This window comes from Arachis hypogaea, chromosome 12 (assembly GCF_003086295.3).
Source record: "Arachis hypogaea cultivar Tifrunner chromosome 12, arahy.Tifrunner.gnm2.J5K5, whole genome shotgun sequence".
Lineage (NCBI taxonomy): Eukaryota > Viridiplantae > Streptophyta > Magnoliopsida > Fabales > Fabaceae > Arachis > Arachis hypogaea.
In genome coordinates, this window is record NC_092047.1 from 16,735,640 (window position 1) to 16,807,728 (window position 72,089).

Genomic DNA, 72,089 nt, shown 5'->3' on the forward strand with positions numbered 1-72,089 from the left:
ATTTTACTTTTTCCCCTTTTGGTCTTGGTTAAGAAATCAGTAACTCAACATTATCAAACTCAACATAACTGATAATCGCCATCTTGCTAATTGAACTGAACTTCAATAATCCCAACTTTTTCTTAGGAATTAAATAGGATTCGAAGGTCAAACTAATTAGTCCCTTGACTTTCCTTTGCTTTAGTAAAGGTTAACTAAGTGGAATTTAGATTCAACTTTCATTATTGTTGAGAGAGATAATTAAGTTGGACTTCCAATTTCTCTTACCTTGCCAAAAGTTTGCTTTGCAGTTTTATTTATTTTAATTGCCATTTACTTACTTGTCATTTAAATCACTAGCTTCTCACCTTCTAAACCCCGATTACAACCTTTATAGCCAATAATAAGAACATACTCCCTTGCAGTTCCTTGAGAAGACGACCCGAGGTTTGAATACTCGGTTAACAATTTTTAAGGGGTTTGTTACTTGTGACAACCAAAACGTTTGTAAGAAAGGTTGATTGCTTGGTTTAGTAACTATACTTACAACGAGTATTCGTTATAACTTCTAAACCATCAATCTTCAGTTCTTTCAAAATGGCGCCGTTGCCAGGGAACTGCTAACGTGTGCCTTATTATTGGTTATTGTAAATATTTTTCTTTTACTTGTTTATTTGCTTATTTTTATTTTTATTTGCATTAGTTACCATGAACTCTCACCCCTCTCGCTTTGAGTTTGGTTCTAATTTTATTGAAGGAAATAGAAGTTACAGCAGGAATGTGCATCAAGGTCAGACCAATCAAGGATGGATGGAGCCAAGAGGATCTAATCAACCCTTTAGGCAACAACACCCTCCGAGATATCATGGACAAGGACCATTCTACAATGCATACCCAGCTGAAAGATATGGTGGACAACCTTGTAACTACCAACAAGCCCCACCCCATGCCTATAGACCATCCTTTCAACATAACCTCGAACCACTACACTCACAAGCTTCTCTTCACCATTCGCCACCATATGATCCTTCCTTACCCCGATTCCAATCCAATCACTCCCAACCACCACCACTTTCCTATGTATCATGTCTAAATCCGGCACCCCGAGAAGCAGAGGTCCGCCTAAAGGAAACAGTAAATAAACTTCAAACAACCATTCGACAACTGGAGCAAGCAGTAATTCAATGGGTTTCTAGGCGCTCAAATATACAAGGATCAGCCACAGCCCCATGTGGACAGTCTAATGAAGAGCGGAGCATAAAGGAGATACCAAAAACTCCAGTGGACAAGACAGAGAATGAATTCGTACTAGAACAAGTAGAAGAAGCTGTCATTGTACAAGAAGAAGAGTTGGTTGAAGATCTAGGAGATGCTGAACCTCCATGGGAATCCAGAACTGAGGAGAACTCCGTCAAGGACGTTATAGTTGATGCTAAGGAGGATAGTGCACAATCCCCAAGGCAAGTCGTTTATGAAGAATCAGACGGAGTAACCCAGGAAACAAATTCCCTTGATGATGATAGTCACAAGTCTGGCTTTCTTAGTAATGAACTTGCATCCGCAAGTGAATTTTCTGAGATCGAAGAATCTCTCCCAAGTGAATACGAAGACGATGTGGAGGTAGATTTTTCTCAACCTCCAATCTATGACTCAAGTGATGAGGAAGACATAGAAGACTTTGACCAGGACACAGATATAATTGTAGAACCTTGCAAGGAAGTGGAGGGATTCACAGAAGAGCACAAGGGAGTAGAACTTACAGAACCACCGGAAACACCTACCCCAAGGCCATTACCACCTAATACAAGCTTCAAGTGGGTACAATCCTTAACCTATAACTTTACTTATTCACTTGAATATGGTTTGCTTGAAACAGATGGCTAGCTTAGAGCTCTTTGCGGCTTTAAGAGTAAGAGGGAAATGGCTCGTACTCAGAGTTGGTGCACAAGGTTCAATAAGGTTCCACGCTTCACCTCGAAGTACACGGATTGGTATCATGCTCAACTGCATGGATCACAGAGAACGTTTGGTCACCATGGTGAGATTCTACTCTTTAAACCGCCTGGATGGAGACATGTAGATCAAGACGGAGGCGGATTTAAAAGCAAGGCTTGAGATCCTGGAGTTTATTCTGACATTTGTCACCCCGGGAGCCTAACAATCTGTTTGAAGCTGTTCAGAAGCTTTACATGCCTAGTTTGGGATCCCGGAGGCTATTGACATTCCAAGCACTGGTGGAGATTTTTGGACGAATTTAAACATAAGCCGCCATAACAGGAAGCTCCTCCAATGTCCAACTTAATGACTTTAACTAAAAGTGCTAGGTGGGAGACAACCCACCATGGTATGGTCGCTTCTTTTTCAGTTTATTTCTTGTTAATTGTTTTTATTTTTATTCCCTTTTCATTTTACTTTATTGAACCTGGAATCATGCATAGCACTCATATTAATCATTGCATTCTGCATTTATCATACATAAAAAAAAAGGGGGTGCACGATGCGACCGCATTCCCCGTGCGATCGCGTCATATTGCGAAAACACTATCCACGCAACCGCGTCACCCACGCGGCCGCGTGCCCTGAAGATAGGCGTAAAGATCCAACGTCCAGAAAGTTAGGCTGGAATCGTGCGGCCCTTGTGCGTTTTGCACAAATTAGCCCACGCGATTGCATGCCCCATGCGATCGCGTCACATGCATAAAACCAATCCCACGCGACCACGTGAGCGACGCGATCGCATCGCATGGATTGCACAACACCCTAGGAGGAGACAGAGAGTTGCGCTGAAACGACGTTGGAGTCGTGCATCTAGCACAAATTCCAGCGACGCGATCGCGCGACCCACGCGATCGCGTCACCCCCTCTTCTACCCCTCCCATGCGATCGCGCGACCCACGCGATCGCGTCACCTCCGTTTTCACCCCCACCACGCGACCGCGTGCCCCACGCAGCCGCGTGGATTTCAAAGTATAACTCCCCCCAGCCACGCGAACCCTATCCGTCGCGCAGCCCCCCAACCCTTCCCCCCCTCTCCTCCTCCAAGCACCAACCACCATCAAGCCACCTCTGCGCCACCACCCGGAAGCCGCCGACCACCCAGCCGCCACCGCCACCTACCCCTCCCTCCTTTCCCCTTTTTTCTTCTTCTTTCTTTTTCCTCCATCTTCCTCCGCCACTGTTTCCCCCCCCCCCCCCCGTGCCACCACACGCTGCCGCCACCGTCCAACCGCAGCCCCCTTCAACCAGCAACACCACCCTTTCCCCCTCCCTTCCCATACCCCCATCACTCTCTCCTTCCCCCTGCCGAACAGCCGCACCACCGTGCCCACCACCGCCAGCCGCCGTGCCTACCACCGGACGCTACCATCACCACCACCCAGCCACCTTTCTGCCTACTCTCATTATTCAGCCTTCCAGGTTCCGCAACACGCAATCCCTTTTATTCGTTCACAATTATTCTTATTTTTTCCGTTTTATGTTTATGTTTAGGCTAGTTAGATATGCATGTTGTAGTGGATTTTAGGTTGTTAGGTAGCCTAGGCTGTGGTTAGTGGATTTAGGTCTGTTTACTTGCACTGTTCATGTTTTTGTTTTATCAAATCTGCAATTCTGCTGTTATTATGACCTTGTTCATATGCTGTGATTTCCTGCATTTGCTGGTTGTTACTCTGAATTTTCATGTTTATATTAATTATAGGTAACTGCAGCAAGTTTTTAAATTCATATGAACTGCCTTGTTGTTGTTTATTTTCCGGGATAATCCATTTTTAGCCGGAATGCTGCCCAAATTTTTTGTAAATTGTTCTCATTCATGTTTTGGTTTGGCAATCTGAACTCTGTTGTCCTCTGCTTTAACCAAACCATTTCATGAATGCTATGGCAGGCTTTCTTATCCTCTTTGATTTCCTGGTTTATAAACTGCATTTGTGATATTCTGATTCCAATTTTTGCTTTCTTTATATCTATTTGAATCAGCACCACCCTGTTTTCCTTGTTCGATTATGAGTTACTTCTATTCATACCTGTGAATCCTTGTTACGTGAAATATTTTCTTTATGCCACTGACTTTAACCCACATTTTACTGACTCTCTAATTTTCATTTACTAACTTATTTTTTTTCAAATTCTAATCATACTAACCTTCTAAAATCTCCTTTCTGATTTTTCACTTTCCTTTAACTTTCTAACCATGGCATAATGACAATTTGTCTATTTAACTTGAATTCTGATACATTTTAGATTGTAAATTCTTCCTTTCCAACGTTTAAACTACTATACAATCCTTAATGCACATTTACTTAACTCAGTTACCTCATTCTAATTCTCCCTTGCCACTTTGTGTTTTCTTTGACTATATGCCTACTTGCTTTCCTATTTTTATATATCCTGGTTTTCCATCTTTCAGGATGTCTGCCTCACAGAGGAAAGGCAAAGGCAAGGCTACTGGCAAGCGCAAAAGAGGAGATTCCTCCCAGTCCATTATTGACCTAATGCATGATTCCTCATGGCGGGAGAAGAACTTTACACAGCAGGAAAAAGCTGACCAGCTGCTCCCTACACATGATTCAATAAAATTTGCAAACCGATACTGTGAGCTGAAGTATCCGGCATTTGCAAACTCTAGGAACCTATACCTGGAGAGAACTCTGAAGATTCCAGAAGCACTTCAGTAGTACACCACTGAGCAAATCAAGCAAAGGGGCTGGTTCTTTCTGGAGAGAGCACTGACAGAGGTCAATGCATCTTGGGTCAGGGAATTCTACTGCAATTACTACATCACTACCCTAGATGCAGTGAACCTGAGAGGAAAGCAGATTCTGGTCACAGAGGAGGCCATAGAGGACATTCTCCGGCTCCCAGCCAAGTCCGATCAGCCCGATGGTTATCAAAAGGCTGAGGAGGACATGAGCCTGATGCGGTTTGATTGGGATGCTGTGAAGGCACGGATAGCTCTCGACCCGACTGTTCCTTGGGAGATGGGTCAGGACACCACCATGCCTAGAGGGATCAAGAGGGCGTACTTAAATGATGAGGCTCGGTTATGGCACCAGATCTTGAGCAACTATGTGATGCTGAGTACTTATGAGACGGAGATCCCAGCTGCTATGATCACCCTCCTATGGTGTGTGATGGAGGGTAAGGACCTTTATCTACCACGCTTTATCCGGCATTATATGGCCAGGGTCCACGTCCGAGGCACCCTCCTTTTTCCTTATCTGGTTACACAGCTAGGCCGTCGAGCTGACGTGCCATGGGAGGATGCCGACGAGAGACCACCAGCGGCGGACTGCAGGAAGATCATTCCTCACAGCAGGAACTTCCTAGCTTTGGGCTACAGACCACCACCCTTCACTGCTACTGATGAGACAGCCCCACCGTCTGCAGGACCCTCTTCATCCACAGCTGCCCCTGCTGCCCCCGCTGCCACCACTGCACCTCCACCTACCTCTGAGCCCGTATACCGCCCCGTGCACCGCCTATTCCGACAGCTTGATCAGATGGAGCGCCATAACCGGCGCCGGTATGAGAGATTGGAGCGTCGCAGCCAGCGACGCTATTCGCATCTAAAGCTGATGATCCGACAGGGTGGTGACATCCCCTCCGAGCCCGACACACCATCAGAGCCATCAGAGGAGGAGGAGAATGAGCACGAGGAGGAGACTCATTCCCAGGCAGAGACCCATCAGCAGGTAGGCACAGAGCAGGCTGCCCCACATCAGGAGGTCCCACATCAGATTGAGGCTGCAGATCCAGAGATCCCGATCCAGTTAGCCCCTCCTCTACAGCAGCCAAATCCTCAGCCCACCACCACCACAGAGCCTCCAGCTACCATCCCTACCAGTGATGACACCCTTCACACCCGGCTTGACTGAGCATCAGGGACGATGCTTCATTTTAAGTGTGGGGAGGTCGCCATCTCTGGCTTTTATCTTGGTGAACCACTACATCTCTTTTTTCTTTTATTTTGGATATTTTTCTGTATTTTTCTTTTTACTGTTATTTTCTGAGTACTTATACATTGCTACTTTTATGTATTTTTACTCTATTTCCGCATTTTGCATTTTTAGTTTATATTTTAGCTATTTAGTTTAGTTTGCAATTCTGACTTATTAGTGGATTAATTAGTATAGTTTACCCTTTTTAGCATAAGATAGCATAGTTTAAATTGAAAAATATAAAAAGGTAGTAAGCTAGGAAATTGAACATAACAGATTTAAATCCATAAACCTTGTATATATAGCATTACATCATATAGTTAAGTTGACAACATTTCATCAAGGAGGAACATTAAAACTTCAAAGGCTACCCTAAATAATTTTTTTTATGAGAATAATGGGAATTTTTAACTAAACATGCATAACATATATGAATGATATATGATGCTTGAGTTAGAGAACACACAGCCTGTGAGTCTTGAGCTTAATTGTATGGTTACATTCAAACCATAATTTCATTCCTGTGTGTTTCGCTTCTTTTTATTCTGATGTCCTTTACTTTGCTTTAATCTATATGTCCAATTATAGAATATAGAATATAGATACATACCAAAAGAATGATTGAGGCCATAATTTGATTTTAGCTCACTTACTCCAAAATAACCTACCTTTCACATCACCCTTGTTAGCCCCCTTGAGCCTTTAAAATTCCTTTTATTCTATTTAGCCACACTACTAGCCTTAAGCAGAAAAAAAAAATCCCAAGTTGAATCCTTGGTTAGCTTAAGATAGAAAATTATGAATAGATTAAAATGTGGGAAACCTATTAGGAACATGGATGATAGAAACAAAAGGTAGACAAAGTTGAAATGACTCAGAAACTTTGGGAAGCATGCTCATGAGAAATCAAAGTTAAGTCACCATGTGCATTAAAAAAAAAGTTATTTTTCAACAATTAATAAAAGGGATACAAAATTCCCCAATGCAAAATAAAGGCAATGCACATGGGATAAAAATAAAAATTGAAGCATGAGCATGTAACAACAAGTGGAAAAATATGGAAAAATAGGTAAAGAAGTTTTGTTTTACTAAATATATATGTTAGGTGAGATCTTAGTCTAATTAAGGATTCACTTATTAGCTCACTTAGCCTTATACATATATCCTTACCTTTACCTTAGCCCCATTACAACCTTAAGTAAAGACCTCATGATTTTTGGTATGACTGTACTCTATAATTGTTGATTGGTTAGATGAAGAACAAAGTTATAGAAAGTAAGAATAAAAAGAAAAGTAGAGTGAATAAACCCAATAAACACTGAGTGACTAGAGGGTAAACACAAAATCCAGTGAGGGTTCAATAGCTCATCAACATATATCTGTGCTTAAATTACAAATTGTTTTGCAAGTTTGTACAATATTTTTCTTTCCCATATCATTTTGCAGAAGTGCTTTATTATTTAAGGGTTGGCTATATATATATATATATATATATATGCATATGACTCCTTGAGAATGTGAATTAAATTAACTATATGTAAGCTTTATATATGAGTGGATAAATTAGAATTGCATGACTCATTTAGGTAGATGCATTTAGAATAGGTTGCACTGTATAACATTCCACCACTTTAACCTCCTTATTCTTTACCTTGGATTTAGCATGAGGACATGCTATTATTTAAGTGTGGGGAGGTTGATAAACCCATATTTCATGAGTTATTTTGTGCTTAGTTTGAGTGATTTATTCAATCCTTCCCCCATTTATTCATATTAATTGCATGGTTTTACTTTCCCTTCCTTATTATGTGATGTATGTGAAAAACATGTTTCCTAAGCTTTAAAATTAATTATTTTAATTACCTTTATTTCCATTCGATGCCGTGATTAGTGTGTTGAGTAGTTTAAGATTTCCTAAGGCAGAATGATTTAAAGGATGAAAAAGAAAACGTACAAGAATGGAAGGAAAGTGCGAAACGGAGTTTTGAAGAAACTGGCACCCACGCGATCGCATGGACGATGCGATCGCGTGCCAGAAGCAAAGAAGCAGCGACGCGGCCGCATGATTGACGCGACCGCGCGCCTTAAGTAGAATGTATATAACGCGGACGCGTGACTGACGCGACCGCGTGGCAAGGAAATGCTCCGAATGACGCGACCGCGTGACCCACGCGGACGCGTGACAGAGGCCACGTACCAGAATTCACAGAATACGCCTCCAGCGATTTCTGAAGCCCTTTTGGCCCAGATCCAAGTACAGAACACACAGATTAGAGGCTATAAAGTATAGGAATGCATCCATTCAAGGGAGAGCTCGCCAATTTTCACTTTCCATGATTTAGATTTAGTTTGAGAGAGGTTCTCTCCTCTCTCTCTTAGGATTAGGATTTAGGACTTCTCTTAGTTTTTAAAAGTAACTCTCGATCCAGGTTTAGTATTTACTTTAATTTATGTTTCTATGCTACTTTTACTTTAATGCTTTTATTCGTATCTATAAAGGTTGCCAATTTGGCTTATGAACCCTTTCCATGTTATGATTTGAATTAATGATTATTTGAGGTATTTCAGTTATTGATTGCTTTCTCTTTAATTTGTGTTACCATTGCTTTCCATCTAAGGACATTTTTATTCCAACAATTTTACTTTTTCCCCTTTTGGTCTTGGTTAAGAAATCAGTAACTCAACATTATCAAACTCAACATAACTGATAATCGCCATCTTGCTAATTAAACTGAACTTCAATAATCCCAACTTTTTCTTAGGAATTAAATAGGATTCGAAGGTCAAACTAATTAGTCCCTTGACTTTCCTTTGCTTTAGTAAAGGTTAACTAAGTGGAATTTAGATTCAACTTTCATTATTGTTGAGAGAGATAATTAAGTTGGACTTCCAATTTCTCTTACCTTGCCAAAAGTTTGCTTTGCAGTTTTATTTATTTTAATTGCCATTTACTTACTTGTCATTTAAATCACTAGCTTCTCACCTTCTAAACCCCGATTACAACCTTTATAGCCAATAATAAGAACATACTCCATTGCAGTTCCTTGAGAAGACGACCCGAGGTTTGAATACTCGGTTAACAATTTTTAAGGGGTTTGTTACTTGTGACAACCAAAACGTTTGTAAGAAAGGTTGATTGCTTGGTTTAGTAACTATACTTACAACGAGTATTCGTTATAACTTCTAAACCATCAATCTTCAGTTCTTTCAGTTATATCCTTTGAATTGTTTAAAAAAATAATTTAAATTTATGTATTAAAATTTAGTACTTTTTTTTCATTTAATTTGTTCTTCCTAATGAAATTAATAATTCAAATTATAGAAAGATATATTTTTATTTTTTAAGTTAAAATTTAAATACATATAATAAAAATTAAATTTTGAATTAATTTTGATAACAATAAACGTAGCCATATTATTGTATTCATATGATTATTTTTGTTTGTTCAGTTTCAACGAAATTAACGGTTTAAAATCAGTCCTTTTAAATTGAAAAATCAACGTACTCCTACACCATTCTCCTGTATTTATAGACTCGTATTCTTGATCAATCGTTATGGGTCTTAAGCTTTATTAACTTGAGAGTAAATGGTGGCTGGATACCGATGGGGTGTGCCAAATTGAGCATAAATCGTGACCCTGTGGAGGGATAGGGGATAAAAGTAAATTGTGCCAGGCGGTTGTGGTTTAGTCTTGACATACCGTAAAACAAACTACCCTGGAACGATTCATTAACAAACAACTCAAGTTGGCCACCGTCAAACGATTTACGTGTTACTGTTCAAAGGCCATTCATTCACAAATCGTCCTACAGTGCAGTGGTTAACATATTACATAAACCACAAGACCCTGGGACGATTTATATATTTCTAGAACAAAGGTATTCAGGTTTCGAAAATGACTTTAGGGGAATCGGCAAACTTAGAATGGGGTTATTTTACTTAGGTGAAAATGCCTAAATCAGATTTACAGGATTATCTCAAAACACAAGTCAATGCCATCATATGAGAAATTCCGAGCTTTACTAAATTCTAATGAAATAACAAACAAAGCATTTACAGCATTCAAGGATTTGGCTAATTGATTATTTACAGCAACAATCTCAGCATTTAGTGATCACATTAAGCAACAAACGCAATGCAGTGAGGTTTTTCCAACAACAAAGCATTTCCTCAGTCATATGTTTAGCTACAAATTGAAGTCAAACCGACAATGACAAATCATTATAATTTTCAACAACAACATTAAATTATCATAATTTTCAACCACAACAGTATTATCGAATTCTACTACGAGAAATCATTATTTCAACAATAAATTAAATTTTCAAAAATAACATCAACATGCAGCAAAGAAAAAAAAAAAAAGAAACTTGGCCGAATGAAGCTCACCTGACTAGTGACCTACACACGGCAAAGGTAGATGACTACCTGAACTGACGCTTGAAGCAATGAGACCTCAACGACCACCAGCGACAGACTGCGACGACCTTCACGCGTTATTAACGTCACTGACGAGCTTCGGTGGCAAAAGGTGCGTTCCTGCTACAGCGATGAACAAACTCTCTGATACGATGCCTGTTGACTGCGATCCCGGCCACCATCGTTATAGAGGTGACAGATCTTGAAGGAAACATTTTAACACGAAAAACACACACCGAGAACAACCACGATGACAGTTGATGACAGCATCCAAGCCTGGACGGGTGGATGCTCCCTGTCACGTTAGGGCACCAGGGGTTTACAAAACGCTTGTGTTTTCAATTTTTTACGAACAACTCTTTTCCTTCCACTAACCTCCCTCCATGGACCATTTTTATAACGAGCTTCAGTTTCTTTCCCTAACTGCATCACTAACACCATCATTATTCCAACAATGCTAACCGTAACAAAAAGGCCCATAATAAAAAAATCCTTCCGAAACTTAATACAAGTCCAAATTCAGTAAATTTTGTTCTTACTGGCCCAATGGATACAAGTCTTCATCCAGCTGACTGAGCTGCAACTTGGCTTCATTTATGCTTTAAGCTAATCATGGATCACTGCCCTTATGGTCAATTTTCACTTTATTGCATGGACATTCAGGATATTTCACAACATGCTACACGACAAAAATAACACCTGTAACCTAACCGTACATGGATCATCAGAGTTCTAAAAAAATAGTCTGGATCATTTGAAAACTTTCCTATAATTTAACATAAATATTAAAATATATTTAAATTAAAAATACTATATTAACAAAAATATTATAATTTTATTCAAGTAGAAATTTAAAAGTCAAAACATCAAAAACCACTATTGGACCATTGAATTGATTAGTCCATCCGAACCGAAATCCGATCCATTTCGATTGAGAGCCGAAAACGACGCCCTTTTATTCATAAAATAAAAAATAAAATAAAATAAAAGAACAAAACGTAGCCCTAATTTTTCCCCTAAGCTCAGCAGTCAGCGTCTCCTCCTTCTCGAGGTGTCCTCCCTCAGCAAAGCAAAATCCTCTCATCTGCTCCGTCCAGCCACCGCCTCATCACTGCCGCAGTTGCATCTGCTCGAAGCCGACGTCCCCACTACAACTCGTCTCGCGTGGTTCCTCCGTCGCGCCGCCGCTGTTCCACCGCGCTCCACCCCTCCTCTGCTCCATTTCGCTGCGCTCCACCGTCCTCTGCTCCATTCCGCTGCGCTCCACCCTCCTCTGCTCCAAAATCCCTTTCCCTCATATTCTGCTTGTTCTCCGCATTGTAAACATAAGACTGCCGCCAGCTTCTGCACGTCACATTCTTGCTCCTTCTCCTTCATACACTGTTCGTTCGAAGACCACCGAAGGTTAGTCCCAATTTTTCTTGCTTTCTTTTTTTTTTAATCTGTTGTTTATAAAAAAATGGGATTTGGTTAATTTATTTTTTAATGTGTTTAGAATGATTTAGATAAAAATAATTAGTTAATTTTGTGTGTGTTTGTGAGCTCTGGTCTCTTATGATGCTATGTATGTAATGTAATTGACTAATTGCTTGGTTATGAATTTATGATGGGACTTGAATTTGCCAATTTGTTAGATGGGAGACTTGAATTTATTAAATGGGAAGCTTGCTAATTAGTAATTTAGTTATGCTGCTGACTGCTGATTTTGTGTGCATTCGCTAATTTTGAATTTGTTAAATGCAAAGCTTGTTAATTTTTGTGCGTTTGCTATTTAGTTCTAATTTATATGTAAACTTCATATCCTGCAAAATTAATCTTCCAATGGTTCTAGTTCCATGAATGACTGAATAATATCATGAAAATATATCTAACATGATGAGAGAGATTTGACTGATAACAGCAAAATATAATGATGTAATTTGAGTTATGGGTTTATAGTTTAAAAATTAAAAATTTACACCGAAGACAAAATGCATCTTATATTTGGGTTCGGAGGATACATGCACCATAGACACAGAGTCACTCTGTTATTAAATGATTTAAGCTTGTCATATATTGTGCAGGGTGGTGCTTTGTGGTTCTATAATTTAACAGAGCTCTCTCAAGGTTATTCAGGCTTCATATTTTTTATTCTGATTGCTGGTCTGCACTACATTAATGTTCAGGAATGAATTCTTGATTCATATCCAATAAGTATTTAACCATAGGCTAGTATCATGATTATCTTCTATTGTTTCACCGTTGTCCCTTGCCTATTGAATTAAAGCCATTCACAAAACTTGAAGCATAATTTTTTCTACTTTCTTGTTTTAAATTAAGAAGAATAGATTTTTTGTGGATTTTGATAATTGGTAACAAACTTTAATATTGGCATTGGATATTTCTTTTGTTATTTGACTTTTGGGTTTGTACTTGGATGAGGTTATAACATTTTCGTTGACGTAGTATTTTTAATTTGGATAACATTTTAATATTTATATTAGACTATGATTATGTTTTATTTATTATTTTATTATAGAACGGTTATTTCGGTTGAATCACAGTTGAACCGGTTGAACTAGTAAACCAGTGAACAAGTAGCTAGAGCGGTTTGATGACTGGTTTGGTTTTCAAAACCTTGGATTAGACTCTATACTTATAATTTATTACATATGCAATTTTTCTTCTTTTTTTTTTTGTGCACATACATGTATTTTTTAGGCAATCGGGCATAGTTGTAAGAACCGGACCGAACTGGCCAGTTCGACCGAAAAACCAGTGAACGGGTCACCTAGCCGGTCCGGTTAGTCATTCTGACCGGATAAGGAATAGAACCGGATAAAATCGGTTTGAACCGTCCGATTTTGATAAAAACCGAAGAACCGGCGATTTTTGTGTAAACGGCCGGTTTGGAAAACCTTTTTTTTTATTTTTTGTCGTTTTCAAAACTAATGTCTCTTACTCTCTCGAATACCCCCTTGCCCCCTTCCCCCTAACCCTAAATCCCCAAAAGCCAAAACAGCCGTCCTTCAAGTGTTCCTCATCTGCTCATCACACCATACATAGTTGATCACCTCACCTCACCTCACCGTCAGCCTGTCGTCTTCTTCCTCCCCTCGTCACACCAACACTCTTCCTCGCAGTCTCTCTCAGTCTCGAAGACTCTCTTCCTCTGCTTCGTCTCGCTGGCTTCACAGTGTGTCCGAGTACGTCGAGTTCGTGGCTCCGCGTCTCTCGTTGTCGTCGTCGCGTCTCCTGCGTCACTGCTGCGGTGCTGCCTCTCCGTCGCTGCTGCGGTGCTGCTTCTCCGTCGCTGCTGCGTTGCTGCCTCTCCGTCGCTAGAACCTGCCTCATCCAGGTTGATCTCCAAACTATGAAATCTGTTCTCTGTTTTTTTTAGTTATTTAGTTGGATTTTAATTTGATTAAGGGAGTGAATAACTGATAGGTTAATGGCAGATTGTTGATTATGTATATATTGTTGAGTTATAACTTGTTATATTGTTGAACTAGTTGATGGCAGATTGTTAGATTTTTTTTTTCAGATTTGTAGTGGTTATGTTTATTTTTATTGATGTAACATTGCTGTGAATTTATATTGCTGGATATGAAAATATGGAAATATGGAAATATGGATTATGTAACATTGTTTTTGTAATACCTGCTGTTTTATACCATTGCTATTCTATATTGTTTTAGAATGTCTTCAGCCAATACACCATCCTCCACGGCTCCTTGCTCCGTCGGCGCGTCCTCTCCGTCCACTGCCTCCTCTCTCGGATTGCTGGATTGCTGGATTTTTTATTATGCCATTATGCCTGTTTGCTTTAGAAGAAGGATTGCTGGATTTTCTAGCAATTTTTGTCGGAGTTATTTGCTGTTCAACTATTATGCCATTGTGCATCTGTTTAGTGTAGTGACTCTGAGTCTTTTTGTCGAATTATTTGCTGTTGAACTACTATGGTGTTGCTTTTAAATGCGTGTTGAATTAAATGGTTGTTTTCAAGTTGAATGCAACCATTTTACTTGTGAGTTAAGTGCTTGTTATCCATTCATCAATTTCTCATGGTTGTTTGTCTTAGTTAGGTACCAATCTTGTTCATAATTTAAATCATTTGACAGATTTAGGCTTGAAAACATGTCGGCAAAACTGGTTTTATGTCCAAAACAGATTTTAGTGAATGCATATATGGTCGCTCTTGTCTTGCCTAACAGGAACCCTTTGAATTGAACTGTTGGAAATAGGTTATGCTCCCAACATTGAACAATTGATGTGAATTTGTATTTTGTAATAACTGTTGTTTTATACCTTTGCTATTATATTTTTTAGTTACGTGAAACCGGTTTTACCAGTTCAACCAGTGATTTATCGGTTGAACCAATAAACCAGTGAACCAGTAATCTGACCGGTTTGATTACCGGTTCGGTTCTTACAACTATGGGTGGAGTAACTATGGCGGATTTTCGGCTCACGCCATGAGCCTCCATAATGTATAATATTTTTGCGTTTGAATGAGGACTACTTATCTTCCTATCTTCATGGCAAATATCTCTGTTTTTGGGTGTTGCTCTCAAGTCATTGGCTTTTTGGGTAGAACATGGGTGGTTATAAACTCTAGCCTTTCAATATGCTATCATGGGGGCATCTCTTTGGGAGTTGAATTATTCTTGGTTATGAGAACTTTCTTGTGGATGCTATACTTTATGTTTTGTTACTTGATGACCATAGTTTTAAGCCCGAGTTGGTAAACCTGTAATAACATAAGGTGCCTTCTACTGAATGTGTTGCTTCTAAAATGTCTTTGCATTTGTAGATATTTTGCAAAATCTGATGGTACTCTATTATGATACTTGATTTACCTTGAATTGTAGATATATTTGCAAAATCTGATGGCCAAAGTTTGTGATACTTTCAATGGGGCTTTATTTAAGGATTTAGGATTATTCGTTGCAGGTTTGTTTCACAATTCTCAATAGTTTTGTTCTTGGGAAATGCTTTTGAAGTTTCACCCTTTGTGTTTGAACGATGTAAATGCACTTGCCCCAACTTCAACGTCAACTTCCACCTCAATTCTGCCTGAAAACAACAACTTTGTCCGCATTCTCCATAGCCCCAATTCCACAAAACATGTCATAGAACACCAACACACTCCACCAAAGAGCCTGAATTTGGAACAGGATTTGGGGATTCTAAAGAAAAGGGTTAATAGGTCTGTTGTTTTGCAGCATAACAACGTGCACATCAGGTGTTTGACGAAATGGGTATGTTATGGTGGACGCATTCCTTCTATTCTTCAGGCTCTGAGTACTGTTCAGGACTTGGATGAGGCTCTCATGCCATGGCAAGAGGCCTTGACCTGCAAGGAAATTAGTATTATTTTGAAGGAACAGGTTTCTTGGGAGAGGGCTCTTCAGATTTTTGAGTGGCTTGAGAAAAAGGGTTGTTATGAGTTGAATGTGATTCATTATAACATTATCTTCAGGGTCCTAGGCGAGGCGCAAAAGTGGTGCCTTGTGGAGAGTTTGTGGGATGAGATGAATGCAAGAGGGGTTGAACCTGTGAATTCCACATATGGAACTTTGATTGATGTTTATGGTAAAGGTGGACAGAGAAAAGACAAAGCACTTGTTTGGCTTAAGAAGATGCGAAGTCAAGGAATGGAACCTGATGAGATCACAATGGGGATTGTTGTTCAGTTGCACAAGAGGAATGGAGAGTACCAGAAAGCTCACGATTTTTTTAGTAAATGGTACTCAACAGGTGAACCTCTGAGACTAAGGAGGAGTAATAATACTTCAAAAGTAGGTCACAATGTGTTATATACCAATGTTTGTTTAAGCTCAAGGACATATAATACTTTGATTGACATGTATGGTAAAGCTGGCCAACTTTGGGCAGCGTTTGAAATCTTTGCTAAGATGATCAAACAAGGTGTATCTCTGACCACAGTGACACTTAATACAATGATTCATTTATATGGAAATCATGGATGCCTTGAGAAAGTTAGTTTGCTGTTGCAGAGGATGGTGGAGCTTCGGTGCCTACCTGATGCAAGGACATATAACATACTTATTTCTGTTTATATTAAGCATAATAATATCAATTTGGCAGTGAGGTATTTTGCAATGATGAAAGAGACCTGTCTTGAACCGGACCTTGTTAGTTATCGTACCCTCTTGCATGCATACTCCACAAGGAAAATGGTCCATGAAGCCGAAGAGCACATGCAGGAGATGGATGAGAAGGGTCTTGAGATTGATGAATTTGCCCAATCTGCTGTGACTAGGATGTATGTAGAGTTGTGTATGCTTAAGAAATCATGGTTGTGGTTTAGGAGGTTTCATCTAGCTGGGAGTATTACGTCAGACTGTTATTCCGCCATTATTGATGCATATGGCCAGCAAGGGTATACTTTAGAAGCAGAGAGAGTCTTTAACTGTTGCAAAGAAAGGAAGAAGCTTGGCGTCCTTGTGTTTAATGTGATGATTAAAGCTTATGGGGTTGGAAAATGCTATGATAAAGCATGTCAGTTGTTTGACAGTATGGAAACATATGGTTTTGTTGCAGACAAGTGTAGCTACAGTTCTCTCATACATATCTTGGCCACTGCTGACAGGCCACACATTGCAAAAGCTTATTTGAAAAGAATGCAAGAGGCAGGACTAGTGACTGATTGCATTCCATATGCCGCGGTGATAACAAGCTTTGGAAAGTTAGGCCAATTGGAACAGGCAAAAGGATTATACAAGGAGATGATTGGATATAATGTCCAGCCTGATGTAATTATCTATGGGGTGTTAATCAATGCTTTTGCTGATGCTGGAAGTGTTAAAGAAGCTGTTAGTTTTCTTGATGAAATGCAACGGGCAGGTTTTCCAAGAAATCCAACTATAGACAACTCTTTGATGAAGTTGTATACCAAAGTAGGGTACTTGAAAGAAGCACAAGAAACATACAAGTTGCTTCAGTCATCAGAGCAGGGTCCTTCTATATTTTCCTCTAATTGTATGCTTGATCTTTATACTGAACGACTAATGGTTGAACAAGCGATTGAGATATTTGAGAGCTTAAAGCAGAAAGGTGTTGCAAATGAGTTCTCATATGCAATGATGTTATGCATGTATAAGAAAATTGGGAGATTGGACGAAGCCATTCAGATTGCGAAACAAATGAGAAACCTAGGACTCCTCACTGATTTATTAAGTTATAATAACATAATTGGCTTGTATTCTCTTGCTAGGAGGCCACAGGAAGCTACCAAGACTTTCAAGGAAATGGCAAAATCCGGAATTCAACCAGATGATTTTACATTCAGCGCTCTTGGACAATGTTTGCTGAATTATGGAGTTTCAAAGCAAGATATTGGAAGGCTAGAAGTAATGGTTAAGAAGGATGCACCAAATGCTTTGCAAGAATGGATGTTGATGCTCTCATCTGTGCTGGGAATAGATGGTTGTACATATTAATTGACATGATCAATCATTGATGCACCTTACATCTTCAGTTCCTACAAGGCTCAGTTTATCGCTAGAGCATTCCAATCGAATTATCTGGAATTACACTGGTAATTTCTGTACTTATATATTCATCTGTTGTTTTCTATATCCGCAGTAGTTTCCCATAAAACAATTTATAGTAGTAAACTATTTCAATATTAAGTTTCTGTTGTTTGAGAGTTACCGAATAAGTGAATATTACCAATTTTATGTGCCCTTGTACTGCGTTAAATTTAACGTGTTTTTTGGAGCTCACAAACAGTTGAGGGCTTGAGGCTATTGAAGGTCATAGTTGTTCAAGGAAAAAAATTAGTGATCTGGGAGTTCATGAGCAATGATTTTTTTTTTTTTTTTTGTGGTCAAGCTGGGGAATCAGGTAATAAGGATTTACTTTCTCTTTAGTGTTCTATCTTTTTATATTAGCTCTGTGTCGTATGTTTAATCTGGCAATGATTTGTTAAACTGTATCAAACAGCAAAAACCGGGGTCATTAATAACTGCTCGAACACTCTTTGGAATGAAGAGCTGAATTTCAGCTAGAAACCTTTGGGTTACCTGAATGAGGTCAGTTTTTCCTGGTATTTATCCGATTTCTAAATGTTTTCATATTTATGTATTATGATATTCATGATTACTTTGAACCCTGAGAAACAAAATTCTTTTCTTGGCATTTAACATGTCCAACCTTTAGATATTTCCTTTTTATATTCTGTTAGAAGCTTGAATAGAGAAACACTTAATATCTATTAAGCTTTCAACTCCTATAACTGGGCTGCTTTCATGGATAGGAAGATCAAGAATGATCTTTTGAAGGTGAATTACGGGCTGGACTTGAGTCTGGGGAGCTTGAATTGAAGATCAAGTTGATTACCCCTGTTGCTTCTCAATATAATGCTGAGATTGCATGAGTTGTAACGATATAAAAAACTATTTTGTCATGTTTTAGGCATGTTTCATGAATTTTTCTGTTGTTTTTTGCATTTGTTATGCTCACCTTTACTCTTTTAATGGGGCGAACCGAGAATGCAAATTGAAGGCTTGTGCTGTCCTTCAATCTTTTCTTGGTTCTTCCTGTACCTTCATTCAAGTATTTGATTCAAAATCTGGCCGAAGAATGGTTTCTTTTGTAGCATCATTTGTTCTTCTTTTTCTTAGATATCACCTCCTCGAGTTCAAAATATCACTTCGAAAATTTTGTATTCAGATAAATTACTCCATTAATGTACAAACGTTTTTCAGAGCGACATCTATCATGAACTGGAGGTAGTTTTAATTCTATGTTAATTTGAGATGAGGCTACCACTGGTTCTATTAGTGTCACTAATGTTGCCACTTGTAATATAATGTTTTTTTAGCATTGGTTGGTATATAGATTTTGATTTTTGATACTGGATTTGATCCCAATGAATAATGTGCATATCCACTTTGTGAAGATTTTTCTGTTTCCTCTGATTTAGACCATAGTTATGAAAATCGGACTGGACCGGTTGGCTTGGACCAATACCCGTGAACCGGAATCGAACATGGACCATCCGCAAACTGGAAAGCTCGGCTACCTGTTGAACTATGTTGTTCTGTCATGATGTATGTCTAATTGTCTATACATTGTGTTTTCATATGTTCATTTTATTAAATGTAGCTCTAACAATTTGACCAGTGAATCATGCAAATTTCATGCAAATTTTTTTCTGTTGTTTTTTAACACTGAATGTGGATAAAGTTGAGTTCTTTAGTTCAATTAGCAAAATCTGTTCTAATTTTTGTTATAAGTTCTGAAGTCTTTTGAGGATTCATGTGATAAACTGATGAGTCTAAAGAAAGGAAGTTTTATTCCTTGTAAGCCTTCTCAGTTTTTGATGCATGCATCACTCACAATTTTTCAATAAATTTTGTCCTCAATGTTTTTAATTTTTGTTAAAGTTAACCTTGGACGTTTTCAATTGTCTCTAATATTTTTAATGGAGTTAATACTTAGGGGTAATTTTAACACAAATTAAAAATATAGAGATAAAATTAAATAAAATTAAATATAGAAATTTTTGAAAAAGTCACAAACGAAGAACGAAAGTATATTTTACTCTTTTATATACTCATACCAATTAGATATTATTACTATTATTATTATGCACTTGAGGTATTCACCTAGGCCTATAAATTTATAGTTTCCATAGCTTAAAGACATTTCATGAAAAAAAGAGAGAGCGCTTCCCATAATATCTTGTAAAATATAAACCACGTATATTAATGGATTACTGTGTCATAGAAGAAATAATTAAACACCAAATTCTTTAAGGAACACAAGTATTTTATGTTAGTCCCTTGCAACAAATAAATTTCATTGTAATAAATAAAAAGTTGTATTAGTAATACATAGAACATAAGTATTTTATATTGTTATTGGAGTATGTGGTCTTCAAGTGAGAATTTGAATTTTTACACAAAACACACATTCATAAATCATAATCATATTCATTGAAATGGAATTCCACCGAAAGAGTTCTAAACTGCTTAATTATAAGTTGCGCTAACAACTATTCTTTGGACATTTGTTAAGATGTTCAATGTAAAGTTTCTTTTTTGTATAAAAAAAATTGAAGTTTTTAATGCTTTTGTGATACATTTTTTGAAGAAATAAAAATAAAAAACCTTATAAAACTTTCTATTATAAATAACCTTAACCAGCATTTTTAGAATATTTATTAGCAAAACTCATTATTGTATAATATAATAGTACCTATTTATTAAAACTAATTATTGTATAATATAATAGTACCTATTTAAAATCACAAAATTTATATTTTATAATATTTTTGACAAGGTATATATTAACTAAATTTTTCGATAATGTATATAACTATTTAATTGATCTAGCATTAAATACTAATTTTTTTTTTTTTAACCCCTAGAGCACTTACAATTAATTTTTCCCCCTTAAAGAGAGGGAAGCAAATAAGAGTGACTGAACATGCATATCTGAAGACAACAAAAATCATATAAAAATGGGGGAATTTAATTTAAAGAAACAGCACATGTGACATCCACCTGAAACACAATTAATTAAAAGATAGCATATTATGGAAACATAGAATAAACCAAATTGCAGATTTTCCTAAGCTATGACACCAAGTAGTTAAGCATATATCACCATATTTGCAATCAGAATTGTCAGTGACAGCATGCAATTAGTGTTCAGAATATCTTCAGCTATGCCTAAATAAGAATAATTAATTAAGTCTAATCTATCTCTGCACTTGGAAATTAAAAGAGCACTTCTATATGTCAGGGATTCACATATAATAAGATGCTAATTATTTAACTAATAACTAACCACCTCCTAATGATTTCTAGCTTATTATTCAAGACATTCAATGGAGTTTGTTTAATTTAATAGGTCTAAAATCTTTCTAAGGAAAAATAGCTTTAAAATGTTGTTTAAATTGACAAATTCTAAGCATGTATGTATAAAAGCTATTATGGTATCTTTAAGTAATAGATCTGGAAAATGGTTGCTTAGAATTATATATATATGGGTACTAGATAAAAATTAAAAATTAAAGCATATGATGAAGTCATCCATGTAACTTTTTCCTTCTATATTCTCCTTATAAAAGATTGTCTCCTTTCCATCAATAATATTTAAGTTGGTATATATAATATAATTCATATTAATGATGGAATAGATACAAAGGTTAGAAATGAAGTAAATAGTTTATAGAAACGTCAAAAAAGCATATAATATTACGTTCTGAGTTGTTGGTCGAGTGATTAGTATACTCATCTACTTAAACAAGTATCGAAAAATTTGAATCTCATTTTATGTATATAACAATCAATTGGTTAGCTATAAATCTTTAAATGAATCTCCCATACATTAGTTATTAATCTGTCGAATTAAGAAATAGCATAAAAAATAAAAAATATTACATTCTAATCACACCTAAAATCCTAAATTAAAGAAACATGAAATAGAACCATCAAGTGTAATTTTCACTCTATATTAAATTTTGAACCCAATTTTTCTAAAATAAGGAGATGTATATTATTATTTCTCAAACCCTAAAACCCTTTTATTTGGCAATTCAATGCAAAAACAAGTAAAAGAAGTGGGATGATGAAGAGAACAACTTTTCAATTATAATAAAACAACAAACTAAATGAGACAGCAAGGACCACCATATGTTAAGGACAAGAAGCTGAAACAAACCAAAAATAAAGAAGAGGAATCCCAATATATTTGATAATTATGGTGAGAAATAATAATGTATAAAGTGTAGTCATGATGATATATATATATACAAATTTAACATTTTTCTATTCCTATCAATATGCACTAGCTAGTATAGTCCACTACTATATAGTATATATGACTACCTAAAATAAAAAGGATGCTAATGAATTATGGAATTGCATGGTAGCTAGACTAATAAAAATAATATTACTGGAACATTCTATATGAAACCTTTTTGATTTGGTCATGGACAACATTCTATTGGACCACACATGCCACTAGTTCGCTAGGTTATATATAACTTTTTTTTTTCAACTAAGTAGTCTATATGTAGTAATAATAATTCTCAAATTATTTTTTTTTCATTATCAAAACTTACAACAAATATAATGAGATATAAATAACTGTGTGATAAATCATATATATATATATATATTGCAGTGTACTTAATAATGTACTATAAAAATAAATTTCAGATATATACTTTTCAACTGTGATTTTTACTTTTCTGTTCTTTAATTTCTATTAAGATGAGACAGGATTCAATTAAAACAATTTTCTAGGGTTATAGGACTAATTAATTGAGAATCCTAAAATAAATTTTTTATTTGAAAAATAAAATTTAGTTATAGCAATTTATTAAATTCTTCAAATAAAATGATAAGCAAAATCCCAATAAACCATACAAATGAAAAACGAATATTATAGCTTTGAATTAACATTAAATCTATGCCTTCTTGTACCGGAACTCACCATATAGAACAATCTCACTTATATACCATTTATGTATACTTAAAATATTAAAGGGATTATAGAAAGTTGATTAGCTTCAAATTCTAGTAGCTTTAGTTTTTACAATGCATTTAAAAACACAATAACTTTGCTATCTAATGTATGTATTAAAAATGACATCAATAGTTAGAAAATAGCTACTCACTAATATTTCTTGGTGTTCTCTTATCACATAATCAAGTAATTACACATCATAAGTTTTTTGTTTTTCTTATGTAGAGTGCTCAATATTTTAAAACTTGATCATTTCAATTAGTACTCATGGATATATCATAAATTGGAACCAAATTAATTGAAGTGGCTGAATGAAAAAAAAAAAAAAGAAAAAAAAAAAAAGAAGCATAATGTTTTATCATTGATCAACCTAGATAGTACTATACAATTTCATAAGTAGTAATTTCATATATCTATAAGTAGTAATATGGTATTTTTTTTTCTTTCAAAATTCAGTTAGCTTTGGGATTCCCATCAAGTAATATTCCTCCACACAAACCTGTTTTCTCTAGAAAGGAAGCTAAAAATATATCATTAGTAATTAATAGAGTATATATAACTAGGGAGTCCATTAATATTAGGTCAAATTAGGATCTATATAATTAATATTGTTACCTGCTAAAGGTCCATAAAACAAACCAATTCAAATTAAAATCTAATACAATAACTAAGAACCAGAGTTTCTAGTTATGTATATCATCATCATGATGATCAGAATTACACTATCATTCTACAACTTAATTAACCAAGGACTACACTTAATTAAAGCAGAAACACTACCAAGGGTGTTGCTCCATATATATATATTTCAATAATTTTTCCTTTTTTTTTTCAAATAAATATCAACATTTCTAACCTTAATTAGTTCCTAGATTATTTATGGCAACAGAGTAGTAGTGCATGCTTCAAAATAATAATAAGCAATATTCATCAAAATTGATATGATGATAAAGTCTTGAAGATCTTCACCAATATATTCATTTATCTTCTGTAACCAAAGGCCACTGAATGAAGATCATCAACTTCATGAAAAGACCATTTTGTCCCACCATTTGTTTCCATGTCATAAGACATGGAGTTTGAAGAACTCTCTTCAAAGCTAGAGAATGAGTTTGAATTTTCATAGTAACTCCCATCATTATTAATTGGCTTTAGATCCATCATCATCATCATGGAATTATTAACATTGTTGTTGTTATTGTTGTTGTTTCCATCACTACCATAATAAGAAGAATCATTGTTGTTGCACAAATTTGGATGAAGAGATTCAAGGCCACCCAAGTTTGAAGATGAAGAATTTTCCATATTGAACAACCAACTTTGAAGATCTTGAGGAGTAATGAAATTATTGTTGTTGTTATCAGCAATATTAGGTTTATCAAAGTATCTCTCATGATTAGGGTTTCCACCATTCACACAACTTTGTTGTGCTGCTTGTTCCTTAAGATATGCTAGCTGTGCTTGTAAATTCACCACCTATAAATTTATATTCAAACACCAAAAATTAAACTTGCACTTATTAATTTTTAGCCTCATGCATATATAATAAGAGAAATTAAACATGGTCAAATAATACTTGATTCAGTTGATTATTATGAATATTTGAAATTAGGTTACAGAAACCACAATTTGCCACACTACTTTAACTTAAAAAAAAAAAAAAAACCTCTACTTTTAGTATTTCAAAGGTGTTTCTTGTTTCTCTTATTCAAGTAGAAATTAAATTTTTCATTTCCTTTCATAGTTTATTAAACTATGCTAGGGTTTTCAATTATAAACTAAGCACATATTTAGTTACAAGATCAAAATATCATTCATATATATATATATTCAGGCCTAATTAATCTCTTCTTGATATAATTTCTCCAACCAAATTCTAAATTTTTTAACTCTTTTCAAATGGATAAAAGATATCAAGAAGAGATTAATCAGAGACTAAAATATTTAGTACCCATAAAAAAAATTTATGCTAATTTTATTTTTCAAGAAATTGAATATATCCTAACAGGTAATTAAATTCAGTCAAGTTGAAAGAGAAGGTAAGAGAAAAGATGAAATGAAAAGAAACCTGTTGCTGAAGGGCAAAGATATGGGAGACACAGCCATAGATAGGATCTTGAAGCCTTGCCTGAGCTTCATACGAAATCGTGACGGCCGCTTCGCAGCGGTCGCCGACCGGAAGATGGGCAAGGAGCTTTGAGACATTGCTTGCACCAAACACTTTGTGAATGGCTGCAAAATGGGTAGCACCTTGTTCATGGCAGAAGTAAGGTGCAAAAACACAACCTCTCACACATTTTCTCCTCAAGAACTTGCAAGCACCACAAGGAGAACCAGAACCTGTCATCTTAATTCACCTTTTTAAAAAAAAAAAAAAAACTTGATTTTGGGGTTTGAATTTTTTCTATTTTTGTGATGATGATGAAGATTGTTTTTTGGTTGGTTATAGCTATAACTCTTAAGCTTTGTGCAAATCTTAATCATTTCTCACCATCTTTATATACAATTTAGGAAGAGGAAGGGATTCATTATTATAAGGAATAATTAATTTCATTAGGTTCCCTTATTGGCCTACAGTTGTACATTATTTTTCTTATTTCCCTTAATATATAAATAAGAAAAAACCATCATCACTCCGTTATGAATTTTAATTTGTGTGGCAAAATAAAAGTTTATAATTAGAAAGAAAATTAGAGATTCCATTCAACATGCTTATACGACAAATGAGCTAGCATTAACCAAACCCATTTTGTTTGATGATTGGATCTATCTGCTCTTGTCGTTTCTCTTTTTTCTTTCTTTTTTTTTTTTTTTTCATTCCCTAAGTCATTATAAAAATAATATATAGTATGAGTACCTTCTTAATGTTATAGTCACAAGTGCATTTATTTGAACTACTTATATGGATGGATACTTATTGTGAGAATATAGAACTTGGGGCAATAATTGTTTTACTAGTTGTTACAGTCTTAATGTAACTTTTATTGAAACTTTTTGGGAGCTAGCTAGAGTAATTATATATATCTCTACCATAAGAAAAACAAACTATTAAATGTATGTATCGCATTTTTTTGCACTGTTAGTATAAAATAATTTATATTTAATCATATAATTTTATATTAATAAAAAAATTATTTTTATTTTTAATTGCATAAATATATATAAAATATTTTAATTTATATTATGAGTGCATTAAAATTAAATTTATCTTTTTTTTTTATTTCCATCCCACATTTCATAATATATGTATATAGTTAGGATTTGACTTGCATATAGCCTGAAGGTATGAAACAAATAAAGAGTTAAAATTTGTATAATATTATTACTTTATCCACTATATATATTCATATAATATATGCACATGTAATTATTTTAAAGTTTATCATATAAAATAATAATTTATTATGTTCTTAATTAATCATTTAATTTATTTTATGAGCATGAGTGCATGTATATATAGGCATACTCTTAGTCTTGGCTAGGCCCTAAATAACTAAAGATAAAACAACAAATTAAGTTTAAATGACATCCAGTTCAAAGCCCCCCAAGCCTATATATATTATTATTCCCATATAGCGTATAGTATTAAAAACCAAAATAACAATAGTTCTTGGTAAATTTTCATGACATGCATGGGAGACAAGGGTTTATTATGCTTGAACTTTTCTTGTTAGGGTAATAAAATTTTCATTTTAATTACTAATAATATAGCACATTGGATCGTTAACCATTGGGAACCGAGAACAAAGACTATAACGCCTAGCAAATTTAATCTAAATTAAATGGCTCAAATTACAATGGTGCTTGTAATGCTATTGATATTAGTAAAATATTAGGGCTACTAACTTCATAAGCATGCCATCATTTGAGCTCAATATAAATCATAGTTATCCTCTCAAATAGTGTAATATATTATCATTATTAGGATGACTTTAAATAGTACCATATCAATATATCACAATGAAAATAATTGTAGTCATGATTAATAAAGTAAAAAATAATTGTAATGATTTTTTGTCATGAACTTCTTTTTCCAAATATTTAAATTGTTAATTAGAAGTATATGATGGATGATTTTATATATTATTTTTTTTATAGCTAGTTGTATTTTTAAGGTGTCAAATAAAAATTATTTAATTATTAATTAAAAAAAAACAAAATAAAACTTATATTTTAATACTTTGATTTTAACAAAATATATATTTAAAAAACATGCATGGGGACAATCTGCCTCTTCAAGGGGCTGTCTGACAAAGTAGTGGGGATTGGTGTGTATGTTTGAACTAACACTCATTATGGTTGCTATTAACAATAATAAGATTGATTATACAATGAATTAATCATACAATATATTATTATAATCAAATAGACAAACTTTCAACATTTGAAGGTGGATACTTGTTATGAGCATAATAATTGTCCTGTAAGTACAGGTAATCTAAGCTAAAAGCAACCCAAAAAAAAAGACATAAAGAGAATAGCAGATTCCAAAAATGAATGGAACAAAAGATAGTGACACTAGTTTAGTAACATATAAGATATAACATACATAACATAAGAAGCAAATTCAGAATAATATGTTTTGTTACCCATTTAATTTGTATGTACAATTAGATTTTTTTTTTATTATTTTTTAAGCCTTGAAATGTCACCCTTTGTCTAGCAATACCGTGTGTATTTTGTTTTTATAAATAAATGTGTTGTATACACTCATATTCATATACCTTTTCAATTCAATCACTTTCTTTTGTCCGGTATAGGTACCAACATGTAGGCCTCACCAAAATGTATAATGAGGCCCCACACTGAACCCTAGCTAATTATAACGCCCCAATAAATAAATTAAAATATTGTGGATAACCTTTTCTTTAGATGTTTTAATTATAGAGAGGAAGGGGGGTGGAGTTGGACAAATAAACGGTCCTAATAATATTATTCTTTTTAGGTTTGTGGTTTTTTATAATAAAGTTGAGAAGCAACCAAACTATATATTAGGGAATTGATATTTGCAAGGAATATGCACTATTTGAGTGCCTATAGTAGTTCTCTAATCTCTAAATTAGTAAATTTTTTGCCAATTAGTGTTCTAAGAGAATTCATAAAACAAAGTTTGAAATAAAAATTTTACATTAGAAAGTAAAATAAAATATTAAATTATGTAAAGCATTTAACATTTTGAGAATATAAATCTACTTATAATACTGTCTAGTTTGGATAAACAACTTAATTATTTTTTTTAAAAAAAAATAGCTTAAATAATAAATACTTATATTAAAAATAGCTTATAAATAAATTATTTTATATTTGATTTTTTAGCTCTAAAAGTACTTATTTTAAAAGAAATGTGATAAAAACTTTTTAGGTGAATGCTATCCTACCCTCTTTAAAGTAACATGTAAATTACTTTTTCTGATGTGTCACATTCTAATTCGATATTTATTTTAATACATTTGTTATATTTATTAAAATATTAATTTAAAAATTTTCTAATATTATCTAAATTCTAAACTAAAATATTGATGTCACAAATTAAAAATAAAAATACAAATTAGTGTTACCATAAAAATTTTCAATTTGAAAACATGTCAAATAGATCTTTAAATTTGGAAATTTATTCTATACAATTTGATTTCAAATTATATGAAAAAAATGAAAAAGATTGAAACACTTTATATCTTGTTTTTTAAAAATTAATGTAGCTAGTTTGCAATTATTTTTTATGAAGGTCTGAATTTTTATTTAATTTTTTGTTAGAAATAAGAGATTTTGTGTGAAAAATAAAAGAGTAATATATAACATTATTTTTTAAATATTTTGTTGAATTTCCAACAAATTTTAATGACCCGAAATCAATTTCTTATTTTTTATTTTATTAGATAAATTAGTCATCCAACAAATTCTACTAAAAATTTAAAATAAATAAACACCCATTAAAATATAACACATCAAAGATGATAACTTATATGTTATTTTAGAGAGGTTAGAGTAGCATTTACCAACTTTTTATTATGAGAGAAGTCATTTTTTTAACTTTTTCATAAGTACTTAAATAATTTCTTAGAAAACTACAATTTGATTTCGAAAATTGCACCAAATATTAATACTACTACTTTTGCACCAAATATTAATACAAATTTGTTAAAAGCCACCTGTAACATGTCAATTTTTTTAATTATGTTTATTATTGAATAATTAATTAATTAATTTTATAATAATTTAAATTTAAATTTTATAATAAATATTAGTAGATAATGCACTTGAAAAATTAACATATCTAATTTAAAATTTGAAAAAATATAAAAACACTAGTTTTAGTAAAATCCTAATAGACAATAAATAACCTTTCAAAATATAGTCATAACTAATTAATTCCATACTTATTGAATTTGAATTATCTTTGGCTACATGAAAAGATAAAAAAAAAACTAGCTTTATTCTTTGAGTTTAGTTCAAAAATAAATTCAAATTCAATTAGGTAGATAAATCTATTACAAGTTTATAGTAGAAAATCGCACTGTAACCAACCAGTCTGACGTACCAATCATATTTTGTGAATGTCTCAAGCTACAGTTATTCGATTGACTTCGTTCATAGTTCTTTTTAAAATTGACTCAATTCTTTATAAATTTATATATAATGACTATTTCCAAAATTCGAATGTAGAAAATCTTATAGGGCTTGCAAAGTAATGATTCAGATTAAAGATTTCATATCTTCCGCAACCTCAATATTTATATTGAGTTAATCGAGTAAGATGTTTTAGTCATCATAATTTATCATTTATTTGTTTTTCCTATTATTTTTATTAATAGTCTATGATCTATCAGTTTCAAACAAAATCATAATCACTCCAAACAACTACTCTTACCTACTCGACTAAAAGCGGGTATAAGTGGCTATTGAAGAAGAAATTTGGCTGGAATGATAATGAAAATTGGCTTTGGCTTTGGCGGTTGAGAATAGTGGAGAAGATAAAGTGTCTGCTCTGCCTTTGCCTCAACAACGGAGTTCCCACAGCTAGCTACCGGTTTCAAAAAGGTCTTGCTACTTCTGATTTTTGTCAGAGATGTTATCTTGCTCTAGAGAATATTAATCATTGCTTTAGGACTTGCCAAAAAGCTCGTCAGATTTGGATTTGCTTAAACTTGGGAATGACCGCTGTGGATTCTGGTTTTGTTTTATATCTTGGATTCGTTCTAACCTCAACAAAAATGAGTTCCTCTTTGTAGCAGCCTTTTGGTGGATTTGGAGGGATAGGAACAATAACATCTTCCATCAAGATGATCTATGGAGTAGAGAGAAAATTGTTCACTTGGCTAAACATGCTGCTCGAGATTTCTCCAATGTTATTACCACGAAAAAACATATTACTCCTTTCTCTTTGCAATATAACTGGGAACCACCTCCGATGAATATCTGTAAAGTAAACTGCGATGCAAGCATTTTTGAAAATGAGCAATTAGCTGGTTTTGGGTGTATTATTAGAAACATCATAGGAATTTGGATAAAAATTTATTTTGCTAGTATACCTCTTTCTAGTGTTCTCTACTATGAGCTTCATGCTATTTGGAGAGGGCTTGTTATGGCTTGGGATTGCGAGTGCAAAGAGGTCATATGTGAAACTGATAATCTTGATGCGTTTCTTCTTGTTTCGCGAGACACAACCAGGATGATTAGGACTGACTTTGATTTGCATGACAAAATCAAAGAGATGCTTGATGATGAGGATTTTAGTTGATGGTATAGAATTTCTCTTATAGAAATAAGAACTTCGTTGTAAGCATAGCTCCAAACCAACAAATAATTCTCATATAAAAAATTTGAGTTGTCACAAGTACAAACCCCAATAAAAATTAACCGAAGTATTTAGACTCTGGGTCATCTCACAAGGAATTGCAATGAAGTGAATGATTATTGGCTATGAAGGAACAAGGGGTTTGGTTTATAAAATGGGCAAGAAATTGAATGGGCAAGAATTTAAATGACAAGAAGAGTAAATCAAGAATTAATAGAGGCAAGGTAAAGAACTCTTGGCTAAGACATGGGTAATTGAGATCACCATCCTTGTCAACAAACCATATATTGACAATTGTGAGGAACCAAGCTCATTAAGTCTACTTACAAAAGCCTTAAGTACGTAATATCTACTCCTAGACTTGAAGTACATCAAATAGCTTGATCAACATCAATCCATAAGTCCTAACCTAGCTACTAATTGACTTAGTAGTAGGCTAGAGTCAATGGTTATCAAATTGACCACTAAAGGTTCTCAAATCACCAATTCAATGAGACCCAATGACTCAAGGTCACTCAATTTCCTTAACCTATGCCAAGAGTAAAGAGAACTACTCAAAAACTAGAGGAAACATTCTATTAAACACCTAGTGTACAATAAAAGTAAACATCATAAAATACAAGAATTAACAAGATCCATAACCATCATGAGCAAGAGATTAACAATAGCAATAAAGATAAACATAAAAGAAGACATGAAAACATAAAATTGCATTAGAAGAAATCAAGATCCAACAATGGTTCATCAATCATAAAAGAGAGCATAAAAGGGAAAATTAACACTACAAACTAAGAGAATCAAGATGTAGAAACAAGAAATTGTAATGGAAACAAGATGAAATCAAGTAATCAAATCTAGACCCAAGAGAAATTAACCTAATCCTAACCTAATTCTAGAGAGAAGAGGGAGCTTCTCTCTCTAGAATACTAACTAAAGGCTCATAATGACTAACTAAGTGCTCCCCCTTTACTCAAGCTTGAATTCTGCATGAAATACCCTCAGAAATGAGTTGGATTTGGGCATGGGCAGCTCAGAAATCGCCCCCAGCGATTTCACTTTAAGTGGGTCACGTGCCGAGCATCACGCATACGCGTGGGTGACGCGTGTGCGTCGCTGGCCAAAACCTCTAATCACGCGTACGCGTGGGTGACGCGTGCGCGTGGCCCTCAATTCTCCAAAAGCTCATTTCTTCATGAATTCTCCACTTTGCATGCTTTTTTCTTCATTTCTTCCATCCAATACTTGCCTTATGAACCCGAAATCACCCAACAAACACATCAAGGCATCGAATGGAATTAAAGTGAATTAAAATCACCAGTTTAAGGGCCTAAAAAGTATGTTTTTACACTTAAGCACAATTTAAGGGAGAATTACAAACCATGCTATTTCAATGAATAAATATGGGAAAAGATGATAAAATCCCCCAAAATAACCATAAGATAAACCACAAAATTGCGGTTTATCAAACCTCCCCACACTTAAACCAAGCATGTCCTCATGCTAAACTCAAGAAAGAAACAAAGGGTATCAACATTTATTCAATGTAAACTACCTAAATGCAATTACCTATATGCAATCTATCTAATCGAATGCGCAAATACTTGGTCAAAATAAATCAATTCCCAAGAAAGCATATACAAGTACACAGTCTAAATCACTAGCAATCAAAGCAAATCCACAATTGAATTGAATTATTGAAAAGATTTTACAAACTTGCAAGAAAAGATGATTATAGGTGGAAGCATGTAATTGAACGATCGAACCCTCACCGGATGTGTATCCGCTCTAGTCACTCAAGTGTATGGGGTTGATTCACTCAATTCTCCCCTAATCATGCTTTCCAAGATTTGTTTTTCATCTAACAATCAACAATTATTTCATGCATGCATACAAATATCATGAGGACTTCCCATAGGTTGTAATGGGGCTAGGGTCAAGGTAAGGATGCATATGGTCAAGTGAGCTTGAGATTTGAATCTTTGATTAACATAAACTTCTCACCCAACCTATATAACAACCTATACAATTTCAAAGCTAACCTAACTACCCATTCTTCACTTTTCACACACTCATGCATTCTCTCCTTGATCACCACATATATGCATTGATTTTTATTGAACTTTACTTTGGGAAATTTTGTCCCCTTTTTATTACTTTTCTTTTTTTCTATTATATATATATATATATATATATATATATATATATATATATATATATATATATATATTTTTCTTTTTTGTTTTTCTCAATTTTTTTTAAACTAAAATATACACAAAAGCATCAATGCATATGGTATAAACATAATTGATACATGAATATGTACCCATTCCCATGATTTTTAACAAAACCACAAAATACACTTTTATCTCTACCCAATGTTCCCAACTTCTCCAAAATCAAATGATAAACACTCCCACTAGTCTAAACTAATCAAAGATCCAAACAAGGGACGCTTATTATTTTTCACTTAGGGCTTGTAATGTGCTAAAATTGAGAACAAATGGGTTTAGCATCGACTCAAAGTTGGTTAACAATGGAAGATAAAAGGTAAGGCTATTTGGGTAAGTGAGCTATTTGAAACAATGGCCTCAATCATATAAGTGTATGTATACACAAAATAATGGACATAAAGAATCAAACAAATCAAAGATTACAATCATAGAAAGAGAATAGTGCACACAAGAATGAAAATAAGTGGTTGTATGATGTAACCACACAATTAGGCTCAATTCTCACATGCTTGTGTTCTTATCTCAAAAATCATGTTCCACAATATATGTAATTCAAGCAAGTTCTAAAAAAAAAATTTTTTTTTCAATCAATTGGGGTGCCCTATAGATAAATTTCTTGAAAAATTTCATTATTTTGACTAAGCTTATATATATATATATATATATATATATATATATATATATATATATATATGCAAAACAAGAGAATGCCACTAAAATCCTAAAGGACCTAAGAATGAAATGCAAAAGTGTTGGGATTAGAAATTGTCACCCAAAAATGCCGATTGGTCGGACGACCTCCCCACACTTAAAGTTTGCACCGTCCTTGGTGTATCTGAAGATGAGCAAGGGGGTACGGCGACTCTCCGGGTTACTACCTTCAGCTGGTAGGTCAACCGGTGTTGCGTGTTCTTCCTTCCGCTTTCATCTTTTTGCTTATGGTGCATTAGTCATGAAAAATAGGAAATAACACCGTAAAATGAGAAAATATAAAAGCAAGGAAGTGTGCATTGTTGGAATGAGGTGAATCACTAGAATGGAGTGAGTGAATTGGTGTGACATTAGTGAAAAAAATAGGTGTGTGAATTCTAAACTAGGTGCCCTTTAGAACGCACACACTATCATAGAGAGATATGTCACAATTACACAAAGAAAGTATGCACTTCACTCATTCTAGTGTGCTTGAAATACTTTGAAGAGAACTTATAGGTTAAGGCAACCAAACATGTGAAGAAGCATAAAAGCATTCAAGCGAAATCAAGTAATTGTGAATTGGGTAATGGATGGACATTGATTGATGCGCAAGGCAACTTTAATGAACAAGATGGAATGTGAAACTTACACATCAAACAATGACACATATTGAAGTTTATTTGCAATACCTAAGTGACATAGAGGTGGAGCACATGGATGCTATGGAACTTAAGAAAAAAGAATATAGAAGTGAAAATCAATCACATAGCAAGCATGGTCCACAAAGCTTAGAAAGCTCAAAAATATATCACTTGGTAAGCTTTTGATCCAATTTCACAATTTCAAAATCTCAACGCATGAAATAGGTGATGCTCAATCAGAGCATGCATCCTAAAAAAATTGCATTGATAATGTACAATTGCCTAACAATGGATGATGAATACATGGTGGCCAAAACATGCAATTCAAAAGATTTAGAAGCTCGAAGGCAATGTAATATGTACTTGGTATTCACAAATGTTAAGCATTAAAAACTCAACCTAAGTGACAATTTGTAACCCCAATAAAGAATCTAACAAAGAATATTAACAACAATGATGTTAAACTAACATCTTATCAATGATCAACAGCAAGAGATAGTAAGCAAAATTAACAATCCAACACTTATAATGAAAAACAAAAATTAAACAGAGAGTAAACTAACTAAACAACTAACTAATTAAAAGGAATGGTTATAAATAGGGTTTGGTAGTGTTGGATGAGGGGTAGGAGAAGAGAAGAGGAGAGAAGAAGGGAAGAAATGGAAAGAAGAGAAGAAAAAAGTGTAGTGAAGTAAGGGGCGTCCATGCGTACGCGTGCATGACGCGTACGCGTGGGAATGGTGAAATGGAAGCGACGCGTACGCGTGCTTCATGCGTGCACGTCGATGGGTTATTTCGAGAGCGACGCGTACGCGTGACGTGCGCGTACGCATGAGTAGCTTGCGCGAAAGGCACAAAACGCGCACAGTGCAGGCGCAACTCTCGGGAAAATGACTTGGAGTTAAAATTTTTGCATCCACGCATACGCGTGGGTGACGCGTCCGCGTGGATGGTTGAAAATGCTTGTGTCACGCGTACGCGTGATGCACGCGTGCGCATGGTTTGATGCTCTATTTTTCAAAATTTTTCATGTTTTTGCACCAAACCAAGCATTCCAAACCTCCAAACAGCTACCAAAACACTATAAAAACCTTATTTAACCTACTAGACTCCCAAATAAACTTAGCAAACTAAACAAAGCATGAAATTAAACTAATTTACCAATATTTACAAAAGAGAAAAAGGGAAAGATTTTACCATGGTGGGGTGTCTCTCACCTAGCACTTTTGTTTATTGTCCTTAAGTTGGACCTATAGGGAGCTCTTCATCAAGGTGGCTTGTGCTTGAATCCATTGTGCTTCATCATTCAAAGTTAATAACTCCAAGCTTTGATGGAGTCCTTCATAAACCATAGGCTCCCAAAGTTGATCCACACCTTGTAATCCGGGATCCCATACTTTGTTTTCACACCCGTCTTCAAATTGATCATGGTAATTCCCTCCGGGTGGTAGAAAAGTCGAATTCTCATGAAGGCACCAAACTACCCTCCTAGACCCATCTACTTGAACACTACACCAATCCATGCTCCTCAATTTTGAGCTTCCAACCATAATGAGCCTAGACTTACAACGCAAACCACTAAACATCCTTCTCTTACGCTTAATTCTGCAAAGCGTCCTAAGTTGGCCATCCGTTTCAAGCAAACCAAATTCAAGTGGGATGAGAAAGCTAAGAGTTAGAAGTTTTACCCACTCAAATGAAGGATTAGATGACAACCTAGGTGGAGGAGTTTCCAACGGTCTTGACAAAGTACGCTCCACTCCCATCCATCCTCTTCTAGAGGTGTCCACCACTTGGCAAGGTTCTTCAAGCTTTGCCTCTTGCCAAGCTTCCTCAAGTTCAAGCTCTTCTCCACCAATGTCTTCAAGCTCTTCCCCATCACTCAAGTCATAGATAGGAGTTTTAGTAAAGTCTACCTCATCATCGATTCCAAGCATAGTGGGGAAGGACTCATCAAGTTCAAAAGGATCATATGTTGGTGCAGAATCATCATAGATAGGAGGGCTTGTTGCTTGGAACACTTCTTCCAATTCTTCACTCACAATAGGCTTTAGAGGTTGTGTACTCTCCTCCTCAACACCAATTTTGCACTTCATGGGAGAAGGTTCCTCCACTTGAGATTCCTTTATGTACTCAACATATCCTAAATACCCAACCACTACTTCCTCTTGTTCAATGATCTCTACCTTTTCCTCTTGTTGCATTTCTTGTTTTAACTCCTCTTCTTCCCCTTGGAGCTCCAAATTTACTCCCTCACTAAACTCTTTGGTTGCTTCTCCACATTCAACAATGGGATTGCCTTGTTCGCTTAAGCTTAGGCAGGATGAGTATATGTTGCTAATGGCTTCTACCATGATAGCCATCTTGACTTCTAGCTCTTTAAACTCCTTTTTCATCCCCTCTTGTTGCCTTAGGATATGAGATTCAAGATCTCTTAGTTCTAGCATGAGGGCTTCATTGGGGGGTGGTGATGAAAGAGAAGGTTCATCATTGTTTGAGGGAAAGGTACTATAGTTAGAAGGTGGTTTATATTGATGAAAGTCTTGAGGTGGTGTATGAGAAAATTGTGATTCATGGGAGTATTGGTGTTGGAATGGTGGCTCTAGATATGGTTCATATGGTTGGTATGGTGGATATGGGTTATGATTATATGGAGGTGAATGGTTGTATGAGTCTTGTGAGTATGGTTGTTGAAGGCTATGTTAAGGGAAGGGGTCATATGTATGTGGTGGTTGTGGTTGACAATCACAATAAGGGTCATCACACACATTAGATTGGTATGCATTAGGATTTGGATTATACCCATAAGAATTCAGAGAGTAGTCATGTTGGGGTGGCGCTTGAATGGCTTGGATGGAATAAAATGCCATTTGGTCCTTGTGCATCTCCGTGAGGAGAGTAGTCATATCTCCAAGCACTTTTGTCAAACTTGATCCGGAAGGAGGTTGTTGCCAAGAGGGTTGTCTATAAGCTTGGGGCTCCTCCCACCTTTGATCTCTAAATCCTTGATGCATGTTTTCATTGTAATTTTTATCTCCTACAACATAGTTTGAACCACACTCAAAGCCAAAGTGATGAGAATTCATGGTGACAAGAGAAAATAAAAACAAAAAATTAATAAGGACAAAGAGAGCAAAATCCTACAACTAGCAAAAACCAACAAACAAACCAAAAATCAAGCTATTCACAATATATACAATAGCCAATAACATAGCACCATTGCAATTCCCCGACAACGGTGCCATTTTGATGATGAGGATTTTAGTTGATGGTATAGAATTTCTCTTATAGAAATAAGAACTTCGTTGTAAGCATAGCTCCAAACCAACAAACAATTCTCACATAAAAAATTTGAGTTGTCACAAGTACAAATCCCAATGAAAATTAACCAAAGTATTTAGACTCTGGGTCGTCTCACAAGGAATTGCAATGAAGTGAATGATTATTGGCTATGAAGGAACAAGGGGTTTGGTTTATAAAATGGGGAAGAAATTAAATGGGCAAGAATTTAAATGACAAGAAGAGTAAATCAAGAATTAATAAAGGCAAGGTAAAGAACTCTTGGCTAAGACATGGGTAATTGAGATCACCATCCTTGTCAACAAACCATATATTGACAATTGTGAGGAACCAAGCTCATTAAGTAGTCTACTTACAAAAGCCTTAAGTACGTAATATCTACTCCTAGACTTGAAGTACGTCAAATGACTTGATCAACATCAATCCATAAGTCTTAACCTAGCTACTAATTGACTTAGTAGTAGGCTAGAGTCAATGGTTATTAAATTGACCACTAAGGGTTCTCAAATCACCAATTCAATGAGACCCAGTGACTCAAGGTCACTCAATTCCCTTAGCCTAGGCCAAGAGTAAAGAGAACTACTCAAAAACTAGAGAAAACATTCTATCAAACACCTAGTGTGCAATAAAAGTAAACATCACAAAATGCAAGAATTAACAAGATCCATAACCATCATGAGTAAGAGATTAACAATAGCAATGAAGATAAACATAAAAGAAGACATGGAAACATAAAATTGCATTAGAAGAAATCAAGATCCAACAATGGTTCATCAATCATAAAAGAGAGTATAAAAGGGAAAATTAACACTACAAACTAAGAGAATCAAGATGTAGAAACAAGAAATTGTAATAGAAACAAGATGAAATCAAGTAATCAAATCTAGACCCAAGAGAAATTAACCTAATCCTAACCTAATTCTAGAGAGAAGAGGGAGCTTCTCTCTCTAGAATACTAACTAAAGGCTCATCATGACTAAATAAGTGCTCCCCCTTTGCTCCAGCTTGAATTATGCATGAAATACCTTTAGAAACGAGTTGGATTTGGGCCTGTGCAGCCCAGAAATCGCCCCCAGCGATTTCACTTTAAGCGGGTCATGTGCCGACGTCACGCATACGCGTGGGTGACGCGTGCGCGTCGCTGGCCAAAACCTCTAATCATGCGTACGCGTGGGTGACGCGTGCGCGTGGCATGTAAATCTTCAATGCACACGTACACGTGCATGACGAGTGCACGTGGCCCTCAATTCTCCAAAAGCTCATTTCTTCATGAATTCTCCACTTTGCATGCTTTTCTCTTCATTTCTTTTATCCAATACTTGCCTTATGAACCCGAAATCACCCAACAAACACATCAAGGCATCGAATGGAATTAAAGTGAATTAAAATCACCAGTTTAAGGGCCTAAAAAACATATTTTTACACTTAAGCACAATTTAAGGGAGAATTACAAAACCATGCTATTTCATTGAATAAATGTGGGAAAAAGTAATAAAATCCCCCAAAATAAGCACAAGATAAACCACAAAATTGGGGTTTATCAAAGCTCCAGCGTAATTGGACAATTACGGTAGTACTCATTCAGCACACAACAAACAGAGCGGCTGATTTAATGGATAAAACTGCTGCTTTTAACAAGCAGGTGTACCTGGAGTGGTTGCTGCCCCCTAATAGTTTAGACATTATTATTAGAGAGGAATCCTATTCTTTCTCTTAGGTCCTTTTTCTTTGTGTTATTTTTAGTCACAAAAAAAAAAAAAAAGAATCATTCCAAATCTTAATCTCATGCATGTACTTAGAAGAATGAAATCTATCCATTAACCAAAGATTCTTACCTACATCAAAACACACACAAAAGTCTAGTCATAGAACAAGTCTTTCTTCATTAACGAATCGTGCTTATTTACATTGGAATATATATAATATTTCTATAAATTTCACTAGAGGTAGGGTCTTATAGTACTTTTTTATGTGTCGTATCTTAAATGTTTTTGAATATAGATCCTAGCATTGCATGTCATAATATAATGTCTTTTTATTGTATACACATTAAGCATTATAATAACCATCTTATGTGCATTAAAAAAACCGAGAAAATGATCCTTCGGTGAGGGAAGGAGACCCTAAAAACAAGATAATCGAAGTGATCCTTCGGTAAGAGAAGGTGATCAACAAATTTTTGGGATAAGAATCTTCAGTAAAGGAAGGGAACTCCCATCAATTTTATACACAGTTTGAGCTCAATACCCTCCAAAATCAAAGTAATGTTAAAAGAATGCTTAAGAGAAGTCAAGGTCAATTTCATGCATCGCATAAGAGTTTATATCAATAAAGGATCATTTTCTTTTAACGTAAAAAGAAGTTAGGAGAATGTCAAGAGAAATCAAGTCAAGATTCATGTGTTTGCATTCTGTGTGTTTTAATGTTATAGGAATTCAGTTATGAGTCACATGTATCATAACATAAGGAAATGAAAAGTATCTAAAAGTCAAACCACTCGGACTAACAAAGACTTCTAAAAATAATAATTGAACATTGCATCAACATTGTTTTTATTTTAAAACTCGGAGTGGTTGGAAATAAATACAATGACACCATATAGATAAACTATTGAGAAACTTTTGTTTCTCACCCCTCTCCCTGTACCATCTTCAAGAACGACTCGATGCGAAAGAATACACTACTTGATTGAGCTGAAAAGATTAGTATACTATAAGATGATTAGGAGCGGGATATTAAAGACATAGAATTCTCTCTTTAGTCATAGCTATGCAAAGTGAGAGAATTAGAATTCTCTGTGTGTCTTGTTTTATCTTTATTGAGTGACGACAATTGTGACTATAATATTTGTTTTTTTGTTTATATAATTATTTAATATGAGTAAATTTTACCATTATTTTTGCCTTTGTAGTTTAAACTATAAGAAAAATGTTGAGTACTATCGAAAAAAATGAATAAAATATGATAGTACACTGTTTACCGTCGGATTTTACGTTAGAATTTATCCGATGGAAAAAACTTTGTTGTAACAAATTACCATCTGATTTATGCGTCCGACAGTAATTTGTATCAGATTTAGTAGCGGAATATAGATATCAAGAAAACAAAATCTGTTGCAACTTACCGTCGAAAAATTTTTGACGGTAATATTGGCGCCAAAGCATACAACTTCGTACCACCTTATTGGAGGATTAATCTGATAGTAAAGCCGACGGAAATATCTGTTCTAATTTTTTTTTGGAAAATTAGCTGGACTGTTACCGTCGGTATACTCTAACGGTAATTCTGATAATAAATATTTTTTTAATAATTTTTTCTGTCCATCTATAGTGTACCTCGATAAGCAATAATTGAAACAATGCTTTTAAACCTGATGTGAAGTATTATATATACAAATTAAAAATACTGAATGATGGTAATCGAAATATCTGAAACAATGCTAATTATATTACATTCTTCTCAAAGTTTGGTAAAGAAATACGTAAGATAGAACTATATTTACATCAACCCTATTCAGATTCATCATCTTCTTCCTCTGGTTCACCATCCTCCTCTTCCGAGGTAGTTTCCTAATCATCGAACTCGTCTCCCTCTTCTTCGTCATTATCGACCCCGTCTTCTTCTTGAAGATCATTGTCTTCTGTTAGTAGTGCGTCGTCATCTATTCCAAGGTCGTCAATGATGTCATCATCTATAACAGCTAACCTAAAGGTGATCAGATTACTGGTATCAACCACCATTTTCGAAGGAGTTAGGTCATTAATCTAGTAAGGTTCATGACCCTCTGTCCTATCAGACTGGATGTGGCCTCTTAGCTTAGTCTTTACCACAACAACCCAACTAGACTTGCATGAACCCGGATAAGGCAAATAGTATATCTGTTGTGCATTTTGAGGTAGAATAAAAGGATCATAGTGCCTATATTTTCTAGTTACATTAACTTCAGTGATATCGTAGTCCTTGTGCTTTCGTGTTCCTTGTCACGAACTTGAATCATACCATTCATATTTAAACACGCACACTTTGTATGTAGTGCGACAGAAATACTTTAATTGAATTATGTTACGCAACACACCAAACCAATCAGAATGACGATCGCTTGAATCCCCACGAACCCAAACTCCGGTGTTATCTGTTTTATTTCCAATCGACCACTGTAAAGAATGGAACCGATATCCATTAACATTGTATATCGGGTAGCTTGTTCTCTTATTCATTGGGCCCCAACTAAATACAACTAGTTGTCAATCTATTGTGTCAGTTAGATGCACACTGACGTATTCTCTGAATCAATGTGAAAAATTGTTCAATGAGGTATCAGGATTTGTCTCTTGTAATAACCTATATGATAGAATAGGATGAAGAAATTTTGATTAGATTAAGAAGTTAGTATCTTACTGATTGCAATATTTACGAAGACTTAAAAAACTCACATGAGGTAGGATGAAATCTGGTCACAGTTAAGCATATGGACATTGATTTCCTTCTACTCTAACCAGTAGCCGCTACCTGCATCCATTGCAGCTTCTTCCAGAGAAAAGATTGGATATGTTGTTCTACTTGATGAGGATTCCCCCCTCTCATCATTCCTTCCAACCCTTATTCTACGTGACTCAACATGAGACTGAAAATAGAATAAATAAAATGCGGATATTTTTTAGCTAGGAATGCTTCGCAGATGCTACCTTCAATCTGAGCTTTATTCTTCATGATGCTCTTGAATGAACCAATCACCCTCTCTAATGGATACATCCACTTAAATTGGACCGACCCACATAGTATTGTTTCGTATGCTAGGTGGATTGCTAAGTATTCCATAATGTCAAAAAAAGATGGAGGGAATATCCTCTCTAACTTATAAAGTATGATAGAAATATTCTTGTCCATGACTATGGGATCATTAATGCGAAGTTTCATAGTACATAACTCCCTAAAGAACTTACTTATTTCTTTGAGGAGTTTCTAGATGTTGATTGGAAATTCTTTGAATGCAATAGGAAGCAAAGACTCCATGAAGATATGACAATCATAATTCTTCAACCCAGCAAGTCTACCCTGTGAGACGTTTACACACCTACTCAAGTTAGAGACGTAACCATCAGGAAACCTCAATCCTCTAATCCACTGTCCTTCGTTAGAGCGAACACCACCTTTGGTTTAGCCCACCGCCCGTTCTCAAGTTTCTTTAAGTTCATATATGGCCGCCTACAAATGTCCACCAAGTCTAACATAGCCTTATCGATATCCTTTATTTGCTCATTGTCCATTACTATGTGCATGATATTATCAAACACATTTTTTAATGTGCATCACATCAAGACAATGTCGAATTAAGTTGTCTTTCCAATAAGGCAACTCTCAAAAGATACTCTGTTTAGTCCAACTATGCTCCCTTCCATATCCTGGAGGTCTCAAACCTGCCCCGTTATCGACGATCCTTAGGATTCTACTGACAGGATACCAAACTTGCCTACTGCCCAACCTCATGGGTGCCTCTTCTTGTTCAGTTTTATTCTTTTTGAAAGAGTTCTTGTTGTGCCAAAAAGAATGATCCATGTCGAGGAATGTTCGATGACAATCAAACCATGAATTCTTACCGCCATTCGTTAACCAAAATGTCTTTATATCCTCCATACAAATGGGACATGCCATTCTGCCCTGAGCAGACTAACCTGATAACATCCCATATGCAGAAAAGTCATTAATGATCCATACCAACACAGCATGCAGTTGAACGTTTGTATTCGTCGAGATATCATATGTTTCTACACCATGGATCTACAACTCCGTTAATTCATCCCCCAAGGGCTGCAAAAAGATATCTATTTTTGCCTTTGAATTGCTAGGACCGGGTATGATGCAAGTTAGGAATATGTATGGGTCTTTTATGCACATTTCTGGACTCAAGTTATAAGGTGTCACCACTACAGGCCAACAAGAGTACGCATTACCAAAATTGAATGGACCCGATCAAAATGCTTTCAAGCTTCTCCGTTGACGGGTGCGTCATGATTCCACCATCTCTCTTGTTGTTACTATGCCAGGTCATGTGAGGAGCCGAACTCATCGATGTATACAATCGTTTCAGCCTAGGAGTTAAGGGCAAGTAGTGCATCTGTTTCATTGGAATTCTCTTTAACTACTGTTTACCAATCTGTTCTCTCTCGGCTTGAAACCTCGGTGATCCACAAAATCTACATTTAGTTAGGCCTATATCCCTCTTATAATACAACATACAACCATTCAATAACAATCAATTTTTACTGAATTTAGACCTAATTTCAAAACTAATTTCTTTGCTTCGTAGTGGCTCCGGGGGATGCCAGTGGTCTTGACAGGTACTAGTTCGTTACAAAGGGTGGCCCACTTATCAAAAGACTCTTGGGTATGATTTGACTCCGAATTAATACTCATCATTCTAACGCATGTAGACAACTTCAAATGAATGCACACGTTGAACAAAGGCTTCAATTCGCGACAGATTCTAACAGATGATAAAATCTCTTGCCTCCAGATTAGATCTTGTTCAGCCTCTTCCAACTCTGTAACACCTATTACATCAAACACCATCTTGTTGTATCTCTCTTGGTTACCCTCCCAATACATTTCTTCCATATTTAGTTCTCTCACCACCCGAACCCTCGTTGATTGACCATTGGACTTATTCAAATTCAAGGCAGACCGGTTGATTTCCTACTCGTCTACTTTTCCGTGTTCCGTCTACATCTAATACACTTACTTGAACCCATTACAGTAGAGGTGAAGCGTTATATCCAAAGGTCCTAACAACTTAGTCAGCCGACACATATGACACGAACACCTAGATATCCCTTCAGACCTAAACGGTTCCATGCTGAAAACATGAGCAACAAACGCGTCAGCCTTCTTCAAAGAATTTAGATTTTAAAATCCCTTCCCCCTGTCCACTGTTATCTCTATCTTACATCCATAGACAATGACTTAGAATCATATTGCAATACACACCCTAGTATTCAATCAACAACATTAATTTATTATTAAAATTTTTAAAAAAATTTGGCAAAGTGTACTCTATAATTAGACTCTTCTGCAAAATAAAATTATTATTTTTTGACAAACCAAACATGTTCTGAACAATTTAACGATAATTCGGCAGAACTTCTCCTTAATTCAGAGACATCCATCAAATAGATTCACAGAGAAAACAACAGCAGGCAGGCATAAATTATAACATACACGCATTTAATAAAACATCAAATCCTAACCGTTCTAGTGCGCAACCCCTTATATCTCCATAATTTTTCAGCAAACAAGATTTTCGAGAAGGCACCACTATGCGACCTTCTCTCACTTCCATCCTAAAACTCTATCCTAGAAAAAGTAAGTCTAACATAAAATTTAAACAATTCATTATATTCAGAGATAGAAAATCAACCTGAAATATTACTGTAGACCAAAAAAAAAAAACTCTAATTGATCTCAGAGAAAATAGCACCGTCCTAATAAAAAGGACAACTTATTAAATTCACAAGTTGAAACTAATTCAAAAACTAATTTAAAAGAAAAAGTAAAACTCATTATTCCCATTAATTAAAACCTAATTCTAATTTCATCAAACTAACATCAGGCATCATAAAAATAGCCATAAATTTAATGCAATTGAAATAAACTCATTCACTAAACTCAACTAAAATCTTCCAACAACTCAAGCACTCTTAATCTCATTGTACTTAACTTACCCTAATATTATTTAATTTTTACTTACATTAAATTAACACAACAACTCCTAATCACATATTTCATTAAATAAATTTAACCACTGATTTAACAAAAACCCTAACAAAAATACTAAACTCACAAAATAATTTGAAAAAAATAAAACAATCATACCAACAATAAATCTAATGATAGTGGTTGCAGGGTCTCTTTAACATGGTGGTGACAGAAGCGGTAGTGACGGCAACGTGAACAACAACCACAGCGGAGACAGCAACAGCAGCAGAATCGACGATGACGTGCAGTGACAGCGACAATGGGTGCTCCAGAAGGTGACGACGACGATGACGACGTGCTCCTGGCGGTTGCGATGGTGACAGCTTCGACGGAGAGAGAGAGAGAGAGAGAGAGAGAGAGAGAGAGAGAGAGATGTTTCACGTTTGAATTTTACCCCAATTTTACAGTCGGATTTACCGGTAGATTATAAGTTACCAAAATGACGCGCTTCACTAAACTGTGATATCGGTAGAATATATCAACGGAAAATTCGACGATAAAATTGGCGCGGGTGAGTTACGTTTTCTCGCCAATAACCACCGTCGGCTTTAGCAACAGAAAAGCTGTTCCGACGGTAATCTTTCCTGACGTCGAATTTCTCCTTCTTTCTGTCAGAAAAATCGACACTAAATCCGTCGGTACAGGTCGACGCTAAATTCGACGATATTTTCGACGGCACTCAACGCTTTTCTTGTAGTGTTAGCATGCCTATTTTCTGCGTTAGTATCGCTATGTTCACTTATATTTTTCAACTAGTAACGATTCTAATGATCAAGGATCTCACTATTTTTAAATGACTTTTAAAAAATAAAAACTATTTATCCACTATTTTTTTTATAAATTATTTTATAGTTAAAGTATTAAATTAGTCCCCTACGTTTGGGCGTAATCCTGTTTTGGTCCTTAAGGTTTAAAGTGTGCTATTTGAATCCAAAAAGGTTTCATTTAGATTCAATTTAGTCCCACCGTGAGATCAAAGTTAAATAAATAATGAAATGTCCTACATAACAGCAATACAAGAACAAGGTCGATAATTTGAAGAACGAGTACAAGCTCCAGAAGCACAAAATCAACTGTGGATGAATCAATACATTTATCTTTTTTTTATAATTTAAATAAAATATTTTCTATAGAACTAAAGAGAATAATAAATAAATATATTGATGCATCCACAGTTGATTTTGTGCCTCTGGAGCTTGTACTTGTTCTTCAGATTATCGATCTTATTCTTGTACTACTGTTATGTAGGATATCTCGTTATTTATTTAACTTAAATCCCACGGTGGGACTAAATTGAAACTAAATAAAACTTTTTTTGGATTTAAATAGGACACTTTAAATCTTAAGAACCAAAACAAAAGTACACCCAAACGTAAATGACCAATTTAATACTTTATCCTTGCTTTATATATCAATTTTATTTTAAAATTTTATAAAATTTGAGTATCAACAATTAATATAATTCAAATAAGACTTATGCCTAATTTAAAAAATACTAGGGAATTACACCACTTAAAAAAGAGAGGTGTTTCTCTCCTTAAATTAAATGAGTTATTAGTAGTTTTAAATTATCCAAACTCCTAATTATATTAGCTACTAGGAATAAAAAATAAGGGTAGTTCATATAGAATCATGCTACCTAGCTAGAGAAATTACATGACAAAAAATTGACAATGCTAGTACTATACAATGAATATTACATCATTGAAGTGCCTCCAAATCAAGTGATGAAGCAAGGAAATAAAGTGAACTACTTTTTCTTAATCAACTATTTTTCCTTCTTTTTTCCCAATTAATCCAACAATGTATGCCATTTGAATTTTGTATTAGGAATTTATTCAACTAGACTAAAGTCTTATGAAAATAATAAAGTTTTTCAATTATTTTCCTCTAATAATACTACAAAAGTTGCCCAAAATACCTGCGGTTTTAAATGAAATTTGCAGCGATTTTAAATTGCTACAAAACTAATAAGGATTTGTTTAGATGAATTTTTAAGAAAAGATCTTTTTTTTAATTATTTTTTTTAAAAAGATCTTATGAAAAAGTTAAAGTAATTTTATGTTTGGATATCTCATGCAAAAATATCTTTTTATTTATCAATTATGTTTGGGTATAACAATATAAAAGTATTTTTTTGTTTATTTATTATGTAAAAAATATCTTTTTTTTTAAAATCTTTTAAAAACAAATGTAAATTGTAGCTTCTCAAAAAAGATATTTTTTTTTTATTTTTCTAATATTTTTTTATTACTAAAAATTTACTAAATACGTTAAAAAAAATATTTTTTTATTAAAAAAAATCTTTTTTTTATCAAGATAATGACATCCAAACAAGCACTAATTAAAATACTTACAACCCTACCTTATTAATTAACCTCACATGAATATATGAATTAAACTACTGTATAAACTTCTATGAGCTAGTAAAACAAAATTTTAGCATATTATTATAAATATATTCATTTAGATATGATTTGAAGGGACCGTCCTATAGGAACCATTTCAATTATGGAGATCCAAGTGTACATTAGACACCATTCACCAAAACTTGAACTTTTTAGCCCTATGCCTTCATGAATAAATGTCCTCTCTGAATGTCATTATTATTATCCCACAACGATGAATGGTTTTGTGTCATATCCATATACTTGTTTGCCACTTGCAATGGCAAAGCTAACAGTGCTTAGGAGGCAAACAAAAAGACATTACACACCAACAGGATTGGATTTATTATTTAATTATTATTGGGTTTGCTAACCCTATAAATACTAGTTAAATAATTTATAAATTATAAATATTTAAAAAAAAATCCTAATAGCCACTAATGCATGCCCTTTTTTAAGGAAAAAATCCCTTAAGTTAATTAATCATAACAATCTTAGTAGACATGAATATAGAAGGGTTTTAATTAATTGTATATATTTTTTAAAAAATTATTACAATGTATTGATCTTGTTCTAATAAGAAGAGTTGCTTTCTAAGAATTCAGACTTGTAATCTTTTTTATGGGCATCAATATCTTTTAGGTTTTCGTTATTGAGCGTTCTTAAAGATTCAAAACTAAATTTTTTTTATGGTAAAATTAAAAGTATATATTATTTTTAAGTTTCGTATTATAATGATAATAATTAAATCAACATATTTCATTGGATTTCATAAAAAAATTATTTTTAAATTTTTAATAACGAGTGTTTAAGAAAATTATTAGCAAAATTTTAAAAAGATACGTTAGTAAATAGTATAAATACTACTATCTATTAAGAATTCGTTATGTCTAAGTATTTTTTTTTCCCTTTAATGGAGGCACGTGAACTCAAAATGATTGACATACATAACACATAATACTAGGATCCTTTCTCCACTTCATGTCGCATGACCCTAAAGTGGATCACCACAAAAACACATTGATTTTAATATCCATTAGATGATTCCGAGAAATTAAACCACTATTTTAATTCAAATTGGTATAATTTAATTTTATATAGTATATATTATGTAATTATTTATCGCCCGTTATTATAGTGCTGATGATGATAATTAAACAATAAAATACTGATTTATATTATCCATTGTACAAAAAATAATTGTTAATTACTCATCGCGTAACATTCAATTATGAAGAGCAGGTTTTGAATCCAATTATGTGCAACTTCCTGTACGAATTTGTCGGTATCATTTGAAACAGAGAAGAAAAAAAATTTTGATAAGCTCTTCCAATTCAAAACACCTTGAGTTAGTTTTTCTAAAATTACTAAACCCTAAACCCTAAAATTATAAGTTTAATTACCTAAGTTTGTTTGTTAATTATAACACATTAGGGCATTAGGCAGAGAACATACATGTCACACAGGTATACGTATTAAGTTTTTAGTTGACACAAAATAGAGAATTTTTTTAAAATATTCTTAGAATAATAGTATTTTAATAATTTAATTAATATTATATATATTTTATAATTGAAATTAATGACTAAAATTATTGAAACATTAATATTCTAAAAATATTTAAAATTTCTTCCAAAACATATACCCCACCAACATATTTTTTCTTCCTAAAATAAATAAGTATAAAAAGTACAATCCATAAATTAATAAAAAAAGAGACACAAATTGTACGGAAAATTTTCACATTTTGTGTAAAGCTGGAATCTGTTTTGAGTTTATTTATTTTTACTACTATTAATTAAATAATAATTATCATGTTTTGAAAAGGGAGAGAAAATGGATACACTTTACAGGTGAAAATGTGTCTCGCAACTATTAATAATGTGCATTGGAAGTTGGAAGAGGAATCCTTTAATTTTTTTAATTTTTTAATTTATTTTATTTATGAGTACAGGGAAGCATGTATTCTTATTGCTTCCACTCAAGCTGAAGCATTTGTCTCACTGCCATTTGATATGGAGAGAAGTTTAATTTAGACTCAATTGTTGACCTCTTCATGTTTTTATGTTATTACGTAGAGGACTCATCCATTTGCTATATCATAATATTTTCTTGTTTCTACTTTTAAATAAGATATTTTAGTTTTTGATAAATTTTTGTTTTCTAATTAAACATTTAAAAGAATTATTTTTATTGGACAGATTGATTTTTGTATCATCTTAGAAAAAGATTAATTTATCTCACTAAATTATATATTTTATTATCTAATTATCTTATAATAAAATTTATTAGAGATTTATTTATCTAATACGTATATCAAAAAATTAATTAAAAATAATTTAAAAATCAATTCATTTTATTAGAATAATTTTTAAAGAATGAAAATATATTAGGAATTGAAATTTTTTAGGCCGGATTGAGTGTTAACTCAATTTTTATATCTAATCCGAGGATTAAATTCTTTATATTTAGTTAAGATGTAAGAGAAATAATTGTATATCTCTTGTTTTATCGGTTTAAATTTTTAACATAAGTAATTTTATAAGTAATTTTATAATATAATATGAGACCTTTTATGACTAAAAAGTCTAAAATTCGATCAATTATTAATTGTAAAAAAAAAATTAGTATAAGATAAATAAGAAAAAAAAAAGCTATACAAAATTTATACAAATTTAAAATATTAAAAAATAGTGTATATTTTTATTAGAAAACTATTAGTTTGAAAACATTTAATGTGATAATTGTCTCTTCTAAATTTGAACATTTTATATTTTGTATTAATTTAGTTCACTTACCCATTACATGAAATAGTTGTTGCTAAACACAAAATTAGTTATTGTTAATTATTAAGTATTGCACACATCATCACTGCACCCCAATGAACAAGCCATTGGGGGACAGTGCAAATTTCAATAATCGAAATGCTGATCAGAGTTTTATTGTTTCATATATGCTTAGTAAATTCATCGAGGAATATAACATTTTTAATTTGCAGGTATATTTAACTTGAATATATTTATAAAGTATACGCTTTTTATATTGCTATTATATGTAGGAGGCAACTCCATAAAGATGTTTAAAATGTCTTTTTTTAAAGATGTTTTTTTATTAATTAAAATTTAATATATATAATCGATTAAATTATATTATTTTTGTCAAAATTAGATCAAATAAATTAATTTAGCCGAAAAATCGATAAATCAAATCTTAAACCGATCTAAATTAATATTCTTTTTTATAAAAAATGACTACAATAACTTTATTATAAAAAATGACTAAAATATTCTTATTATATATATTTTTTTATTTTAAAAATCCTAAATTCTAACCCTATAATGATACAAAGAAAAAAAAAAGATTAAAATTTAGGATTCTCAATATATATATATATATATATATAATAAGAATATTTTAGTCATTTTTTATTATAGAATATTGTAATTACTTTTTATGAAAAAAATATTAATTTAGATCAATTTAAGGTATAATTTATTAATTTTTTGACTAAATTAATTTATTTGATCTAATTTTAATAAAAATAACATAGTTTAATAAATTATATGTATTGAATTTTAATTATTTAAAAATATCTTTAAAAAAAATATTTTAAACGTCTTTATCTAAATGACTCCCATGTAAATTCCGTTTTCTCATCAAATACTAGTACATGGCGTATTGATATAATGATATGTGTTAAATTCAAATTAAACGTTTTAAACTATTTTTAGAACACATAGTTATAAACATAACGCATATATAGTACACATTTTGAGGGCGTCTATTAGTGATTAAATTAATATTTAAATATTAGATAACAAAATAAAATTCCGTTTTAATATTTTACGTAAAAAATGATATAATTTTCTATAAAGAATATAATTAAATTTAGAAAATATTTTATGAAAAATTTATGATTGATATATTGAACTTGGAAGATAGAAAACTGCTTATTCTTCCAAATAAAAAATTAAACAAGCACACTTTGTCAACTAATCCATTTTTATGAAGATATTAGATTTTATTAGTTTTTATTATTAAATTAAAATTTATCACCAGATAAATGGAGTTTCTAAGAATTTATTAATCTTTTTAATTAACTAATATTTTATACTAACTACTCAATTTAATTTTGATGCTAAATATACCTCAGAAAAATAATAAATATCCACTATTTATTATAAAATTATGAATCTCAAATAGATTTCGTTTGAAATTCAACATACTTATCATTAAAATAATAATATGACATGAATTTTGAGCTGATAATATATAACAATTATTTAAAAAAAAAAATAAAGCTAGCAATTAATAATTAACAAGTAGGTCCTTTGTTCAAAATTAAATAATTATAATTAAAATTTAAAAACAATTATCAACAATAGTTAGGGAGAGTATATCTCTACAATTCCACATAGTATTTTCCGTTTTTTTGTCGGTTAAACTCTTTTATTAATATCACAATTTGCATTAAACGAATGATGAAATAATATATATAAAATAGTATAACATAAAAGTATATTATCTCATAATAATGGCACCTGATTATGATAATGTAATGTTTTTGTTATATGATACCCTATGCAAGACACCGCACGAGTGGCACTATTCTTTATTTTTTACCATCTCTTGTGGGTCCCACACCAGCACAATTCCACGTCAGCACCAACCCTGTTGTGTTTCGTGCGGTAGTCTTAATGCTTAATTAAACAAATTATTTTGAATTTTAAAATAAAAGAAAGAAGTTAGTACTAATATTCACTAGGAAAAGAGTTTCTTTCAAGTGAGTAAAATAAAAATTAACTATTATAAATTTATAATTTTTATTATGAATTTTACTCTTTTAATTTAAGAGTAATTAGACGTTTTCTTTTTATTTTACTAATTTTATTATTTTAGAAAAATTTAACCTTTTAACCAGTATCGTTAAGTTAAGAATACAAAAAAAAAAAAAATCGAATATAACTTTTTATGTATTTAATGGCTTTAGATTTCGAGCAACTTAATTTTTATTAAAAAAACTTATACTTTTTTTTTTACAATTTTAAAATGTATTTCTAAAGTTGAAAAGAAAAAACACCTAAAGAAATTGAGAAAAATATTATACGGACGTATATAAAGAAATAGAAATTAAATAAAATGAGATGAGATTTTAAAAAGCTAGAACTAATCACAAAACGATAAAATAAGGGTCACACTTTCTTAAAGTCGTGAATACCTGGATGCCAAATCCCAACCAAAGATGGAAAAAATATTCATAATAATTAAATGTATAATATGGAAGACGACTCACAAGGAAGCATTATATTCAACATTTTCAGCTAGTGTTACATTTTTAATTCATATGTTTCCAACTCCTAAGGAACATATATAGCGTCATCATTAATTCATTATTCCCAGTGCACATTATAAATTTACTTGCGGTTGATTTTTAGTTGTCAGATTATAATAACAAAAAACAAAGTTAGATTGGTCGAATAATAGTTAGTTTACTTGTGTATTTAACCAAATGTAAAAAATTTGAATCGCATTTTATATAACAAATAGACTCAACTAAAATTTAAATTCTAGACTAGAAGATATTTAAGGAGAAAAATATTATAATAACCACAAATTAATTAAGATTTAATTATTTAATTAATTTTTATAGTTTTACTAAATTTATAATTCAATCTTTATATTTTTTAATTAATTTTTCATATTATTTTTAATTTTATAATTAGATTTTTTTTATATTAAAAATATTAAAATTAATAAAATATTTCTTTTAAAAATATAGGGTAGCAGTATAACCAGAGACACAAAATTAACTATGAATGCATCAATACATTTATTTATTATTTTCTTTAATTTTATAAAAAATATTTCATTTAAATTGTAAGAAGAATGATAAATAAATGTATTGATGCATTCATGGTTGATTTTGTGTCTTTAGGACATTTCGTTAATTATATTTAATTTCATTGAAGCTAAATAATTTTTTTTTGGATTCAAATAGGACATTTTAAATCTTAAAACTAAAACAGGATTATTCCCAAAAGTAAGGGACTAATTTAATACTTTACCAAAAAATATATAATAAAAATCTAATAAAATTTTTAATTATGGGTATTTTTAATTGATAAAAAAATATTTTGTTAATTCTAATTTTTTTTAATATTAACAAAGACTTAATTATAAAATTAAAAGTAATATAAGAATTTAATTAAAATAATTAATTATAAAAGTTTAACTATAAATTTAATAAAACTATATCAACTAACAAAATAATTAAACGGTTAATTAGCGCAACCCTTATAAATTATTTGTTAGGTGAAGTGATATGATCCTGACTTTGAATTATTTAGGTTCAAGTCATTGAATAATGATTGAATACAGAAATTAAAGAAAATGTCATGGTTTTTGCATAGTGACAAAAGTGGTGCACGTGTTGGTTAGATCTTTAGGATTATAAACATCACAAAAATATTAGACAAGGAATTATTCAGGGTCTAGCTATAAAGCTATATGTGATCTAGGGTTTTGTGAAGAATTGAAGAAGATTGCAAGATATACATATATTTCACAACTTTCACTCAATAATGTATGATATCAACTACTTGGGATTCGTTAATATATATGATGACAGGTATTTTGTTCCATTAATTATATATGTTTTGAATCCAAATTAAATTTTGATATTAAAAGTAAAATACTTTAATTTGTCGGAAGAATTTTACTAGATATCATATAGTCTATAGTAATAACAAACTTCTGTTGAGTTAAAATGAGTAAGTTTTAACAATAAAAATAATGACAAATAAATTTTTAAAAAATTATATTTTAAATATATTAATTCTTAAAAAAATATTAATAAAATTTTTTAAGATAATAAATATAAATAAGTTAGTTTAAACTAAAATTTTTTATCCTAATCATAAAATTTAAAAGTTTAGTATCTGTATCTATTATTTTAAAAAAAATTTATTAATATTTAAAAAAAAACTAATTTATAAATTTTTTTAAAAATTTATTTGTCACTTTAATAATAAGAATTAAATGTTATTATTATTACTATTATTATTATTTATTTATTTCTTACTTGCTTAGGCAAGTTAGATGAGAAAACTAGTGTTGGTCTGGTTTGCAGTGAGCAAGGAGAGAGGGATCAAGGAGATGAATGTAACATGAACATGGTTGTTGTGAAGACAAGGATGTGTGTTGGAAATGGATGCTGACTGACATGTGTCTCTTCTCTTACCAAGAAGACATTCAACCTTCGATGTGGGCCCCACTATCTGCACGTTTGTCATAATTGTCACATATATAGGGCTTCACTTTAATTTGGAATCAATTATTTTTATTTCAATATTAGTTCATTTTCTAAATTATTTTAAATTTTAAATTTCAATGCTAATTTTAAATTTTTTTAAGAAGATAGACTTTTAAAAAAATGTTTTTATAATAAAAATTTGACTAATATTAATTAAAAACTAATTTTTTTTATATTTATTTATAGATTTTATATTTTGTATAATTATTTGGACAAATCACATAAAAAAACGAATTAGAAAACAAAACTACATAGATCTCCTAAAACAAAAAACCCTAAGTACATGTCTTCAATCACATTCATATATAAATCGAATTAATTGAAATCGATTTATTCATAGTAATAGTAAATCGAATCATATTAATTCAAATTACTAAGTGTTTTTGTAAATCGATATTGATAAATTTGATTTACTATGGATTGCAATTTGAATTTTTTTTACCTATAGTAAATCAAAACAAAATGCTTCGATTTAATACCATAGTTTATGCCTCTAATAATTCGAATTCAATAGCTTCAATTTAATAGTAATAGTGGATAGTGATAAATCGAATCATATGAATTCAATTTAGTATATATATGACTATATAAACAATTCGAATTCACTTATTTCGAATTACATTTAATCAAATCTCACCCCCAAAATAGTGGTCCCAAAGAGAAGTTAGGAAAAAAAAACTACAAAATTCAAACTGCAAAAATGGAAGATGACCTGAATCGTATCTATCGGTTGGACGGAATCGCCCACATTGCTGGTAGCGTCTATGAAAAGGTTAGTGAATGAAAGTTATTTTGTTAAGAAATAAAAAATTGTTAGTGATATTAAGTCTCCTAAAATTTGATTGTTCGTATTATTAAAATTTTTAAACTTCAAATGGTAGATAGAGTAATGATTTAGTAGTTTGTTAGAACATTGAAAACTACAAATACAAGTTGGAGGAGTAATAAATAAGTGTTAGTTAGAATAGTGATACGTGGTTTGGTTAGAATTTGTAAGTTTTAAATTTTAGAAGTTTGGTTAGGTTAAAAGTTTTATCAGAGTTTAATTTAATTTAATTTAGGTTTCAAGTATTAGATTAATTAAGCATTAGAAGGTTACGAAGGAATCAATTTGATTTAATTTATTTAAATTTAATTTAATTTCTATATGTTAGATTAACGAGGCACTACAAATTTAGTTGTAGTTTAATTTTTTTTTATTTATGTCTTAAATATTAGATTAAGTATGTTATGTTAGAATTTAATTAAATTTTGGTTAATTAGGTTTAATTTAATTTAACGTAAATCTTAAATATTACATTATCTATGTTCAAGTCTGCAATATAATTTACATTAAAGTATGTTTTTATTAAAAGTCTCCATTTTAGGTATTTTTGTTTTCTAAATTGTTATGGTTCTTAGAGAATTTTTTTCATCGTGGTACAGGCGTACAGCCACATTGATGTATTATCAGCATGAGGAGGTAGCATGGTATGTCCCAAGACGACAGGATCATACCGTACCTGCAGATAGTCAGCTTAACTCATCTCGCAAGGCTCAACGATCATTGATTTAGGTTTAGGCTCAACGACATTAAACACCGTGCTGAGGCAATATATCTCATGGACATAAATTGCCCAACTTAGACGGAAATATGCTCAGCAAGCAACTGCATGGTGACATGGATAGTGAAGTGCTTGAAAGTACCCACAATCGCAAGTCCGATCTCTCAACGAGACTCTATAAGTACCAAGTGAGAAATTACCTGTTAGAGTAGTCTTGGCCACGTTAAACTCTGAATTATCTCTATCATATAATGTCACCGTGAAACATCTCGATGCCTTTAGGTTTGTCTCCATTGTCTTCACAAGTGACTGACTAAATTACTTACCTATCTTTAACAGTGCCTCAGCCTCTCTTCCCTTGTAAACAAAGAGCTTTGCCAATCTCCCATAAGTGGACTTTACAAGGAACAAGCTGGAAGGTTTCTGACACCCTTGAGTACTAAATTAACACACTCAGAAATATTTGTAGTCATATGGTCGAATCTACGACCCTCATCCCAGTGCTGAGTCCACTTGCGATACTCCATCCTGTTAGCCGAGTTACACATTGTCCGGTCTTCAATCCGGAGGATGTCAAACTAACAATCAAACTCGACTTTAATCTTCGCATAAGCAGCGTTGACTAGAAGCCTCCTGGCATCCTTTCCCTTAAAACTCAACGCGAAATTCACTGTAACGTGCCTAATACAGAATGCACGATAAGCAGCAGGTGGAACCCATCCACCATTAGGTGCCTGCAAGGCGTCCTTGATCCAATGGTGCCTATCGGAGATCACGAGAATGTCTGGCTGAGGAGTCACGTGCTGCTGTAAGTGAGATAAGAAAAAAGACCATGAATCTACATTTTCACCTTTCACTAGGGCAAAAGCAATAGAAACGATATTAGAATTCTCATCCTGAGCTATCCAACCAGCAAAGTTCTCCTATATTTGGCGTACAAATGGGTCCCGTCAATACTGATCAACGGCTTACAATACTTGAATGCCTCAATGCACGGTGGGAATGACAAAAAAAGTCGGTGAAAAAATGCTGACTCCCCATCAACCTGGCCTCCAACTCGCACAAGACTCATCTTCAGAACTGCGATACTGCCTGACATCGTTATCTGCACACCAAGCACCCATCTTGGCAGCTCATCGTAGGCCTCCTCCTAATCCCCATATATCTGCACGACGGCCTTCTGCTTAGCCAATCACACTCTCCTGTACGTAGGTCTAAATCTAAAATGTGCCTCCATCACATTCTGCAAAACCTTGATGGACACAGCTGCATAAGCTCTGATAATAGGAAGGATGAAAGCAGATATCATATGATAGTCAAGCTTCCTGTGATCACTGGAGATCGAGGTGGCCAAACATGTATGAGGTCTGTTATACCGTCTGACCTCCCACATACCCTTCTGCCGCCGTAGAGTAATCCGAAACAACCATCGGCGACTATTTCTTAACTTCTTATACTTGTCGTAGTACTTGTCATGGTCCGATTCCATCATTTTGTACTCAACCCTACGGCGGATGCTATAAGTCTTCACCCATAATACGACTTTCTCTTTATTCTAAAACTGCTGATCGATTTACAACTCAGCTAGACCTGCAGTGTCCTGTGAATATCTCGCGCTAAAACCGGATTCTACATCCTGTAACCCCTCTAATCTCATCGCATCCAAGTCTAGAGTCAAAAAGTGTGACGGTACTGCTGAGTTCCCGGGCTCGATGCTCCACTAGCCCCAATAGGAATACTCCTTCCTATATTATCATAACTGTCATCATCAATCGTGGCAGGCTCCACATCATCGTCATCTCCTAGGTCATCTTCCACCGTATCCGGTTCTCCAACCGTCCCAGAAATCGGAATCATAATAAGAGTATTCATTTTAGCACCTAGTTCCATGATCTCATCGCAGTGTAAATCAGCTGCGAAAGATGGAGATGCCACCAAATCTCCCGCAGATACAATTGCAGGCAGAGATGAAGACACAACAACATGGGTTGAACTGGAGGATGCCACTATTGGTACTGATTGATGATTCTGGTTCGATCCTCCTGAGCTAGAGACCATATCCACAAACTTAGCAAATAGTTCAGGGATTCTCACCTCGGAAAACTGGCAACGACAGTGAAATAAAACTTGCAGATCCTCGTCGTCATTGCCTATCACAAACGAGTCGTACTTTACCCCATCGCGAACTACATAAATCGAAATTCTATAATATAACTTTTCTATTTGTTTCATTCCCTGCAGTCCCAATTTCTATAGAATAGTATTCTGAAAATCAACAAGGCTCGTAGAAGCTCTAATAAAGACACTCAACGGATCCTTGTCAGTAAATTTTATACCCGATTGTATTTTTTGCTTAATCGTGCCTTTGTAGTGCACAAGAACTAGAAAACTCTCTTTACTAGCCATTGTGAATTTACCTCAATTTAACACTCTGATCATATTTATATAGCACACGCTCCTTAAGTAAATCAAATTAAATCAATTCGATTTAATCATATGCACTGCTTTCTTAGTAAATCGAAGTCATGATCTATTCCTTGTGTAAATCGAATCATATAGATTCGAATTACATGCATTAACATCCAAGGTAAATCGGATCTTATTTATTCGAATTACATGTATTAACCTTTCTCAATGTAAATCGAATCATGTTGATTCGAATTGTATATTTTAACATCCTTCAATATAAATTGAATCATATTTATTCGAATTGCATGATATCCTAGTAAATCAAATTAGATTGTTTTGATTTACATAAAGTGAAGGTAAATCAAAATAACTTACTTCGATTTACATAAAATTAGAGTATGCACATAACATTTTTTTATTTTAGGAGATTCATGTAATTTTGTCCTCCAATTTATTTTTGTATGTGATTTGTCCTAATTATTTATATACTTTTTATTAATTTAAATTTAGAATAAATTATTTTATCACTTAGTAAGCTTCTATTGAAAATAGGTGATTTATTTGCGTAAGATATCATAATACAAACATAATTATTTATATGCGTACTACCTTTTATCAGCTTAGTTTTTGAAATAGGTGATTCTATAACACATGATTCTAGTAATATTATTATTACTCAAATAATGCTAATAGAAGAGTAGGTAGACTTTCGTCCGCTTAGGGGTGGCAGTGGGCGGGTAGGGGCGGGTTTTTGCTCTACCCGATCTCGCTCTGCCGTCCTGTTACTCATATACTACCCGCCCCATCACTACCCGCGGGTAGTAAATTACAGAACCCAAATCCGCTCTTGAGGGTACCCGTCCCACCCCTACCCGTCCCTATAAAAATTAAATATTTTAATTTTTACCTATTTATATATAAATTAAGATAAAAACTTAAAATTCATAGATAAATTAAAATACAAACATAAAATTCATAGAATGTCATTAGCTCAAATAACTTGAAATTAAAAAAATAGTGTTAGATCACTACAAATTTAACACCATAATAAAGAAATTACAATATTAGATATAAAGAAATCTTCAACCCTTATTCTTGATCACTTTCAACATCATCATCATCATTAAAAGTTTGCAAATCAAGATTTAAACCTGAAAATCAAAAGAGATAACAATTAACGAATTAATTAGTACTATGTAAAAAATTAACATAAATGAAGATTAAATAATATATCACCTTTACTTCCCAACCTCCTGTTACTGGTGCAATTATTCTCATTATATATTTATACTAGGCAAAATTTTCATTGCACAAGCATATTCTAAACCATTAAATTTTTATTGCACAAGCATATATTGAAATGTGATTGGAGGAGAAATTGGAATGTGATTTGATGATCATCCAAATTACCCGATGATGCATGACTTCGTCAATTCATAGAATCAACAATTCCATATTAACAATATTTTAAACAAAACAAATTATATCCAGAAAAATATCAATTATTATGTAATTACCAAAACACAAAAGAAGAAACAAGCTTTATTTTGGTATTGAAAGAATTAATTAATTTACTAAACAATACAAGAACTTTGGGAACCTTAAAAATAAAATTAATTTAAGTGTTGAAACTCCTTGTTGAAAGTTCCTATCCAAGTAAATTAAAATTTTGTTTATCTTATTTCTACGAGTACAGAGTGCTTATAATGTTATAAATCAACACTTAATCAAAACTGCAAAATACCAAAATAGATAAAAAATAGTTTTAGGCTTATTATACCTTATGCCAAACTACAAAATAAGACTGAGAAAATAGCCTCTGTGAGCTTTAAAAATGTCCATATATAAACTCTTTCTTACATGATTAACACTATTACACTAAGCTTATTGCTCTGGTCTTTATTCTTAACAAAGGAAATAGAACAATTTGTGATTCTCTCCGTAATTAGAACACCATGAGCATATTTTCTTTCATAAACCAAATCATTCTGCTCTTGAAGGATCCATTCAGTACTCAATGACAATTATAAAATCAGAATAAAATCAAAATTCAGAATGCATAAGAATGATAAATCAAAACCAAATATGCACTTCTTGTTCTTATGCATATAACCAATCAACAAAGAAGTCAAAACAACTTCAATTTTTCATGCTTTATTCCAACTAAGTCTGAGAAATTGTCAAATTGAACCAACAAACATATTGTTCCCTAAATAAAGTTATTTCAACCCACCAAACTTAGTAACAAACTCTCCAAAGAATCTATTATCACCCAAATCAAGAAACTGAAGACTCTTACAAGAAGAAGAGTTAGGCAATGCAGGTTCTGAAACATTCTCAGAGAAGGAATTTCCATGAACCCTAAGAGAAACAAGTCTATCACATAATTTCTAAATTAAAGCAGGAATCTGCCAGTTAAAAGATTCCATGCACTAAATTTTAAATGATCTTTTGAGCATCAAAATTAATTTTAGTTTTTGCTTAACTATTTTAACATAAAACATAAATCATAAAAATTAACTTAAAAAGAAAAACTGAAGAAGCACAGAAGCAGTAAGTAGTGAGCGAGGAGTGCTTAGTGCTTACCAGTCACCAGAGAGACGACGAGGGATGAAGGAGGGACGACAAAGACCAGAGACCACGGATTGGAGAGGCGAGTCGGCGAGGATAGTGACGGCAAGAAGCGGGAGCGAAGCCGACGTGGGGATCTGGTGAGGATCTGAGCCCTAATTCCTAAGGTTGGTGAGCGACGGCGACTGTGACAACGCCTCCGGCTTACAGCGACGGAACGAACTGTGACGGCGAGTCAGCGACCGACTAGTGGTCTGGTGTAGCTAAACCAAGGCTATGGTCCTTGGAGAAGAGCTGAAGAAGTGACAAAGTGAGTTTGCCTAGGGTTGGGAACTAAAAGGGAGTGACGGTGAGAACTAACCCTAATTTCTAAAATTTTATTTATATATATATGCACTCCGGGGCGGGTAGGGACGGGTTTAGCCTGAACCCGACCCCGCCCCGCCCCGTTCATGAACCCGCCACGATTCAGACCCGCCCCGCTACGGGTCGGGTTTAAACCCGCCCCGACTGGGTAGGGGCGGGACGGGTACCCGCAGGTACGGGTACTCCTGCCATCCCTACGTCCCCTCCCCCTTCCCCTCCCGGAAATCCTTTCTTTTTATTTACTTTGCTGATTTTTAGTGTTATTTATATTTTTCTATCTTCAATAACTTTAGTGGTGTGATTTCTTTATTTTTACAGTGTTTGACTTTTTTTATGGGCGTAGATTCTGGTTCCTCATCCGTTATTCTCTTTATAACTATTTGCTTTGCTGGTTTATTTGGTATGATTGATTTTGTATCTTTAATCATTTTAGTGGTGCGATTTCTCTCTTTTTATGGTATTTTATTTTCTTTTTTTATGAGTGATTCTTCTTTTCACTACAAGAAAAATACTAAATACCATCAAATTTATCATCGCAGAGTAGTGACATTTTTACCGGCGGATTTACCGGCGATTTAGGCATCAAATTCGTCATGTCAAAATATTACTGGTGGATTCCCATTTTCGATGGTAATTTTGTCAGTAATAATTGGAGAAAAAACGAGAAAAATAGGTGCGTCATTTAAGGTTGGGTTTATTGGCGAAAAAATCCGACGGTAAACCCACTTAGTGGAACGTTGCATTTTGGTAACCCACAATATGTTACCGCTGGATTTATTCGCCGGTAAATTTGACAGTAGTTGTGTCTTAAATTCAAACTGCAAACTCTCTTTCTCCTTATTTGAATTTCTCTCTCTTTCTAACCCTCTCTCCTCCCACTCTCTCTACCCCTCTCATCTGTCCAGAAGCCCCTTCTGACGCCGGCAGCCCCCTTCTTCTTCGGCGTTGTTTGTCATTTTCGCCGTCACCCTTGTTGCTGCCAGATTCTACCTCTGTTGCTGCCGCCACCCTCTTCTTCTCAGCGCCGGTGCTCTTCTTCAGGTAATGCTTATGAACTTTCCTTTTTTTTTATTAATAGGAATAAAGTATGATTTGTTTATAATTTTGGTTTTGATTTGTTATTATAATTTTGTGTTTGTTATTTTGGTTCTGATTTGTTATTATAATTTTGTCTTCGTTATTTGGTTCTAATTTCTTCTAATTCTAATTAATACATGTTTTGAGGTGTTGTTGATTAGTTATTAGTTTGATGATGAACAAATTAAAACACTTAAGTAGTTAGAAACTCAACTAATTAGATAACTAATTAAGTTATTTTGGATATGTTGTGGCTGTTTTTAAGTTTTAATTTATGATTGAGGTTGGTTGGATTTGTAGGAACTGTAACGGTGAATATATATCCAACTGTAGGGGAGGTTATGCCAAATTTCTTTCTAAATAATATAAATGTACACAAAATTTGTGTTGTATTTGCTAATTTATGTGACTAGTGTTAGTTGATATGCTCTTTGCAAACATGACGAGAGATAGAGGTGTCACGGATTGACCTCATAGTCGTGGTAGAAGGAGGGATTCTACTGGTACCCCTGGGACTTCTCAGCCATCTCTCTCTACTCCGACTACCCCTATGACGTCACAGACAATAGGTGCACAGGACTAGCCGTTCATCATAGTCCCTAACCTCAACTACGTAGCTTCTATTACTGCGTCACTCCCGCAACCAAGAAGTCGTCCATCTGCTTTATCAGAGTGGACTTCTCCACTACTTCTATCCACTCACCAGCGCACTATCTCGATGACGTTGCCTCCTACGACAGACACTGCAGCGGCAGAATTCTCTCACGAATCCCAGCTAGATGCCCCTCCACCATCTCCCATCGTACGAATGATGATTTGGCCTGATGAGAATTTAGCATGAGTACTATTTTAAGTCTTTTATATGCAAACTATTTTAGTTAGTCAATTTAATTTAGTTATGCTCAATTTTCTAATTTGAGTGGATTTAGGTTGTTAAGATAGATTTGATTTAGGTTAGGAGGTTTGAACTGCTTATTGTGTTTGATAATTCTTGATTATTATAGATGTTGCTGCTTAAGTCATATAATACCATATGGATGAAACTACTAATCTTAATTAAATGAATTGCTTATTGTTGATTGATGGATGTTACTACTTGATTCTTGATTCTTGTTTATTGATTGTTGATAGATGTTGTTATTTAAGTGAATTGTTTATGGATAGAATTTTTGGCGCATTCTAGTTATAAATGAAACTCTGCTAAAATTTCTAAAAAGTTATAAATATAATTGAAGTTTATAGATTACTTCATATAACTTTTTAGTAAACTACTAATCTTAAGTTTTTCACTGATAGATTTGCACCAAATAATAATGCAAGTACACGGAGTGTACTATTGTCATCAAGTTGATGTACTCCCACCCATGGCTGAGCTACAAGAAGATCCCAGCTGAGGCCAGAAAGCGCTGGTTTCAAAAGTGGGCAGTAAAATCTCAACATATTCAAATCTTAGTTAGTTTATATCTTCTATTTTATTTAATTACGTATTTAATTTTAATCAACTTGTGATAAATATTCTTTCTATAGGAAAAATTTATATGGAACAAGACTCACGATCTCATGTTCAGGAAGATCTTCGACTATTGGATGGCTAGGCGGTTTCAACAGATGTTAGAGGGTGTACGTGAGCACCGCGACCACCTCACCATTTGGCTCTACCCGAACATTAAGAAGGCACTATACGTCTATTGGGAGACTGATGAGGGGTTCAAGCATCGCTATCTCACGAACAGAGCTAACAGAGCATTGGCCAGGTCATTGAAGTATACCAGTGGGTCATCGACTTTCATGAAGACAAAGGCCAGCTAGCTGGTAAGTAACTTGTTTCATTTTGTTATTAAGTTTGTTTAGTCTTAATATAGTATCATTATTACTTAACATGTGATTTCAAAATGTATAGTCTAAGTCGTTGGATCGTGAGGCAACGATGAGGCAACAATGAGGCGACGATGGCGGGGACCTTCAAGTATACTCACACATTGAAGGAGAACAAGGAGAGATTTGCTTATCAGCGGGATGCGGATCATTCTGTGAGTAAACATCATGTGATATACCATTTTTAAATTAACTGCAGCCCTAATAATAAAATGTGTTATACAAGATTCCTAAATGTAGAGATTGGAGGCCGCAACCCAACAATCTTTGTGTACTAAAGACAACGGCAACAACTCTGCTACATCAGTCGTCGATCCTGATAAGGTTTGGCATGAGGCCGCACCTAAGCCATACAAGAATCGCATGTATAGGCTGGGATCGTTCTTCCCTAATAATCTCTGCACATCCACATTGAGACATTCATCCGCCTCTACCACCAGTCGGCCCGTCGATCCCGAGGACGGCGTCAATTTGAAGGAGCAGATGCTGCTCCTCACCCGGAGCTTTCACCCACAAACTCAGCAGTTACGAGAGTCTGAGGAAAGGTATCAGGCGATCCTCTCATGCATGACTGACACAGATGACCTCATGATGGAGTAGAGGTGTGAGCTGGAGTGGCTTCAGCGGATTGGATGGAGCGCCATATGGCGCCGTACGAAAATCAAATGCATGTTGGTGGCAGCGTCGCTGCTGGAAGAGCACAGACATCATCGCCTAGGCCGCCGCCTCAACAGTAGGACCACTGGGACGATGACGATGATTATCAGGATCTTTAGTGACTAGGATTTTTTTTTTATAAACTGTTTGATTGTATGATATCGTTTGTTATTTGACTTTTCATTTTATTTGTACACTTGATAATTTAACATATTTGGCTTCTATTATTTAGAATTTGACTACTAATTATGTAAAAAATAATTTTAAATAAAAAATTAGAATTTGACCACTAATTTTGTAAAAAATCTAAAAAAAAAACAAAAAATTGAACTTATCATCGAATTTTCCAGAAAAAAAAATCCGGCGGTAATAATGCAGAAATAAATAGTTTGGCATCAAAGTTACCATTGAAAAAAATTCACCGATAACTGACATCAAATATTCGTAGCTTAAAAAACTAATTCCGCTACTAAATTCGCTGTAAGTTACCGGCGGACAATAAAATCCAATGATAAACTGTTATCGGCGAAATTTATACCGTCGGATTAGATCCGACGATAAATTTTACTGACGAATTATTTCGTTTTTCCGCCAATAAATCTAATGGTACTCAATATTTTTTTTATTGTATTTTTGTGGTATCTTAATTCTCGTTTGATGAGTGATTCGGGTAAGGTGATATAGTTACCGGATCTTAGAGAATTTCGTTCATAGAAATACTTTTAAATAAATTTTTAAGTTAGAATCCTTTCAAAATTCATATATTTATTACCTTTAATATTATATTATGTGTTTATTTTAAAAATAATTAATGAATATAAAATAAATCAACTTTAGAGTAATTTGAGCTGATTTTTATTTTTTAAAAATATTTCTATTGAATCAACCCAAAAAATGTTGTAGTGTTAATACAATAATAATAATAATAATAATAATAATAATAATAATAATAATAATAATAATAATAATAATCTTTTGTATTATTGAGCTTAATAGTTAAGATATGCCTTTAAGCAACTCAACTACAACACAAGAGCAGCGCTTATATATATATATATATATATATATATATATATATATATATATATATATATAGAAATTAATTAATGTATGTGCAAGATGGTAATTGGACAAATCAGAGTGATGTTATATATATCATATATGTATAAAGTAAGTAGATCCGTATCATGTATAACCAAATGATGATGCGACTCATCAAGAGATGTTCAAAGTTCAAACCAAATTAAAGATCTAGAAATACTTCCAACTAGAAAACAACATGTATGGGTGATGCTTAAAGCTTAATGATTGAGAAACATCTGAAGAAAGCTTTCATTTTCAAGTGGCTATAAACAAACATAATATTTGGATGCACATACAAATATATTAATATGCATCTAGTTTGTCTAATTATTTATCATTATTCGTACTATATATATATGTATATCACAAAGAGACTTTCAAGGTTTAAAATTAAATCAAATGTAGTTTGAATGGGGGGCAATTGTTCAAAGCTTAGCCATAATATATGGACCTGTATTATTAATCAATTAATCCAAATTAAATTACATTACATTACAAGCCGGAGCTAGCTATGCTGTCATTTCAAAAGTGTTCATAACTCTCTAGTGAGAGAGATATCAAAGTTTTTTTTTTTTTTTGTATTATTATTATTACTGAAAATAGAAAGATTCGAATCCACGACTTTTTAAGTGAGTATGAAAAAACTATGTCATTTGAACTATATTTCATTGGCGAGATACGAAAGTTTATTTGTCATAATATTAATTATTTTCTTAATCTTTTTTAACTTTTTAAGATATTTGAGACCGATTATATATATATATATATATATATATATATATATATATATATATATATATATATATATATATATATATATATATATATATATATGTTGTTTTTGCTTGTAAAGGACGCAGTGAAGACTGAAGAGAACTTTCCATGACCATGAGCAGTGATCACGAGTGGAGACAACCTGGAAAAAGCTTGAAGACACATATATATTTCAATGCCAAAGTAACCTCATTTAGAAGTTCATTTGACTGGGAAAAAAAAGGATACATTTTAGTATAAATTAAACATATTCATATTGGTTGGTCCTACAAAATTTGTCCTTGTATCTATATGATGATATAAAGTCTAAGAATAAAACCATGCCCCCTCTCTCATTTAGTAGGCTTTGTTTCAAACAAGAAGTTACCTAATATTTTGGTGCCGACCCACTTACAAAATAAGGTTAATATATATGTTAATACCTTCAATTCCCTGTACCAACTTAGAAATTATAAAAACTATACCTTTCTTTTCTTTTTATTGCTTAAATTTCCTGTATTCAAAAGCAACTAGACTCTGATGAGTAAAACCCTACATTATTATTCTTTTTAAAATTATTAGAAATCTAAATTATCAAAGGCACATTTTTATCAAAAAATAAAGAATAAACAACTAAATTGATTTCTAATAGCTTGAACACTTTAATTTCTAATTTTTTTTTCCTAAAAGTTTTCGATAATTACTTCCATCGATTAGTCTTTTCATTAGATAGATTGTTCCATCATCATTTTAAAAGAGACTAATTTAGTACTATGCTTAAATTTTTTCTTTTGGAGTTCACAATACTTGAATTCTTGACTTTTAAGTCATAGAAATTTTGATACTATATTATAAAACATTTTTTTTTTCAAAAGCTTTACTTAAATAAAAGAGGTATATGAATGTTTATATATCTAACAAACTAGAATGTCTTATTTAAAATTTTCTGAGACTAATTTGATCGTTTATTCAAAAATAAGTAAAATCTTTTCAAAATCACAATTTTTTATTTTATGCGTTCTATTTTTTTCTAATGTTAGAAAAAATTAAAAAATTATATATATATATGAACTCAATTAGCATACAACGATGCAAGAATGGATAAAAATAACAAAATTCTTGATATTTTACAAACTATGTTGGCATATAGACTTTTATGCTTGGTGGTGCCAAAGTAGGAAGACATTAGTTCCTTAATTTAGTAACAAAGGTGGCCACATATGTTAAAAAGTGTTTAACACTTAGAATGCCAAATTGTCACATCAATTGAATTGAAATTGATGAGTCTCTCAATCTATTCATCCCAATACAATTCTTAACTAATTAACTCTCAATTGGTTCTTTTTTGCCGTCTACATGACCTAACTAATAATATTGCCGCATGCATGCATCTTTCCGAACCTTTTGAACCAACGACTCTAAATCTAATGAACCCTAATCCTCATGCACCAACGTGATGCCCAAATTAAAGTTAATTTACCACTATTTCTCATTATTGATTGATATGAAATTTTTCACATTAAAATTTTAGTTAGTCTCACAAAACGGCATCCATATTAACGGAAAGTACTAGTGCGTGTGCCATGTTTGGTTCAAACACGTTTTATTAACCTAATATATATATATAAGTAAATATTATATATTATTAAAAAATTTAATTTTGATGCACTAATCAATAATGTAAAATAATTTTACATATGCATTCATCGATTATATAACGTTACGTCAGTAAAAGTAATTATCTTTTATATTGATCGCATGAATAATCATCTAAAAGAACTAATATTATTAGACGCCTGTCTAAAATATTTATTTTATACTGTTAATAATTAAACTCATTGTTAAATAATTTATTAGGACATAATAAGCTGATCAAACTTTTCTTATCTTAATTTAATATTTTATTAATGATCTAAATTATAATTTAAAATTTAAAATTTAGGTCAAAATGTCATAACAACTAAAAAATGTAATGAATGGACCAAAATTATATAAAAAAAAAGTGCAAGTTTACATTCTAATTTTTATTCATGGAAAGGTTTTGTAAAATTCATAAATGGATTAAAATAAAATTTATATATTATATTATGTGTACAAACTTTTTATATCAATATTTTAATTATATATATATATATATATATATATATATATATATATATCTGCCTTTTTCAAAATATATAATATCTAATAGGGCATATATAATTATATGTATGTGTGTTGTACATTAAACTTTTAGTCTTACAAAACGGCATCCCCATATCAACGGAAAGTAGTAGTACATTTCTGGTTTTAACTCATATTGAAATGTTTATGTATTATCATACATGGAAGCAAAAATATTTGACTTTTACACAAAGTATTTATAATAAAACGATTGTACAATATTTCTTTACTCCAGCATTATTAAGAAAAAGAACTAATCCTTATTTTAATGATTGGATTTCTTTTTAAAAAAAAATAAAATAATACAAAAAATGTGCAAGTCATATTTTAACGTACCAGATTGACTTGGTTGAAGTTGAACAGTTAAAGAGCACTCACATATATACTATATAATACTAATAATAATAATAATAATACCTAACTCAACAATGCTACATAACAGTAATGAACTTTATATTGCTAAATTATTAACATATATCAAAATCTACTTTTAATGTTTGTGCTTTCTATTTGAACTTTTTACCTTATCCTATCATTATAATAATATCATATATATTAAAAAAACATATTTAAGCTTGGAGAAACAAACCCGACATATGTACTTAGAGAACCTTTGTTTTATTCTTACAACATTTCCTAAAGCTAATGGTTAATTATCTATCCTATTATTTTGTTCCCGACTAACATTAATTTTCAGTTGAAATTTGACATTTGTGTAGCTTGTAGGTCTTCATTTGAGTCATGAGTTCTTTTCTTTTTCCTTTTTTTCCCCTTTACTTTTTGTTCTAATTTTTATTTCTGGCACCAGGATGATTAGCCCAGCCCAAAAATGATATTCATAAATAATGTTCATTCTTTCAAATAAAGAAGAAAATATGGAGTTAGACAAGGTTTGAATTGGTATTTCAAATATAAAATATTATTAGCATGTTATATTGACAAAAATAATAAAAATAGTATATCACTGCAATTATATATCTTTTTACAATTTTATTTATTAATATAGTGTTTCCTCAGTGAAACATTGTATAAGTTAATAACTCCCTTGTTCCTAATTAATGTTTTGGATAAATATTCTTTTTGGTTTCGGATCATTTTTTCGTGAGACATATCACATCCTAATCATTGTTAAACCTCAATCAAGTCCTCACCCATTAATAAAATTGGACAAATTGAACCTTGCAACCAGTTAGCAATAGGTTACCCGTCTGACGTATCAAGTAGAGTCTGATGTGTTAATGCCAAGTGCCACGTAGCAATAAGAATAGTTGTAGGGACTAAAAACCCCTCCCTACAACTCAAACATCGTCGCTTGACACTCATTCCTCATATGATACATTTCCATTAATCTCCTTCTTCTCGTCACCCATTAAGACCTAATACATCATCTTCCATATGATACATTTTCGTCCAAAACTTTTGGACAACATTGGAAATGCAAACCCGTTAACGAGTCTGTGATGAATGTGTAGAGGGTTTAGACAGTGACTGCATGGCACATGTGAAAGGTTAGTTCTCCTGTTTTGATTTTTTCATTATGTTAGTTGATAATAAACTTGTTTTGAATGCATGTCTATGAGGAATAAACTACTTCCAATTTGTTTTGATTAATCTAAGTTAATCGACGAAGTGTGAAACGAATTAACACTATTTTTGATTAGGATTTGGTAATGCTGGGTTTTCAAAAACATAGTCAATATTCCAAGTAATCAGATGCAATGTAGTATTTTTAGTCATGGTATTATTGGCTGTCATTGTTGTGCATTACAGAAAACTTTAATGATTTGGGTTAAAAATGTTGCAGATGTCTGTGTTTGTGAGTCCTGCATTTAACTATAGCGAAAATTTTGGAAGAGCTGCAAATGGTAAGTTGCGTTACTTAGGCGGGAAGGTAAAGAAATTTCCTCCTATGGATGTTAACTTCATTAATAAGAAGGACCTAGAAGAATTCTTCAAGGCTAATAGCAATTGAGATAGAGTAAGGAATTGAAAGCATGAGAGTGTTCTCATACATTGATGCAGAAAGTAGAATTGGGGAAGGAGAAGGAGACTTAAAATATGGAAGTGGAAATGAAAGTGTGAAACTGAAACTAATACATTGCAATTGTAACTCCTATATTGAATAATAGAGTATATATATATATAGTGAAGTTACTAATAGAGACTAATTAATTCACTTACATTCATTCACAGCCCCCCTCAAACTTAGTAGTGGGTTGAAGAACCAGTCTAAGTTTGTCTTGAAGTTTGTGAAATAGAGATGATAAGAGGGGTTTGGTGAAAATATCTCCAATCTAATCTATAGCGGGTATATGGAGGACATAGAGTTGTTTTTGATTCACCATCTCTCTTAGGCAGTGAAGGTCAATTTCCATGTGTTTGCACCTAGTATGAAGGACCAGGTTAGCCGCTAATGAGCAAGCACTTTGATTATCACAGTAAATAGTAGGTGCTATTGCTTGTGGAATCCGAAGCTCCTTTAGAAGATACTGTATAGACACTAATTCTGACTGAGATGCTGCCATACTCCTATACTCTGCCTCAGTGCTACTGCGACTAACTTTGGCTTGCTTATTGCTCCTCCATGATACCAAATTGCTTCCTAAGTATACACAATAGCCAGTAATCGATTTTCTGTCCTCCAAATCCCCTGCC

The 72,089-nt window shown here is 33.1% G+C and overlaps 2 protein-coding genes across 21 annotated transcripts; one reads left to right on the forward strand and one right to left on the reverse strand.

Moving 5' to 3' along the window:
- The first annotated feature begins 11,317 nt into the window (after positions 1-11,317).
- Positions 11,318-19,549, forward strand: LOC112727001 (pentatricopeptide repeat-containing protein At3g23020). Of its 20 annotated transcripts, none has more exons than XM_072208925.1 (6): positions 11,324-11,740; positions 12,400-13,673; positions 15,187-17,879; positions 18,074-18,187; positions 18,287-18,375; positions 18,604-18,943. In XM_072208925.1, the coding sequence occupies exon 3, from the start codon at positions 15,307-15,309 to the stop codon at positions 17,779-17,781; it is 2,475 nt and encodes an 824-aa protein (XP_072065026.1). In that variant the 5' UTR covers positions 11,324-11,740; positions 12,400-13,673; positions 15,187-15,306; the 3' UTR covers positions 17,782-17,879; positions 18,074-18,187; positions 18,287-18,375; positions 18,604-18,943. The 20 variants fall into 20 exon arrangements, with proteins under 20 accessions (XP_072065016.1, XP_072065027.1, XP_072065025.1 ...); XM_072208917.1 differs by lacking the exon at positions 12,400-13,673 and adding an exon at positions 19,269-19,549 and having other exon boundaries at positions 11,335-11,740; positions 15,269-17,879; positions 18,600-18,757; XM_072208915.1 differs by lacking the exon at positions 12,400-13,673 and having other exon boundaries at positions 11,318-11,740; positions 15,269-17,879; positions 18,600-19,055.
- A 3,891-nt stretch (positions 19,550-23,440) lies between these two features.
- Positions 23,441-25,281, reverse strand: LOC112729163 (LOB domain-containing protein 17-like). The gene is made up of 2 exons (XM_025779507.3): positions 24,894-25,281; positions 23,441-24,301 (listed from the first exon to the last, which is right to left on the reverse strand). Exons 1-2 carry the CDS (start codon positions 25,170-25,172, stop codon positions 23,807-23,809), a joined length of 774 nt encoding a protein of 257 aa, XP_025635292.1. The 5' UTR covers positions 25,173-25,281; the 3' UTR covers positions 23,441-23,806.
- Between the last annotated feature and the right edge of the window lie 46,808 nt (positions 25,282-72,089).

Coding starts and splice junctions, on each gene's coding strand:
- LOC112727001 (XM_072208915.1), top strand. CDS start 15,307: ATGCTTTTGAAGTTTCACCCTTTGTGTTTGAACGATGTAAATGCACTT.
- LOC112729163 (XM_025779507.3), bottom strand. CDS start 25,172: ATGACAGGTTCTGGTTCTCCTTGTGGTGCTTGCAAGTTCTTGAGGAGA. Junction 24,302..24,893: donor TCTTTGCCCTTCAGCAACAG/GTTTCTTTTCAT, acceptor ATAAATTTATAG/GTGGTGAATTTACAAGCACA.